The sequence below is a fragment of the Symphalangus syndactylus genome, chromosome 3 (genome assembly GCF_028878055.3).
Source record: "Symphalangus syndactylus isolate Jambi chromosome 3, NHGRI_mSymSyn1-v2.1_pri, whole genome shotgun sequence".
NCBI lineage: Eukaryota > Metazoa > Chordata > Mammalia > Primates > Hylobatidae > Symphalangus > Symphalangus syndactylus.
Genome location: NC_072425.2, coordinates 72,116,273 through 72,188,361, shown reverse-complemented (window position 1 = coordinate 72,188,361; position 72,089 = coordinate 72,116,273). Strand labels below are relative to the sequence as shown.

At 42.6% G+C, this 72,089-nt stretch overlaps 2 long non-coding RNA genes across 5 annotated transcripts; both read left to right on the top strand.

Annotated features, from left to right (window-relative positions):
• The first annotated feature begins 19,893 nt into the window (after nt 1–19,893).
• On the top strand, nt 19,894–33,178 carry LOC129479326 (uncharacterized). Its single transcript, XR_008656645.1, has 2 exons — nt 19,894–20,084; nt 32,696–33,178. It is a non-coding gene; the product is annotated as an uncharacterized lncRNA (long non-coding RNA).
• A 27,626-nt stretch (nt 33,179–60,804) lies between these two features.
• LOC129479325 (uncharacterized) lies at nt 60,805–69,387 on the top strand. 4 transcript variants are annotated; one of them, XR_010120234.1, is made up of 4 exons: nt 61,250–61,329; nt 65,040–65,081; nt 67,596–67,654; nt 69,315–69,387. It is a non-coding gene; the product is annotated as an uncharacterized lncRNA (long non-coding RNA). The 4 variants fall into 4 exon arrangements; XR_008656644.2 differs by lacking the exons at nt 61,250–61,329; nt 67,596–67,654; nt 69,315–69,387 and adding exons at nt 60,805–60,834; nt 65,170–65,405; XR_010120232.1 differs by lacking the exons at nt 67,596–67,654; nt 69,315–69,387 and adding an exon at nt 65,170–65,405 and having other exon boundaries at nt 61,230–61,329.
• Nucleotides 69,388–72,089: the final 2,702 nt, after the last annotated feature.

Genomic DNA, 72,089 nt, shown 5'->3' with positions numbered 1-72,089 from the left:
TTTTTTTCCATATCTACTCTGATGATCATGTAATTTTTGTCCTGTATTCTATTAATATAGATTATTACATGACTGAATTTTCAGATGTTGAACATTCACGGAAAAAAAATCACACATCATGGTGTATATTTGTATATGTTGCTGATTTGGTTTGGGTTTGCTTGTGTTTTGTTGAGGATTGGACATGGAGTCTTTGATCATATTTGTTGAATGAATGAATGAATGTTTAGAGAGGGAAGGCCTTACTCATATAGGCAAGACCTACAATACATGCACATCATTTTGGGAAATTCAAGGATATCAGATTAAGTAGCCCTGAAGAGCTTAGCAAGACACATTATTGCAGAATCACCATGTGGAAAGGAGGTAGTTACATTGAAGCAGACAGAACAGTGATCAGAATCAAAAGATGGGGATGATAGCCTTACTTTGCTAATTCCTAGCTAAAAAAAACTTATGTATTTAACTTATTTTAACAGGCTCCATTTCTTCATCTATAAAAGGGAGGTGACATGTTGGGGGTAAGCTTGGGAAAGAATTATATTTAATTTAATAATCTTGCAGATACCTTCTAGCTCTAATAATTTGTAATTATCTAAAATGCCAGGTGAAAAATAACAGATGTTGGTGAGGATGTGGGGAAAAGGGAACACTTGTGCACTTTTGGTGGAAACATAAGTTAATATAACCTCTGTGGAAAACTATACAGAGATTTCTCAAAGAACTGAAAATAAAACTGCCATTCAATCCAGCAATCCCACTACAGGGTATCTACCCAAAGGAAAACAAATATTATATCAAAAGATACCTGTACACATATGTTTATCATAGCACTATTCACAATAGCAAAGATACAGAATCAACTTAAGTGTCAATGGATGATTGGCTAAAGAAAATGTGGTAGATATACATAATGAAATACAATGCAGCCATAAGAATGAATGAAATCACATCTTTTGCCACAACATGGATGGCACTGGAGGCCATTACCTTAGGTGAAATAACTCAGAAACAGGAAGTCAAGTACCGCACATTCTCATTGACAAGTGGGAGCTGAATAATGTGCACTCATGGACATAGAGTACAGAATAATTGACATTGGAGACTCAGAATTGTGGGAAGGTGAGGTGGATGAGGAATGAGAAATTATTTTATTTTATTTTGTTATTTTTTTTTTGAGACGGAGTCTCACTCCACCGCTCAGACTGGAGTGCAGTAGTGCAATCTCGGCTCACTGCAAGCTCTGTCTCCCAGGTTCACACCATTCTCTTGCCTCATCCTCCTGAGTAGCTGGGACTACAGGTACCTGCCACCTTGCCCGGCCAATTTTTTGTGTTTTTAGTAGAGATGGGGCTTCACCGTGTTGGCCAGGATGGTCTTGATCTCTTGACCTCATGATCGGCCTGCCTCGGCCTCCCAAAATGCTGGGATTACAGGCGTGAGCCACCGTGCCTGGCTGGAATAAGAAATTATTTAGTGGGTACAATGTACACTCTTTGGGTGAGTTATACTAAAAACCTGGACTTCACGACTATGCAATATATACATGTCACAAAACTGCACTTATACCCCTGAAACTTACACTAATAATAATAAAAAGAGAAAACAGCTTACGATGCATCTCCAAAAGTAAAATAAAAATAAAATGCCATGTGAAACTCAATTTTAAGGAGAACATTTTATATGTTTTTGTAGTTCTCATTTAATGTCTCTGGAGTAGTTATGGGGAGAAAGATGATAAATGATTTTAACACAGTATAAAAATGTAAAGTCTATTTATAGGAGCACAGAAAAGAAAGTGGCTAGTCCTCTTTAAGGGAGTATGATTAAAATTAAAGAAAAGATGGCACTTGAGTTGGGTCCTGAGACATGAATAGGAGTTTGCCAGCTAGAGAAGGCGGAGTAGAGAGACGATATTTTTCTATGTTTCTGCTACTACATCTCCTAAGTTCTTATTTTAAAATTTTTAAGAGGTAAATATTTTACTTGCTACTGAAACATTTTTATAAATACTTTGTGAAAGAAAATCCCTTGGTCTAGAAAGGAATTTTGTATCTACAGAGAACTCAATAGTGTATTCTTATCTTGCTGCTGAAGTCTGAATTTTCTGGACTGCATATGTGATGGAAGTAAATTTGAACAGGCAGTATATAAGTCCACTTTCATACTGCTGATAAAGACATACCCGAGACTGGGCAATGTACAAAAGGAAGAGGTTTATTGGACTTACAGTTGCACATGGCTGGGAAGGCCTCACAGTCATGATGGAAGGCAAGGAGGAGTAAGTCATGTCCTACAGGGATGGCAGCAGGCAAAGAGGGAACTTGTGCAGGGAAAGTCCTGTTTTTTAAAAACCATCAGATCTTGTGAGACCCATTCATTATCACAAGAACAGCACAGGAAAGACCCACCCCCATGATTCAATTACCTCCCACCAGGTCCCTCCCACAACTTGTGGGAATTATGGGAACTACAGTTTGAGATTTGGGTGGAGACACAGAGCCAAACTATATCATTCCTTCCCTGGCCCCTCCCAAATCTGTTATCTTCACATATCAAAACCAATCATGCCCTCCCAACAGTCCCCCAAAGTCTCAATTCATTTCAACATTAACTCAAAAGTCCAGAGTCTAACGTCTCATCTGAGACAAGGCAAGTCCCTTCCACCTACGAGCCTGTAAAATCAAAAGCAAGCTAGTCACCTCCTAGATACAACGGGGGTACAGGCATTGGGTAAATACAACCATTCCCAGTGGGAAAAAATGGCCAAAACAAAGTGGCTACAGGCCCCATGCAAGTCCAAAATCCAGCAAGGCAGTCAAATCTTAAAGCTCCAAAATGATCTCCTTTGACTCCATGCCTTATATCTGAGTAATGCTGATACAAGAGGTGGGTTCCCATGGTGTTGGGCAGCTCTGTCCCTGTGGCTCTGCAGGGTACAGCCTCCCTCTTAACTGCTTTCATGGGCTGGTGTTGAGTGTCTGCGGCTTTTCTGGGTGAATTGTGCAAGCTATCAGTGGATCTACCATTCTGGGGTCTGGAGGATGGTGGCCCTCTTCTCACAGCTCCACTAGGCAGTGTCCCAGTAGGGACTCCGTGTGGGGGCTCCAACCCCACATTTCCCTTTCGCATCTCCCTTGCAGAGGTTCTCCATGAATGCCCCACTTTTGCAGCAAACTTCTACCTGGACATCCAGGCATTTCCATACATCCACTGAAATTTAGGCAGAGATTCCCAAACTCCAATTTTTGATTTCTGTGTACTGGCAGGCTCAACACCATGTGGAAGCTGCCAAGGCTTTGGGCTTGCACCCTCTGAAGCAACAGTCCGAGCTGTATCTTGGCCCCCTTTAGTCATGGCTGGAGTGACTGGGACACAGGGCACCAAGTCCCTAGGCTGCACACAGCAGAGGGACCCTGGGCCCAGCCCACAAAACCATTTTTTTCCTCCTAAACCTCCAGGTCTGTGATGGGAGGGATTGCCATGAAGACCTCTGACATGCTCTGGAGACATTTCCCCCCATTGTCTTAGGGATTAACATGCAGCTCCTCATTATTTGTGCAAATTTCTGCAACTGGCTTGAATTTCTCCCCAGAAAATGGGAATTTCTTTTCTTTTACTTATTTATTTATTTTTTTTTTTTGAGATGGAGTCTCACTCTGTTGCCCAGGCTGGATTGCAATGGCACAATCTCGTCTCACTGCAACCTCCACCTCCCGGGTTCAAGCCATTCTCCTGCCTCACCCTCCTGAGTAGCTGGGATTACAGGCACCCACCACCACGCCCAGCTAAGTTTTTGTATTTTTAGTAGAGGCAGGGTCTCACTATGTTGGCCAGGCTGGTCTTGAACTCCTGACCTCGTGATCCACCTGCCTCGGCCTCCCAAAGTGTTGGGATCACAGGCATGAGCCACCACGCCTGGCCAGGATTTTCTTTTCTATTGCATTATCAGGCTGCAAATTTTCCAAACTTTTATGCTCTGCTTCTCTTAAAAAACTGAATGCCTTTAACAGCACTCAAGTTACCTCTTGAATGCTTTGCTGCTTGGAAATTTCTTCCATCAGATACCCTAAATCATCTCTCTCAAGTTCAAAGTTCCACAAATCTCTAGGGCAGGGGCAATGTCACCAGTCTCTTTGCTAAAACATAACAAGAGTCACCTTTGCTCTAGCTCCCAAAAATTTCCTCATCTCCATCTGAGGCTACCTCGGCCTAGACCTTATTGTTCATATCACTATCAGCATTTTTGTCAAAGCCATTCAACAAGTGTCTAGGGAGTTCCAAACTTCCCCACGTTTTCCTGTCTTCTTCTGAGCCCTACAAACGGTTCCAACCTCTGCTTGTTACCTAGTTCCAAAGTCGCTTCCACATTTTCGGGTATCTTTTCAGCAACACCCCACTTTACTGTTACCAATTTACTGTATTAGTTTGTTTTCAGCCTGCTGACAAAGACATACCCAAGACTGGACAATTTACAAAAGAAAGAGGTTTATTGGACTTACAGTTCCATGTGGCTGGGGAGGCCTCACAATCATGGTGGAAGACAAAAGTCAAGGAGGAGCAAGTCGCATCTTACGTGGATGACAGCAGGCAAAAAGAGAGAGCTTGTGCAGAGAAACTCCCATTTTTAAATCCATCAGATCTTGTGAGACCCATTCACTATCACGAGAACAGCACAGGAAAGACCTGCTCCCATGATTCAGTTATCTCCCACTGGGTCCCTCTCACAACACGTGGGAATTATGGGAGCTACAAGATGAGATTTGGGTGGCGACACAGAGCCAAACTATATCAGGAAGTAAGACATATAATTTGGGGGGGCCTTCATTTAATTTATAATTTTCCTTTTTTCAAGATGGGGTATCACTGTATTGACCAGGCTAGTCTCTAACTTCTGAACTAAAGTGATCCTCCTACCTTGGCCTCCCAAAGTGCTGGGATTACAGGAGTGAGCCACTGTGCCCAGCCTAATTGGTGGTGGGGAGCAGGAGGCTCTTTAAATGATAATAAGGAGTTATCAGGTTGGTAATAAATAAGGAATAATAATAATAAAGATAATAATAATACTACTAATAATAAAGAGTTAACGATAATAAAGACTGTCAGGTTGGTCTTTAACAGAACGACATAGTTCTTTCCAATTTTATTTGTCATGTCGCCACTATTCCAGCAGGGGGCAAACTTTTTACATGAAGTTCCTTCATAAATAAGATTTCATGGACTTTAATTTTTGTGTATTTATCAGTGTCATAATTTGCCTAGGGTGGAGGAAGTAGAAATTATGTAAAAGAAGGCTACTCCTTAAATCATAAAGAACAAGAAATCAGAGAACACGTTCCCCACCAGAGTGAAAATAGGTAGTAATGAATGCTTAGCAGTAAGGCACCATCCACAAAAGCTGTGTTCAGGCATGAAGGGTAATGTGGAGATAAGGCAATGACTTAGAAAACCTAGAAAACAGAATGCCCTTTGAAAGCATTTTTGGACCATTTATGTTCAAGTGAAGATTGCTTTGACTTGGACCAAATACAGTAATTGCTTAATTTTTTTTGCCTTTAGATAGCTTTCCATAGATAAACAAATAATGAGCAGTGTATTAAAACTACATACATTAAAGCTACATCCGTTATGACTACTTGTATACATCATGGTGGGGTAAGATGATTAGACAAGAATTTAAGGGACTCAACTTAGATTTTTCTCTTCCCTCTCCTTACTTGTCATTAATTACTTCCCTTTGCTGGGTCTTATTTTTCTCAAGCACAAAATGGAGATTTTGTCATTTGCTGACCTCACTGGGTTGTTGAGCTAATCGAGTGAAATAACACATATCAAAGAGGCTATTAAAATAAGTAAGTTGCATACATGTAAGTTGTTTTTAAAACAAGAAACACTTGATGTCGCAACCATCCTCTTGCTGGTAGGAGACCATATTCTCAAAGGCCACAAGTAGGAGTGCATTGCATAGCCTTGCATTTCTTGGAGGGATGCCAGTGGCACTCAACACTTTCATGTAAAAAACATTTCTCACTGAGGCACAAGATCTCAGCTAACCAAAGACTTTTTCTCATTGGAATGGCAAGTGCAGGTCTTGTTAGTGAACCGTGTAAGAGTCAGAAACTAGTCCCCCAAATTATAGCGGTATTTATATATACATTGTAATTCATGAGCACTTGTTCTGTGTCAGGCACTGGGTTTAGGCACAAGGAATACTTCAGTGAACAAAATAGATGAAAATTAAATGTTTACAAGGTTTCTTGTTTGCTCATTTAAAAGCCTATACTTTAGGGAAGTTTGCAGTTTCTCTATGTACATATTTACTTAGAAATGATGACATTTCTGAATCTTTAAATACAAATATTGATATTAAAAAATTTATCTCACTCTTGGGCAAAGTTTCATGAAGAAGTCAGTTTCATCTGTGCTCAATGCTAGTTATTCAGCATCCATTACAGAGGGTCTAAAAAGGTGGATATTAAATGGAGTAGCTTCTGGTTTAATCTGCATCTTCACCATTTTCCAAGATTTTTTCTCTTTTTTTCTGAAAGTTCTTCTCTATCCCCTTCTTACAAGGACTTGAGAATAAATGGCCTCGTTATAAGCATTTAATAATAACTAACACCAGATGCAGTGGCTCATGCCTGTAATCCCAGCACTTTGGGAGGCTAAGGCAGGAGGATTACTTGAAGGCAGGAGTTCGAGGCTGCAGTGAGCTATGACTGTGTAACTACACTCCAGCCTGCGCAACAGAGAGAAACTTTGTCTCAAAAAACAAACAAACAAAACAAACAATTTGCACAGTGCCTTTAATTCACAAAATACTTTTTTCATTCATAATCTCACTAGAGATGTCCAACAATCTTGTTCCTAGACAATATTTCCATTTTGCAGTTGAAGAAACAAAGGTTCAGGGATAGTAAGAACCTATTCAAAGGTGCATAGCTAATGAGAGGCATTGCTCAAATTCAACATGCATTTTCTGTATCCAGCTCTCAAGACCCTTTCCCAAGACCACCTCTTTCCTGTTGCTTTAGAAAGTAAACACATCACCAGAGTCTTTGGTGTTTCAACTTCTTTTTAAGCATGCCTAAGGTCAGATTGTCAAGAAATTTGTTATAGTTATTAAAATGTTATGAGCAAGCCGAGCGTGGTGGCTTACGCCTGTAATCCCAGCACTTTGGGAGGCTGAGGCGGGCAGGTCACCAGAGGTTGGGAGTTCAAGACCAGCCTGATCAACATGGAGAAACCCCATTTCTACTGAAAGTACACAATTTTTTGTATTGTGTTTAGGGTGTGGTGGCGCATGCCTGTAATCCCAACTACTCAGGAGGCTGAGGCAGGAGAATCGCTTGAACCCGGGACGCGGAGGTTGCGGTGAGCCAAGATCGCGCCATTGCACTCCAGCCTGGGCAACGGGAGCGAAACTCTGTCTCAAACAAACAAAAAAAAGTTATGAGCAAGTTTTAAAATATTTCCTCCTTTAAGTTTGAGTAAGTTCCTCAATCTGAGAGTCTAAAGTTTAATGGAATCAATAATTAACACTGCTGGTATAAGCTATGCCCCAGATCTACTTCCTTATTTACCCTCCTCTCCAACCCATACTGCAAAAATGCATCAGTGTAAGAAGATTAGGAAAGGGAAGATTAGGAAAGGGAATTTCTTCCAGGTATTCTGTATGAAAGCTATGTTTAAGTGGAAGAACTTTTAAAACTGACTCTGGTTTTTATTTTATTATTTACAGTAGGAGACATTAATAGTCAATGAGGCAGCAGATAGAGATCTAGGAGCGAGGAAGAGCACTGATCATCCATTAAAATCACATATTGAGCAAACTGTACTCCAAGGCTAGGAATGGCCAACTTTAGGAAAAGACTCAGAAAACTAGGAAAAAAAAAATAGGAAAACAACTGAGCTGATTTAGAACGTGAGGCAGAGCTGGGCATTTACCTACCTTGGGGAATGCGTCGTTGGGTAATTCACATTTTTGAAATTCTGAGTAACTGGCTGGGTGCGGTGGATCATGCCTGTAATCTCAGCAATTTGGGAGGCCAAGGAGGGTGGATTGCTTGAGCCTAGGAGTTCGAGGCCAGCCTGAGCAACATGGCGAAACCCCATCTCTACAAAAAAATACACACACAAAAAAAATTTAGCTGGACATGGTGGTGCATGCCTGTAGAGTTACTCAAGTGACTGAGGTGGGAGGATCACCTGAGCCTGGAAAGTCAAGACTGCAGTGAGCTGTGATCATGCCATGGCACTCCAGCCTGGGCAACAGAGTGAGACCTTGTTGAATGAAAAAAAAAAAAGGAATTCTGAGTGACTGTGAGTGATCTTCACACACTTACTGGTGAGCACCTGAGCAATGCCCAAGGTGGACATTGGATGTGCATGGAAGAAATCAGATAGTGAGGAAGAAAATTAAAGAAAGGAAAGAAGAAAGAGAACAGAAAGACATAGGATTAGCCACGCACTCAGCGCTCACAGCTCCCCATCTCTGCTATGCATGTCCTAGCCCTGGATTAAGAAGAGATGGGATTGAGAATTTTATATCCTTGTCCTTTTTGCTTCTGTCAGACTCTTATGTTTCCTGGGCCCACAGCAAACATTTACAGGCCCAGGGCAAGAATACAAAGGGGAACCATATGTGGCCAAATATGTTATGTCTACATATTTAAAATTTATAAATCAAGTGGACACCTGACAAATAGCATATCTGGAAAAATACACCTTTTAATGAACTAGCAGGTCAGGTTTGAATTGAGAATTGTCAGAATTGTCAAAGTTTTATGTTACAACATGGTGGCATAGAGAGAGCTAGCCCTGGCCCTCACTAAGGTATAATGCTTACCTCCCTACTCCTGAACCCTCTGTCCTGAATCAACCATGAAGGAGAAGGACCCTATGTGAGTGGCATGGATACGCTGGACCATGCATTCGAGCTCTGTCTACACCACACAGGCAGCAGCATCTTGGTTGTGCTATGGCTAGGGGTTTTTGCACCAGTGGCGCAGTCTCCTCTCCAAAGGACAGACGTGAGGACAAGGTCTTCAGAGGCCCTGTGAGGGGCCTTACGACATTTGGCCAAGGGTGGCAGGAGAGATTGCTGGATTCCAGGTGGGCACATCGATTTGGCCTTATTAATTTCTTGCCCCATTAGGAGAGATGTGGCTTGGGGAGAGCCAAAGCAGAACTCTCTAAATTATGTGGCCCAGGACAGGAACCCTCCTTGCCTGGCTCTAAAAGTGATACTGCTATGCCCTGGTGTCCACTTGATTTTCAAATCACACAAAATGCATAGAACGTTCTGTTTCAAATGGCCCTGAAGGCAGGAGCTTATGTGCTGCCATGCAAAATATGCTACCACGCGTGTCCTGCCCTGCTGCTTTAGATAGACGGTGCTGGAACAGCATTCGATCAAGAAAACCCAATTCCCGGCATTCTACATGGTCATACATCACCTAGTATAACTGCTTTTTATTGTCATTATTATTGTTTGACTTTTGCTGGTAGAGTGTTTAAGGTCAAGAATGATTCAATCTTAATTTGTTTTCAGCCATCAAGGCTGGCTTCTTTCTTTTGTCTCATTTTTAAACCTTTGAACTAACTTCATCATTGGGTTAATGTAAAATTAACTGCACAGTTTCTGTTTGCTCTGGTAACATGTAGCCTATTGTTTTTAGACACTTTCAGATGTTAATATGTAAAAGCACACTGAGAAACAGTGGTACATTTCTATTCTCCCCAAGTATTCTTAAGTTGTTTTGAACGGAGATCCCTGGGCTGTGTGTCAAGATATTCATTCTTTTCAGCTCTTGAGCAGCTGGTGAGGCCGGGGTTGGTTACAGATCTGTGGCTGGTGGCTGTTATCTTCTAAAAGCCTCATTCATTTTCCCCAATTACCAACAAAATCTTACTGTTTTCTAAATGTTCAGTGAACTTAAAGAGGTTAACGAGCTTTGCAAAAATAATTTTGCTCTGCATTTATCTGTTTATATATATTTAAGGCCACTATAAATTAGTAATATATAAATGATATTGATATTTCCTCCAATTTATCAGTTCATTTGCTTACCTCAATCTTCCAGAATGCATTTCCTCCCTCCTTCTCTCACTTTTTCCTGATTCTGCTTATCCTTCAATGCCTGCCTAATGTATTCAATCATCAAACATGAAGCTCCTGTGTTCCAGGCTCATGCCCACCTTCTTCACGATGCCTTCCTTGACCATGCTAGTTCACCATGGGCTTTCCCACTCCCTCTTCGGAACTCATAAGGTAATTCATTTCCACTATTTATTTGCACTCAGTGCCTTGTAATTTTAGTTCTGTTTTCACATGTATACACATCTTCCCAATAAAGCTATAAGATCCTTGGGGAAAAAAAACACTGCTTCACACACATTCTTGTATTTCTCACTCCACCTACTAAAGTGTATTTACCATCTATATAAGATATGTTGACTAATTGATCGCGACTGATAAATATCACTTACTGAGTACAGTGGTTAAGAGCACAGCCTGTTAAGATCAAATGGAACTGGTCTTAATGCTGACAGTGCCACTTGATAACCATGCAGTCTTGGGCTACTGACCTGTTTGCTCTTCTGTAAAATAGAGATCGGAATGGTATCTCCCTCATGGAATTGTTTGAGAACTAAATGACATCATACCTAAAAGAAATACCTGGAAGAGTTAGCATTTGGAGAATGTTTGATGACAATGACTCTAATCATAACATCCCAGGCAAGGTGATAAACCCTTTACGTGAACAGTAGTCCCTCCTTATCTGCAGGGCATATGTTCCAAGACCCCCGGTGGATGCCTGAAATCATGGACAGTACAAAACTCGATTACAGTTTGAGGTGCAGCAGCAAAACTAGCATGAATTTCTTTTCCCTTCACAATTTTAATGACAGAAGATTTATTGTTACAGTAGCACTTAGCAACTTCAGCCTGCAATTTTTTCTTTCTTTATAAAGTTGAGAACTTTCACCTTTTCACTTACAGGAAACACTTTATCACTTTGGTATATCCAAATTGCCAGCATCACTACTCTTGTTCTTTAGGTCCATTAGTAAGTAAAACAAAGTAACCTGAACACAAGCATGGTGATACCTCAAAAGATTGGTCGATCTGATAACTGAGAGGGCTACTATGTGATCACGGATGTGGAGCATACACGGAGTAGACCTGTTGGACAAAGGGACGATTCTCGTCTTGAGGTGCGAGATTCCATCACACTACTCAGAATCACAAGCAATTTAAAACCTATAAATTGTTTATTTCTAGAATTTCTATTTGATATTTTCAGACCTCATGGACCACAAGTAACTGAAGCCTTGAAAAGTGAAATCACAGATAATGGGTGGGGAGACTACTGTATTAATGATGTAACTCATTCCTACAAGGTAAGAAGTATTATTATACCTATTTTATAGGTAGAAAAACCAATCACACCTGTAATCCCAGCACTTTGAGAGGCCAAGGCAGGCGGATCACCTGAGATCAGGAGTTCGAGACCAGCCTGACCAACATGACCAAACCCCATCTCTACTAAAAATACAAAATTAGCTGGGTGTGGTGGCACATGCCTGTAATCCCAGCTACTCGGGAGGCTGAGGCAGGGAAATCGCTTGAATCTGGGAGGCAGAGGTTGCGGTGAGCCAAGATTGCACCATTGCACTCAAGCCTGTGCAGAGTAAGACACGGTCTGAAAGAATAAAAATAAGTTAGGTAAGTATGCAGTCCAAGGTCACAGAACGGGATTTAAACCCAGGCAATCAGACTTCAAAGTCTATTTCCTTAACCAGCACAGGATGCCAAGAAACTTTAAAAAGTAGTATCAGGAACTAATGTCATTGTTCCCTTCAAGGCACACATCAATCAAATATGTCAAGAGAGTTCAAGGGTTTATATGTAAAAGAATCCCACCCACCGTAAACTGGAACTGGGATTCAGATTTGTCTGAGCATGTGAATGACCTAAAAGAAGGTCATGGCCAGAAGTCAGAATCAATAAGGTTTTTGGCTGAACCTGGAGTGGGGAGGAATAACATGCCCTAGTCCCTGATGCTGAGAGATAAGGGGAAGGAATAGAGCATGTCATTTGGTTCTACACTGTCCAAACCCTGTAGGGAAAGGGGCTGTAGACAGATGATGAAGCAGCCGTTTCACGAGGGCCTCAGAAGCACAGAGGTATACGCAGCCTGGCTGGAGGCCCGGTGACTGGATGAGACATGTTGTAGAACAAGTGGTGTTCTCCCCACTGGAGGGGCCTGGCTATGCTGCAGTGCAGGCTGCAAAGGGGACATCCTAGGCACTAGGCAGAGCACCCTGGGCACAGACACTCAGGTGCCCACTGGGGTCTCAGGCAGGGCTGGTGGTGGAGACCGATCCCAAAGTGTTTTCCTGGCAGAGCAAGAGTGGAAAACCCTGAAAGTCTTGAGCACCTGAAAGATACTTCCTGAGATTGATATTGAGCCCTGAGTTATGCAGATGAATGTGAGATGGTGAAATCTGGGTTACAATCTGTCATGGGCTGAATTGTGTTCACCCCTTCAATTCATATGTTGAAGTTGCCATCCAAGTACTAAGCAGGCCTGACCCTACTTAGCTTCTGAGATCAGACGAGATCGGGTGTGTTCAGGGTGATATGTCCGGGACATAGGTTGAAGTTCCAACTCCCAGTACTTCCAAATTTGAAGCTAAGGCTTTAACAAACGTGATTAAGGTAAAATGAGGCCATTATGGTGGAGCCGTGATCTAATATGACTGGTGTCCTTATAAGAAAAGAGCAAGACACCAGGGATGTGTGCACACACAGAAAAAACACAGTGAGAACACAGCCTGTGCAAGTCAAGGAGAGAAGCCTCAGGAGAAAACAAAACTGCCAACCCCTTGATCTTAGATTTCCAGCCTCCAGAACTGTGAGAAAGTTAATTTTTGTTGTTTCAGTCACCCAGACTGTGATCTTTTGTGATGGCAGCCCTAGCAAACTAATGTACTATCCCTAAGATCTGTTTCATGCTGTGAGGCTGGTGAGGCCTGGGCATGAAGTCATGGTGAGGGCAACTTGGGCTAACCCCATTTGTAACTCTCACCACGTATATTTGAGCCAGGTAGTATCACTCTTTTGTAGAGTAGGAAATCAAGATTCAGAGAAGGTAAATAACTTGTCCAAGGCCACACAGCTTCTAAGTGATAAAGCCTGGTTTCAAATCCAGGTCTTTGTGACTCCCAAATTCATACTCCCAAATTCTACATGAAACTGCCTATTTAGTATCTCCCACACTGTCAACAGAGATGTAATTTACCTACATACTAATCACTACATGATAACAGGACTGGCACATCTCATATTGCTCTGAGAAGGCAAAGAAAACCGGTTCTTCATTTATAAATTGACTACAATTGACTGTGAGGTAACATAAAATCCAGCAATATGTATTAGCAAACGAATATTTGCTTTCTTAAAAACACTTTTTAGGACTCCTAAACAATTGCTGCTTATTGCCACAAGATGATCTTACCAAAATGATGCACAGTGGAGCTTGAGGAACGAAATAGATAAATAGGCCCATTCCTGAGTATGCCTGTACTGGGCAAACAGGGGAGAAAAAGGACATGGGGCAAGGGAGGCAGGGACATCGGGATTCCTCCACATTCCTCAAAGTCAGAGACTATGTCCTTATCACTGTCACATTCCCAAGGGTCTCGGAATATATGCTCTTTCTAGGTATACTTGCTGATTGACCGACGAAACAAATGATCACGCAAATGAATGAATTCAGTCTTCTAATAAGAAGAAAAAAATTCTTAGGCCTTCAGTGACCTAAATTCATCAGAGCATTTTGGACTTTCCTAATTTGCTTTCTGTTTCATTTATCAAGTGAGATGGAGCTTCAGGGGAAGTAAAGAATCAACTGAAGAATTAAACCATAGACTGAAGCTGGGCTGAAAAGGCATTCTTGCCTGTATATCTGAATAGTATTTGATATGGGTTGGTATTTGTCCCCTCCAAATCTCATGTTGAAATGTAACCCCCAAGGTTGGGAGGTGGGACCTGGTAGGAGGTGTTTGGATCATGGGGGTGGATCCCTCATAAGTAGCTTAATGCTCTCCCATTGGTGATGAGTGAGTTCCTGCTCTGAGTTCACACAAGAGCTGATTGTTGAAAAGAGTCTTCCAGGCCAGGCGCGGTGGCTCACGCTTGTAATCCCAGCACTTTGGGAGGCCGAGGCGGGTGGATCACGAGGTCAGGAGATCGAGACCACAGTGAAACCCCGTCTCTACTAAAAATACAAAAAAAAAATTAGCCGGGCGTGGTGGCGGGCGCCTGTAGTCCCAGCTACTCGGAGAGGCTGAGGCAGGAGAATGGCGTGAACCCGGGAGGCAGAGCTTGCAGTGAGCCGAGATCGCGCCACTGCACTCCAGCCTGGGTGACAGAGTGAGACCCTGTCTCAAAAAAAAAAAAAAAAAAAAAAAGAAAAGAGTCTTCCATGTAACATGCTGGCTTCCCTTTCGCCTTCCACCATGAGTGTAAGCTTGCTGAGGTCCTCCCCAGGAACAGATGCCAGTACCATGCTTCCTGTACAGCCTGCAGAACCATGAGCCAATTAAACCTCTTATCATTATAAATTGCCCAATCTCATGTATTCCTTTATAGCAATGCAAGAACAAACCAATATGGTGCTACTGAGAATGTGTCTCCTTGTCACCCCTTACAGTCATCAGAATAATTAGCTCTACCTTACTACCTCAGATGAGTGTGGAATGTATTTATTTCAGGCAGGTGTTCTTGGCCTGTATATGGTGAACTACAGAGACGCCAATGCCTCAGAAGATGGAATACAGCAATAGTAAACACGGGCAGAAGTAATACAAATCTTGTAAGCCAAATGTAATTTCTTCAGGCTGCTGATTTTCAAGAACTGTCTTCAGAGCTTCTCTATTATTTTAATTATGTTAAAAATAATTATCTACTGAAAAAAATGCCACAGAGCCCCTGTCCCCACCTCAACCAAGAAAAGTGTCTAGTAAGGTTACAAACAGGGCAAAACAAAGCAAGATGTTCTTAAAATTTTCAGGACTTTACTTAAGTAAACACTTGAATATCATTTGCTATAATAAAATGCAACTATTCATGAGCAATCTATCTAGATTTTGATATAATAATGCAGGAAGAAGGAAAGTGTTTTCTCTCTCTACCTTGGCTTATTATAATTATTACTTATTGCAGTAGCAACAATATGTTGTTTTTCTTAGATGTTATTTATCAGTTAGCATGAAGAATATAATACTTTTTTTTTTTTTTTTTGAGGCTGAGTCTCACTCTGTTGCCCAGGCTGAAGTGCAGTGGTGTGATCTCTGCTCACTGTAGCCTCCACCTCCCGGTTCAAGTGATTCTCCTATCTGAGCCTCCCAAGTAGCTGGGATTACAGGTGCCTGCCACCACGCTTGGCTAATTTTTGTATTTTTAGTAGAGATGGGGTTTCAATATGTTGGCCAGGCTGGTCTGGAACTCCTGACCTCAAGTGATCCACCCGCCTCGGCTTCCCAAAGTGCTGTGGTTACAGGCGTGAGCCACATACCTGGCCTATAATACCTTTGAGTGAGTTACTTTGTGTTGATATCCCCCATTAGTCTTTAGGGACAGAGAGGGTTCTAGTAATTGAATAATTTTAATAAATATTTTTCCATTTTTTCCCAATAAACTCATCAAGTGATTATCTTTTAACTCCATCTAGGAAATTTTTAAGGGGCTTTCAATTACAATGTATGTTTCTATTTAATTTGCAATCCGTCCTACTATCTGTTACTATTATAAACATAGCTTTAAGTCTGAACAATCCAATGCTGATTAGAGGTTTTCAGCATTAAGCATTGGTTGTGGTTCTAAAGTTTAACAAATAACACAATACATAATTCTCTGGCACGTCCAGCCTTTTCATGTCATGCAGTTGAAGTCTCCCTCTATTTACGAGACAAGCAAACAGAATGCATACTATAATCAATTGAGCAGGCTATGATTAACTTTGCACAGAGCCGTCCCCAAACTCCCTACAAACTCCATAGCGGTTCTTAGATAAAAATATGGCAGGGCATATTTCTCTAATGAAGAGAAAATTTCCAGTTAAGAGCATCTGACGTTTCTTATTTTTTAGGTGATTATAAATCAAATTAGCACAGGGCCTGTTCACAGCTGTCTGTTCTATATTATTTTCCCTTGCTTCTCCTACACAAAGAAAACATTTGTGAGGTGTTGTCCTTTATGTATTTACTTATTTTGAGAAGGAGTCTCACTCTTGTTGCCCAGGCTGGAGTGCAGTGGTGCAATCTCGGCTCACTGCAACCTCTGCCTCCCTGGTTCAAGCGATTCTTCTGCTTCAGCCTCCCAAGTAGATGGGATTATAGGGCCCTCCACCACAACCAGCTAATTTTGGTCTTTTTTTAGTAGAGATGGGGTTTCATCATGTTGGCTAGGCTGGTCTCGAACTCTTGACCTCAAGTGATCCGCCCACCTCGGCCTCCCTAAGTGCTGGGGATTACAGGCATAAGCCACCATGCCTGGCCAAGGTGCTGTCCTTTATAATGTGGTTGGGGCCATTAAATTAATTAATTGAGTAATAATGCAGAAAGCCCATTCCCATCATCTTAAATGCAGCACTATCCACCGATGTTTGCAAAATAAGTGGATATCGCAGTTATTTCCATGTTTCTTGAATGGCTGCAGGTAGTTCTAGGAGAAGAAGAAAAACAAGAATTTGGATTTTTTTTTTCTTCCATGCTATGAACAACAATCAACACAGAAAAAATTTCCTTTGGGATTCTTGGGGAACACTCTTTATTAGGACAGGATCCTCAGGTTCTTGGAAGATAATTTTATCATTTACTTTTTGTTGAAAGAAAGATCTAACTTGGCTGGGCGTGGTGGCTCATGCTTATAATCCCAACACTTTGGGAGGCCGAGGTGGGTGGATCACGAGGTCAGGAGATCGTAGCCATCCTGGCTAACACGGTGAAACCCCATCTCTATTAAAAATACAAAAAGAAATTAGCCACGCATAGTGGCCTGTAGTCCCAGCTACTGGGGAGGCTGAGGGAGGAGAATAGCAGGAACCTGGGAGGTGGAGCTTGCAGTGAGCCAAGATCGCGCCACTGCACTCCAGCTTGGGCAACAGAGCGAGACTCTGTCTCAAAAAAAAAAAAAAAAAGAGACCTAACTTGACTGCCCTGCGTTCCTGAACATTAATAATATACTTGAAGGTACATTGCAGAGCTGGAGCTGGTAACAGCTCTGTTAGTTGGAACTAACAGCTCTGAACTCAGGGTATCTTCACAAGTGAGGTCACTTGCTGTCTTCATTGATAGTAGACGTTCAAGTTGCAAATAGTCGGGACTGAGCTGCATTTCAGCTGCCTTCCTCTGACAGGCATTATCAACTATCTGGTGCCCCTATATACCCTAAGGTCTAAGTGAGTCAATATATTCAGAGCACTTATTCCACTCCGGTGAAAACACAACCATTCTGTGTGACTCCAACTCCAAACCACTTCATTCTAATGTTAGTATTTTCATTATCAGCCCAAACAACATCCTGATCATTATCTTTGGGCTAAAATGCTTACCTCTGTGGGAAAACTTTATCAGATGGGTTAATAAGGTGATTAAGTATGAAGCAGATTCCTGCTCAAGGAGAACCTACCCAGGAGAGCCACTCCCATCCTCCAAAAAGAAATGGGAAATTCATATGTTAGGGTATCACCAGATTAATTGAATTCCAAAACCTTGAATAATTTCAGGTGGTGTAGACACTGTGCACTGTGCCACTCAGATCTCTTTTTCAGGACTGAAGGATTTATTCCTCCAGATGTTTGGGGGAAGAATGCCAGCTGACAGTCTTCAGCGCTCCCCCAACAAAGTCATACCCCTTCCTGGGGCAGTCAGCACCCCATGATTGGTCCATGTGGAGTTAAAAGCTCTAGAAGTCTCTTCCTGACTCAGAACAACTCTGAAAGGCTGTGCCAACTTCAGTGCTCCCTGAGGAGTGACCTCAGGTCTGGATTTAGACGGTCTCAGGCACTACTTCTTTTCCTACCCAGGCCTGGCTTCTTCCCTCCCACAGGTTTTGATCCTGGAACACTCTCTGATACACTATTGGCGTACTAATCTCCATGCTGGAGTTTATTTCCCTGGGAACCCAACCTACAATATCTGGCTTCTCCTTTTCCTTGTGTTATACATACCTATACTTAGCTTTCTTGACATTGGAATTAGCCAGTGGAGAATGTGTTGATCATCTATACGTGTTTTTCTCTTATGTAATTTCTAAGGGCATAGATCTTGCCTACTTTATAGTCTGTGCCCTATGTAACATCTAGTGCCAATTTAATAAATGTTAACTGAATGGAAAAAGTTCCAAGGTAGGGTGCGGTGATGGGAGTAGAGAAAGCACATGTTTTTCCCATTAAGTGGTAAATGTCTAATTTGGGGTTAGCTGGTAACTTCAGAGAGCTGTGAGTGAGTTACGTTCATGGAAGCCTAGCATTTTGCACAGGCAACCGCATTAAGCAAAGCAAAGTATATACATTTTGCTTTCCTTTGGGTATGTTTGGCTTTGGGAAGCAGATTTCTTGCAAATCAGTAAAGTGAAAGAGTTTGTTAATTTTGAAGTTCCTTATTTCAAGACATTTTTGAAAAATATTTTACTATTATCTGTTTCTCACTCCCTGTGTAGATTTTTATTTGTTTGCCTTTTTGGTTCCTGTTTAACCAACCCAAAGTTAGAATTGGCTGAGAAAACTCTTACTAGCAAGTAATGTTATTGTCAAATAAATAGACTTAGGGATAATGTCAGCCCTAGTTAGTTGGGGTCACCCTGCCCCTTAAGATCTAGAGGAGATAGGCTCAACCCCCCATACCAAGACTTGTGGAAGTCCAACTCATTCTTCAACAATTCTATGCATTGCCAGAGGGCTTACATTCCCATGATCAGTTCTGGCTTCAAACTCCTATTTTGCTGAATTTGTTGAGTTTAGAGGTAATCTTTTCATTGCCTCTTGTGTTCCTTATTCTGTATCACCTCAATACAACGTAGATCCTGGCCAGCCAGCCAGCCTGCCTTCCTCTCCTCCTCGTCCTTCTTCTTTTCCCCCATCCTCCCTCTTCTCTTCTCTCTCTCTCTCTCACACTCTCTCTGTCTCACACACACACACCCACACACACACACTCACACAGGCATTTTTATATGTAGTCAACTTTGCTGGAGTTTGGGAAAGGTGAAAGTAGTTTGCATAAAATGTAAAAAACATGAATACAATATCCATCATCCTTGTCCTTCTTCTTAAAAAACAAATCTTTCATTCCTTTTCTGCCACAATTCGGGCTCCAGCCTCACTCTCTTCCTTTGCCCCTCCTTTCTATGCCCACTCTCTTTTAAGAGAAGAAAAAATTCCTCTCATTCTCTTACAGGGAACAACTTAGCCCTCCCAGAAACTTACTGGGTCATTTTGACTGCAAGTGACAGAAAACAAAGTTCAAGCTGCTTGACACAAGAGAATCTACTGAGCCTTATAACTTAAAAGTCCAAGGGTGGATCTTGTTTCGGGTGTGGGTAGATAAGGGAGCTCAGCTGTGTCAGCAGATCTGATTTCTGTCTCAGTGTGTTGGCTCCACCCTTCCTGATTCTGGCTCCCTGTCTCAGCGAAACTCTCCTTGCTTTACGTTGGGCCTACCCCTAGGCCTGTCAGTGTGGGCTGGGAATGCAGCACGCTCATTGGCTTAGGCCTCGTTCCCATCATCCAACCCTGGCGCCAGGAGGATGGGATTAGTGTGACTCAAACACGTGGAAAGGAGTGGTTCTTCTGAGGAAAACCAGCTAAAGTACTACAGAAAGAGGAAGTGCTGCAGAGACACAGCGGGAGACAGTGCTGGCCAGCTCACACCTGACCCACCCTCATTCTAAGCATAGGGTCTGCCTCTAAAGAGCTAAAGACGTCCTGACATTTAAAAATTAGTGTTTTTATTTGCTTGTTCGGGTAAGACTGTAGGCAAAGGCCATCCTCCTACCCGTTGACAGTTTAGAGTGGGTAAGTTCGTTTTTATAGATATTCTAAAATGCCCTGCAGTTACCAGAAACGTTTTATATCTTGATGGTAGGGGTTACATGGGAATACATATGTTAAAATGTATCAAGCTGTACAGTTAAGGTTTGTGTACCTTACTGCATATGTAGTTTAGTGTACAAGCTGTACCTCAGTTAATTTTATTTTGTAATTTCCTGCAAGATTAGCAGCAAAAGTGCATGTGATTTCGAGTACAATACTCAAACCCATGATCTTTGGTTTGCCTTTATACTAAGCCTTATTCAGCGAGAAGCCAAGAAATAGCTCAGCTGAGGTCACCAGGGTAGAAAACCCATATGGGTTTGGGGTTAAGTCTTATTTTGTATTAATATGGGTATATTTGCCTGAAGTGTCTTCTGGAGCATATATTTAATTTGTGTCCCTCAGAAACTGAGTATATTGACACAGGAAACATTTAGAGATTGGGGATAGCCTGAGAGTCAATGTCTATAACTAAGGCTTCTAAACATTCCCCTAAATTATTCAAGTGAACATTACAGTAGTCCCCTCTTATCTGGGGGGATACCTTCCAGTCCCCCCATTAGATGCCTGAAATCAGATTTTACCAAACCCTGTACATACTATGTTTTTCCTATACATACATAAAAATTATAAAGTTTAATTTATAAATTAGGCACAGTAAGAGATTAACAACAATAATAATACAATTAAAAAATTACAACAATATACTGTAATAAAAGTTATGTAAGGCTGGCATGGTGGCTCATGGCTGTGAACTTTGGGAGGGAGAGGCGGGAGGATCCCTTGAGCCCAGGAGCCTGGGCAATTTGGCAAAACCCCATCTCTACAAAAAATAAAACACTTAGCCAGGCATGGTGGCACATGCCTGTGGTCCTAGTACTCAGGAGCTGAGGCAGAAGGATTGCTTAAACCCAGGGGGTTGAGGCTGCAGTGAACTATGTTTGTGCCATTGCACTCCACCGTGGGCAACAGAGCAAGACCCTGTCTCAAAAAAAAATTGTATAAATGTCTCTCTCTCTCTTTCAAAATATCTTATTGTACTGTACTCACATATTTTCAGACCACAGTTGGCCTCGGTTAATGGGGAACTATTGTATTCAAGGCAGAAAGATAGTTTGCCTTCTAACATAAAATGGTGCTATTCAAAGTCATCATTCCTCAGCGAAACACCACATTTGACAGTCCTTTAGAGCAGATTGTAATGGATTTAGAATTGGAAGATCCACATTCAAGTCCTGGCCTTGTCCTTTACTGGCTGTGTGGCTTTGGGCAAGTCACTTAATTGTGCCTGAGCTTCAGTTCCACATCTATAAAATGATGACATGGGAGGTTCCTGTCTTTCAGGGCTGCTCTGCAATACAGAGATGACACATGCAAAGATCTTTTGTGAAATGGTAAAGTCTCATTATTATCCTGATCCCCCCTGCCCATTGCCTTTGAGAGCATTAATCACATTTTTTTTAGTGCCTCTTTTGCATTTATCTTCTTAGGCAATCTCTTGAATGAATTTTTCACTCCATAATTACCTCTAAGGTTAAGTGATTCCCAGGAGATTGTCCAGCAGCATCTTGCATGTTGCCAATACATCAGAACACCTTGCCTGAATTTCATCTTTCATCATTTTTTAGATGCTATCTTCGTGTAACTTAATCTTGTCTTTCTGGATCTTTTGCAGTTCAATCTCCTAATTCACCCTGCTTACAGTATTCCCCTTTAGAATCTCATTATCAGCTGTTGCCAACCTAAGCAAAGGCAGAGTTTTTTGATGTCTCTTATCTGTTACAATGTTTGTATTATTCTTTGATTATACGAGTAAAATAGATAAGGAATAATTGTTGATGTTGCAGAGAAATGGCAATTTTCTTTTTGAAAGGTGAGATTATTCTTACATACAGAAAAGCTTATTGTTCTTCATGAAGTTACTGGAGAAAATGATAAAAGGGGAAATTTAATGGGAATTGTTCAAATATTTGAGAAATTAACTTCCACCTGGTATAATTTTAAATTTGGTTAAACCAAGTAATTGGATTACAGGCATGTGCCATGATGCCCGGCTAATTTTTGTATTTTTAGTAGAGACGGGGTTTCCCCATGTTGGCCAGGCTGGTCTCAAGTGATCCATCTGCCTTGGCCTCCCAAAGTGCGGGAATTACAATTAATGGGAATTGTTCAAATATTTGAGAAATTAACTTTAACCTGGTATATGCCCTCTACATAAACCTAAAAATAATTTTAGGTTTGGTTAAACCTATAACAATTTTAGGTTTATGTAGAGAGCGTCTACCAGGTGGAAGTCACTATTTTAGGCACATTACTTGCATTTCTTATCTAATTTAATCTTCATCGCCGTTCCATTAGTTAGCTATTGTTTTCTTTCTTCTACACATGTTGAATCAGGTTAGCTTGTCCAAGGTCACAGTAGGTAAAATGGAAGAGCCATACTGGAATAAAAATGCATTTAAATCCAGGCCTGGCACGGTGTAATTCCTGCACTTTGAGAGGCCAAGGCAGATGGATCACTTGAGACCAGCCTGCCAACATGGGAAACCCCTTCTCTACTAAAAATACAAAAATTAGCCGGGCGTCATGGCGCATGCCTGTAATCCCAGCTACTCGGGAAGCTGAGGCAGGAGAATTGCTTGAACCCAGTAGAGGGAGGCTGCAGTGAGCCGAGATTGCACCACTGCACTCCAGCCTGAGGGACAGGGCAAGACTCCATCAAAAAAAAAAAAAAAAAAAATCCAAAGCCTGGGCTTTTTCCATGAGATATTCTTCCGTGGCACTTCATTTTGTAGAGTTTGGGTGAATCTCCAACCAGGTAAAGATAAAAGTTTTAAGCCTTGGTAGTTGAATATTGACTTGTTAGCCACATAGCTTGTGCTCAGGATTCATATACTTCCCCTTAACTGGAATGTAAATTAGGAAGAAAGACAGGTTGAACACATGGCTCAGGCCTGTAGTCCCAGTGCTTTGGGAGGTTGACGTAGGAGGATTGCTTGAGTTTAGGTGTTCGAGATCAGCCTGGGCAACATAGGTAGACTCTGTCTCTATAAAAAAAAAAAAAAAAAATTAGCCAGGTGTGGTGGTGCACACCTGTGATCTCAGCTACCCGAGCCCAGGAGGTGAAGGCTGTGGTGAACTATGATAGTGCCACTGCACTTCAACCTGGGCAACAGAGCAACCCTGACTCTAGTAAATAAATAAAAATAAAATAATTAGGAAGAAAGGAATGAAGGAGGAAATGAAGGAAGGAGCAAAGGAAGGAAATGGTCACTTTTCTGTTTCCATTGAGGACTGCTGAAGAATAATAATGCCAGTCTTACGTTGCTTCAGTAAGAAGTTCCATTGTTTTAGGAAGATAGCCTAGAAAATGGGTTACTCAATATAAGGATGGACCACCAAGGAATTATTAGAATTAATCTTAATGAAAATTATGAAGTTAACAGTCTACTGAAGAAAAATAATTGCCACCTTTTCAGACAATAGGGATCTGGACTCAAAAATCTTTTGGGAAACTATTATTTTATAATGTAATTACTTATTTTAATGTTAATTTAAATGTAGGCAAGTTGGAAACGATGAGAAAGCCATCTAAGTATGTCCTCATGGGGGCACATCTGTTTTATGCGTCTGCAAACTCAAAGGACTAAAATGGCACAGTTATCAGCATGTTAACATGACTAAAATTATTGACATGTTGAGAGACATACAGCTGCTGATGAATTAAATTAGCATATTGCTAGAAAAAATATATGATTAAAAGTGGATAACAGGGCTTTCCATCTTTATTCCTTTGGGAAAGCAGACATTGTTATGCACTCTCAAGTCAAAGATGACCCTGATCCTAGACTCAGAGGCACCTGGGGAGTTTACTGGGTCAGGCAGTGACTCAGATTTACCGTCCAAACTCGTCCCTGGTCTGAGCAGCTCTCTGCATCAGCTTTCATGACCCTGCTGTTGAATCATGGTAGCCAACAAACAACTACCACATTTCTGGGACGTTTTTTTAGTCCCTTTCACCTGTGGCTCCCAAGATCCATCACCTAAGATTTACAAAATAGAACACACAAAGATCAAAGGTCAGCTTTGAAATATAAAAGCATTGTGTCCAAATGTTAAAAATAAGGTCAGCCATAAATCATGTTAGAAAAAAGTAGAATGTCCTAAACACAAGAGATTACAAATCATAATTCACAGCCTGGAGCTCCACAACCCTAACAGAATTAACTTAAAAGCAACAACAACAGCAAAGTTGATGACCACAAATAACGCAGGTCAGAGATCTGAGGTTTGACAGGAAAAAGCCAGATGTGTTCAGAGTTCAGTGGAAAAGGTCACAAGCCTAGACAGAATAACTAGGTATCATAAGAATGTTTGTTTACATTTTTTATGTTGGTAAACACTATATTTATAATTATTAGACTTTTTGCTTGTTTGGTTACTGAAAGTCATGCTAGGATGCGAGAGATGAGTTATTTGGAGGACCCTAAAAATAAAATTCTACATGCTTAATTCAAGACATTCCTACTATGTTAGAGATAAAATACTGGAAATCTTAAAGAAGACAAGAATAAACTTGTATCAGGTTCTTCTGCTATCACTTCGCAATGCTGAAATATCACCCAGAATCCTTTCAATATATGATAGCACATCAGTGGCACCAAAAAGAATAATGATTTGGCCAGGTGCGGTGGCTCACGCATTTAATCCCAGCAATCTGGGAGCCCGAGGCAGGCAGATTATGAGGTCAGGAGATCGAGACCATCCTGGCTAACATGGTGAAACCCCGTCTCTACTAAGAAATACAAAAAAAAAAATAGCTGGGCGGGGTGGCGGGCGCCTGTAGTCCCAGCTACTTGGGAGGCTGAGGCAGGAGAGTGCCGTGAACCCGGGAGGCCGAGCTTGCAGTGAGCCAAGATCGCACCACTGCACTCCAGCCTGGGTGACAGAGCAAGACTGTGTCTCAAAAAAAAAAAAAAAAAGAAGAATTTAACTATAAGTTAGATATAAGTTATAACCACAAATCTAAATATCAGCTTTCTTGGTCAACTGCACAGCTAATAATGACTTAAAACTTACTAATAACTATGTATCTTATTTTCTTGCAATAACACATAATTACAATAGGTTAGTATTTATGAATCGCATTGAGGTTCTTGGATGAAGTGATAAGCAAGTAAGTAAATATTACATAAATAAATAATTACCTGAGCAAATAATTCCCCTCAAGTTGTGGATTGTAAATTTGAGAATATTAATTGCTTTATGAAATTTTGGCTCACAGATAACATGGGAAGTAGTGCTGTGTAATATGTAATCAACTCCCCTCTAATTTGATTTTGGAACCAAGTGAAAGAGAAAGAAGAAAATTAGGTTAATGTCTACCTATTTTTTTTTTTTTTACATATGATTGGGGACATTCTGAACACACAATGTCAATTCAATATGGTTGATTTAAGAACATGGAAAATTAAATGGTTTGATCTTTTTCCATTACATGTTCATATGCAGCCAATATATGAAAATAACTTTTAAATAGATTTAAAGTGTCTGATGGCCGTTATAGGAAGAAAGAAATATATGTGGAAGTAATTTGTTCTTTGAATCATACTCAGATAAGATGGAAATATTAAATACTGCAAATATCCAAAAATGGTGTAGATATAACCTGATTTTTGCAATTTTCTTTTTTTAGGTATAACATTTTAATCCTTTATAAATAGGAAGAAAAATGGAAAAACAATGAGGAGTAGGAAATCACATTTCTAGTTGTCTTTTTAAACCATAGCTTTGAAAGCTCATTTGAAAGCTCAGAGAAGGCAAGAATCCAGTTTGCTATACAATAGAAAGCACTGAAGAATGTCATAGGCTTACTTTTTCCCCCCAACATTTCTCTAGATACTCACCCATAACAATTAGGAGGAGATGAAAAAATTCTTTTCTAACTTATTTATTTATTTTTATTAATTTTTTTTGCATACAAAAACAATAAACATTTTCTAAAAATACATACAAACAAAAAGATGCGTATCAAACATATTAGGAAGGTTGCACATGGGAAGTCGGGGAATAGAAATGGGGGTGGGAGTTAAAATAAATGAGAGAGGGACTTTATATGGATCAGTGATAATAACTCAATCCTCTATTTGACAAAGAAGAGGGAGAAGGAAGAGGAAGAAAAAGAAAGTGGGATAAAGGATCAGAAAGGGAGGAAAATAGAAAAAATTAGAGTATGACTCCAGGGTAGACCTGTTTTGTTGTCACTGAGTTGGTTGCTTGGTTTGTCTGTTGTATTCTTCATGTTTCACCAAGTTGGCCAGACTGGTCTCGAACTCCTAGCCCGAAGTGATCAACCCGCCTCGCCCCCCAGAGTGTCGGGACCACAGGCGTGAGCCACCACGTCCAGCCCCCACATTGCTTCTGGCCTCCGTGGTAGACCTCCCAGACGGAGCGGCCAGGCAGAGGAGCTCCTCACTTCTACCCAGACACGGGGCGGCCGGGCAGAGGGGCTCCTCACTTCCCAGACGGGGCGGCCAGGCAGAGACGCTCCTCACTTCTTCCCAGACGATAGGTGGCCGGGCAGAGGCACTCCTCACTTCCCAGACGGGGCGGCCGGGCAGAGGCGCTCCTCACTTCCCAGACGGGGCGGCCGGGCAGAGGCGCTCCTCACTTCCCAGACGGTGGGTGGCCGGGCAGAGGCGCTCCTCACCTCCCAGACGATGGGTGGCTGGGCAGAGGCACTCCTCACTTCCCAGATGGGGCAGCCGGGCAGAGGCGCTCCTCACTTTCCAGACGATGGGTGGCTGGGCAGAGGCGCTCCTCACCTCCCAGACGATGGGTGGCCAGGCAGAGGCGCTCCTCACCTCCCAGACGATGGGTGGCTGGGCAGAGGCACTCCTCACTTCCCAGATGGGGCAGCCGGGCAGAGGCGCTCCTCACTTTCCAGACGATGGGTGGCCGGGCAGAGGCGCTCCTCACCTCCCAGACGGGGCGGCCGGGCAGAGGCACTCCTCACTTCTTCCCGGACGGGGCAGCCGGGCAGAGGCGCTCCTCACTTCTTACCGACGGGGCGGCCGGGCAGAGGCGCTCCTCACTTCTTCCCGGACGGGGCGGCCGGGCAGAGGCGCTCCTCACTTCTTCCCGGACGGGGCGGCCGGGCAGAGGCGCTCCTCACTTCTTCCCGGATGGGGCGGCCGGGCAGAGGCGCTCCTCACTTCTTCCCGGACGGGGCGGCCGGGCAGAGGCGCTCCTCACTTCTTCCCGGACGGGGCGGCCGGGCAGAGGCGCTCCTCACTTCCTCCCGGACGGGGCGGCCGGGCAGAGGCGCTCCTCACCTCCCAGACGATGGGAGGCCGGGCAGAGGCGCTCCTCACTTCCCAGACGATGGGTGGCCGGGCAGAGGCGCCCCTCACTTCCCAGACGGGGCGGCCGGGCAGAGGCGCTCCTCACTTCCCAGACGGGGCGGCCGGGCAGAGGCGCTCCTCACTTCCCAGACGGTGGGTGGCCGGGCAGAGGCGCTCCTCACTTCCCAGACGGTGGGTGGCCGGGCAGAGGCGCTCCTCACTTCCCAGACGGGGCGGCCGGGCAGAGGCGCTCCTCACTTCCCAGACGGTGGGTGGCCGGGCAGAGGCGCTCCTCACTTCCCAGACGGGGCGGCCGGGCAGAGGCGCTCCTCACTTCCCAGACGGTGGGTGGCCGGGCAGAGGCGCTCCTCACTTCCCAGACGGGGCGGCCGGGCAGAGGCGCTCCTCACTTCCCAGACGGGGCGGCCGGGCAGAGGCGCTCCTCACTTCCCAGACGGGGCGGCCGGGCAGAGGCGCTCCTCACTTCCCAGACGGGGCGGCCGGGCAGAGGCGCTCCTCACTTCTTCCCGGACGGGGCGGCCGGGCAGAGGCGCTCCTCACTTCTTCCCGGACGGGGCGGCCGGGCAGAGGCGCTCCTCATTTCTTCCCGGACGGGGCGGCCGGGCAGAGGCGCTCCTCACTTCTTCCCGGACGGGGCAGCCGGGCAGAGGTGCTCCTCACTTCTTCCCGGACGGGGTGACCGGGCAGAGGTGCTGCTCACTTCCCAGATGGGGCGGCCGGGCAGAGGCGCTCCTCACTTCCCAGACGGGGCGGCCGGGCAGAGGCGCTCCTCACTTCCCAGACGGGGCGGCCGGGCAGAGGCGCTCCTCACTTCCCAGACGGTGGGTGGCCGGACAGAGGCGCTCCTCACTTCTTCCCGGATGGGGCGGCCGGGCAGAGGCGCTCCTCACTTCTTCCCGGATGGGGCGCCCGGGCAGAGGCGCTCCTCATTTCTTCCCGGATGGGGCGGCCGGGCAGAGGCGCTCCTCACTTCTTCCCGGACGGGGCGGCCGGGCAGAGGCGCTCCTCACTTCCCAGACAGGGTGGCCGGGCAGAGGCGCTCCTCGCTTCGCAGACGATGGGTGGCCGGGCAGAGGCACTCCTCACTTCGCGGACGGTGGGTGGCCGGGCAGAGGCGCTCCTCACTTCCCAGACGGTGGGTGGCCGGGCAGAGGCGCTCCTCACTTCCCAGACGGGGCGGCAGGGCAGTGGTGCTCCTCACCTCCCAGACGGGGCGGCCGTGCAGAGGCGCTCCCCACCTTCCAGATGGGGCGGTGGCCGGGCAGGGGCTGCAATCCCAGCACCCTGGCAGGCCAAGGCAGGCGGCCGGGGGGTAGAGGCTGCCGCGAGGCCAGACCACGCCACCGCACTCCAGCCCGGGCAACACCGAGCACTGGGTGAGCGAGACTCCGTCTGTAGTCCCAGTACCTCGGGAGGCCGAGGCGGGCAGAGCACTCGGCGTCAGGAGCTGGCGACCAGTGTGGCCAAGATGGCGAACACGTGCCTGCATCCAAAGGAGAAAAGGCAGGCAGCGGTGGCGCGCAGGCAGCGTTGGCGCGCGCCGGCAGACCCAGGCAGTCCGCGGCGCGGGCAGCAGCAAGCCGAGTAGATCATAGCCTGGGCCAGAGAGGGGAAAGAAAAGAGAGAGAGAGAGAGAGAGAGAGGGAGAGAGAGAGAGAGAGAGAGAGAGAGAGAGAGAGGGAGAAAGGAAAGAAAGAAAGAAAGAAAGAAAGAAAAGAAAAGAAGGAAGGAAGGAAGGAAGGAAGGAAGGAAGGAAGGCAGGCAGGCAGGCAGGCAGGCAGGCAGGCAGGCAGGCAATTCTTTTCTAACTAACTTGACTTCTTTAAAATGACTTATGGTAAAATGTCTTTTTTTTTTTTTTTTTTTTTTTTTTTTAGATGGAGTTTCTCTCTTGTTGCCCAGGCTGGAGTACAGTGGCGCCATCTTGGCTCACTGCAACCTCCACCTCCCAGGTTCAAGTGATTCTCCTGCCTCAGCCTCCTGAGTAGCTGGGATTACAGGCATGCACCACCACACCAGGCTAATTTTGTATTTTTAGTAGAAATGGGGTTTCCATGTTTGTCAGGCTGGTCTCGAACTCCTGACCTCAAGAGATCTGCCTGCCTTGGCCTCCCAAAGTTCTGGGACTACATGGCCTCCCAAAGTGCTGGGACTACAGGCATAGACCACCGTGTCCCACCAGTAAAATATCTTAAATTACACTAGAATCCAAAGGTTTATCCTTATAGTCCCTCACAAAAACAACTCTGAATTTTATTAAGAGCCAAATTAGCTTTGAATCTGAGTCCAGATCAAACACTAAGAAATTTGGTTCATGTGAGTGGCTTCTTTATACACACCTGCATTTTCTAAATTTTCTATAATGGACATATACCACTTTTACAATCAGAGGAAAAAACAAAACAAAACAAACATTACATAAAGAAGTTTAGTTCAGATGTCAAACTTGCTCAGGGCAATAGAAATGAGAGGATAAGCTGGGCGCAGTGGCTCATGCCTGTAATCTCAGCACTTTGGGAGGCCGAGTGGATGGATCATTTGAGGCCAGGAGTTCAAGACCAGCCTGGCCAACATGGTGAAACCCCATCACTACTAAAATACAAAAATAAATAAATAAATAAGCCAGGTGTGGTGGTGCATGCCTGTAATCCCAGCTACTCGGGAGGCTGAGGCACAATAATCCCTTGAACCCGGGAGGCAGAGGTTGCTGTGAGCTGAGATCGTGCCACTGTACTCCAGACTGGGCGACTGAGTGAGACTCTGTCTCAAAAAAAGAAATGAGATAATAGACTAGAGTTCATGGCGCAAGTTTTTGCAGAAGCACCACTGTGTGAGTCTGTATATGGCTTTAAGAACTGTTTCTTATGTTTTATAGCAAACATTGTGGATGATGTAAATGAACACTATTACTTCTTCCCCTTTTATTTGTGAGCACTGAAGGATGTATGCACTTACATAGTTTTCTTCTGCATGGTGGTTAAAAAATAAATTATCCATCAGTTTCACAAACAATGTGAAAGTTGCTTTACATAGATCTGAAGCTAAGTTTGCTCTGGACAGTGTTAAGCCATCTGAGAATTCTGCTAGGGGGAGATGTTCAGTCCTATTAAAGTGAGCAAGGACGAACTTCTCAACTGAACATTATTATTTTAGGAAGTTTAAAGAGGAGCATCACAGGCTCATAAGAATTAGAAGAGACTAAAGCCACATAATGCAGTAGACTCTCAGTTTAGTACCAGCTCTCATTCATACAAGCTCTGTGACTCTGAAACATTCACTTAACCTCTCTGAGACTCTGTTTTCATTTATAAAATGATGATGGTAATAATAGTACCTATTCAGAAGATTACTGAAAAGATTAAACTAGATAAATTGCTTAGGACATCTATTAGCACATGCAAAGTGCTCCAACAAATATTTACTCTTATAAAAACTTGTACTGTCTTCTCTGCTGACTTGACGGTGGTGTTACATGAAGAGCAGAGTCTGAATGGTATTATTATTATTATTATTATTATTATTATTTATTTTTGAGGCAGAGTTTCATTCTTGATGCCCAGGCTGGAGTGCAATGGCGTGATCTCAGCTCACTGCAACCTCTGCCTGCCTCCCAGGTTCAAGTGATTCTCCTGCTTCAGCCTCCCAAGTAGCTGGGATAACAGGCATGCGCCACCATGCCTGGCTAATTTTGTATTTTTGTAGAAACGGTGTTTCACCATGTTGGTCAGGCTGGCCTCAAACTCCTGACCTCAGGTGATCCACCCACTTCGGCCTCCCAGAGGGCTGGGATTATAGGCATGAGCCACTGTGCCCAGCCTGAATGTTTTAAAATATCTTTACTACTTGGTATAGTAGGTTGGACATATCAAGTACCCTTACTTCTGTGCTAAGAGTATTATTTAGGATTAGAACCTTCAACTAGGTCCTAAAATGATGTCACCTAATTAGTTACTCATCCTAGGTGTGGCAAGTAGAACTTCCTAGTACAAATTGGAGAGAGCCTATGTTTGTGTTTAAGACACCTGTCTTAGTCTGTTCGGGCTGTTATAACAAAATACACACACTGGGTAGCTTATCAACAACAGAAACTTATTTCTCACAGTAATAGGGGCTGGAAAGGCCAAACTCAAGGAGCTGACAGATTCAGTGTCTGGCGAGGGCCCTGGTTTCTGGCACATAGATGGCACTTCTTGCTGTGTCCCCATAGAATGAAAGGGGCAAGGCAGCTCTTGGGAGCCTCCTTTATAAGAACACTAACCCCATTCATGAAGGATCTGCCCTCATGATTTAATCACTCCCCAAAGGGCCCACCTTCAGTTACCATCACATGGGTGATTAGGTTTCAACCTACGAATTCTGGGGGACACGAACATTCAGACCATAGCAGTGCTAGATCGTGTTTCTAGAGGAAAAATAGTGCTCCACTGGGGCATAAAAATGTTTATAGGCTGGGTGCAGTGGCTTATGCCTGTAATCCCAGCACTTTGGGAGGCCAAGGCGGGCAGATCATGAGGTCAGGAGTTCGAGTCCAGCCTGGCCAGCATGGTGAAACCCCGTCTCTACTAAAAATACAAAAAGTTAGCTGGGCACGGTGGCGCATGCCTGTAGTCCCAGCTACTCAGCAGGCTGAGGCAGGGGAATCGCTTGAACCCAGGAGGTGGACATTACAGCCTGGATGACAGAGCGAGACTCCGTTTAAAAAACAAAACAAAACAAAACTGTTTATAACATTAATAATAAATAGTTCCTGAATGTTCACTTGGAGTCAAAGAGCTGCTAACAACTAGGCCCACATTCTCGTTGAATTCTCACTACCGCCTTATGCAGCAGGTACTGTTTTAATCCTGGGAGAAAACTGGGGCTCAGAGAGGTTAAGTAACTTGCTCACTGTCACATAACAAGTAGATGGTGCACTGGGCACTTCAGTGCCTACTGACTCCTTTACAAGGGTTCTGAGCCATGATTTTTGTGTGGTAAAGATGGGAGGCAGACAGCTGTTTATAGAACTGGAAAATACTTCTATCTTTCCTTGATACCTGCACCCATCCCCCTTTCATCCACATTGCAGTTTTTGCAAAGTCAAGTCAGTTAGGAGGGAAACATCCATTTAATTGAGGGGAGGGGGAGTATTAGCCTCATCCTTTTTTCTAAGTGGTGGGGAAAAAACCTCCACTAAGAGACAGAAGAACAAGATGGAAAAATTCAACCAGCAATTTTGTTCACTTGAAGGCAGAAACAACCACGGTTACCCTAGCAGTAAATCCAGAGCTGCGGGACGCTGGAGGACAAAACCAATCTTCCAGGGAAGCCAAGGAGAAGTCATGCCTTCAAAAGGTATCCGCCATTTTTTTTTTCACCCTCTCTCCTCTAACCTGTTTGTAACTGGGAAATGGAATAGTTTTGGTTTGCAAGCTGTCGCCAGGGAGTGGAGCAAGACTTTGTAATAAACAAGAGCAACTGCCAGAGCCCCCAGTGAGCCTCTCCAAGGCCAGACTGCCAAGAAAACCTGGCAGTGTGACAGCAGGGTTCATTCAGTGTGGCCAGTGGTCACTGAGGAGCGACCATGGGGAGGATGGCCAGAGGGGACATCCCCCAGGCTCAACTTGGGGAAGAGTACAGCCTCCTGTTAGTGAGCTGTGTGGGCTATTAAAATTCCCCCAGGCTGAGTGTTCCAGGAAGCACCATAAATAAATAAAATTGTCTGTGTGTGTGCGTGTGTGTGTGTGTGTGTGTGTGCAATTCTCTAGAGAAAAGATCTAGAGCTTTCACCAAATTCCCAAGAGCCCACGACCCTTGCAGCAGAAGCCAAACTCAGAATTAGCACATGCTCGGGTCTTCTGGAAAAGAACACCAAGATCACCACTTTTATTTCTGGAAACTGTGCCTAGGCGGTCAGCCCACTCTCCTCTTACAAAACCCCTAGGCACTTAAGAGACCACAGGGGAAAAAAAAGAACTCAACCCCTTTTCTAATCTAAACCTAATCCTTCTTAAACCTTGCCTGACCCGGGTTACCAGGAATCCTGCCAGTGCCAAATGATACGATGTTTATTCAGCTCATGTCTTAGCCCGCTGCTCCTGAGCCACAGAAATCAAAGGGGAACGTTCAGCCACCACCTGCTGATCAATGTGTAAACAAAGGGGTAGTCAAGACTGAGGAGGACCAGCTTTTGAGGACAATCCCTGCGTGTTGCTCCAGCTCAAATAAGGGCACGGCTCGTAAGGAACAGGCTTGAGACATGCACAAGTGCTGCGCCAAGTAGTTCAGGAGCCTGGTACAGCTGTTCCCATATGCCCTTTACCTCCTGTTGCCTCTTCTAACCACAATAGGGTGTGGATGACACAGTGCCCCTGCTCCCAGAAGAAACTGGGAAAGTTACAACTCATTAACCAGTTAGGTTAGTGTTGGAACAGTGCTTGCCACATTATTCTGAGAAGCCTCAGATCTGTGAGGGTGACGTGGAGCTCAGAACACATGGCCTGACCCCATGTCAGGTTTTACTGGAGCAGTTGTTTTGATCTGTCTTACATCTGGGGGATCTGCCTGAGATTTCGAGGGATGAGGGCCAGTTCCCTTGCTAAAACTTAGAATGTTTAAAAAAAAACAAACTCCCTTGTACTATTGAGCTTGGTACATCTTTCCTGGAAAGGAGCTAAAGTGAAATATCTTATAGATCCTGACATGCAATGAGCTGGGTTTATTTCCAACTTTCTCTGCTTCTTGTCTCTGAACATATGCCTCCTTATAATTCTTCCTATGTGTGTTTGACAGCATTGTTCTCTGAGTACTAGTAACCATGAGAAGAATAGCTAACATTTATTCCATGCCTATTGTGTGCCTTGCCACATGCTGGGCACTTTATGTGCCCTTATCCTACTGGATCCCGCTGCAGCCCTGTGAGTGGATGGTCCCTCTCTTCAGCTCTCAGGTTACACAAAAACAACAACAACAACAACATCCACAACAGCAACTTCTTCGGTTCATTTAGTTGGTAAATGCTGGACTCAGAACTGCAAGCTAGGCAGTAACTGAGAGGTTGAGTTGACTTGATGTATAATGTCACCTTTAATGTCTACTGAACAAGAGATGTGTGTGTATAAATGAGACGTAAATTATTTTTTCATCTTGAAAAGGAATATGCTCAATAGAGAAAGTCTGAAGTTAAAAAATAAAAAAACAGGAAGAAAAAATTACCCACGATTTCCCAACTCTTAAGACCACCAACTGTTAATGTGTTAATGTTTGGGCATATTTCCTCCCAGTCTATTTTTATGCATAATTTTTAGCCCTGCATATTTAAAACAGCTGTGATTGTGCATATTTTATTTTGCTTTTGTCACTTTGTATGACAATATAATGTATGATGATGTTTTTCATAATATTTCAAATTCTCTATAATTTTTACTGGCTAAATATTAGTCTTTTAAATGGAGTAACTCAGGTTGACAAATATTTATTGAGCACTTAATATGTCCCAGACCCTGTGCTCCACCCTGGGAACACACAGATATATAAAATTCTGTTCTTTTCTTCAAGAACTAGCAGTCCAGCATAGAGCAAAGAAGGTAACTAGGTAACTATGTAGTTATAATAATAGCTACCACTGGCTGGGTGTGGTGACTCACACCTGTAATCCCTGCACTTTGGGAGGCTGAGGCAGGCAGATCAGCTGAAGTCAGGAGTTCGAGACCAGCCTGGCCAACATGGTAAAACCACATCTCTTCTAAAATACAAAAACTAGCCAGGTATGGTGGCGGGTGCCTGTAATCCCAGCTACTCGGGAGGTTGACGCAGGAGAATCACTTGAACTCAGGAGATGGTGGTTGCAGTGAGCTGAGCTTGTGCTGCTGCCTTCCAGCCTGGGTGACAGAGCCAGACTCCATCAATAATAATAATAATAGCTACCGCTACTGAACATATTTGATGTTCCAGGCACCATTCACATGTATGAACTTACTGAATCCTCAGAGCAACCTTATGAGTAGGGATGATCACTCTGTTCTTTTTAATAGCTGTTGAGACTGAGGCACGCCTTGCTAATAAGATGGCATTGCCCAGTATGGCAGGTTGAGTAATGGCTCCCTGAAGATGTCCACCTTCTAATCCCCAGTACCTGCAAATATTACCTTGCATCGAAATTACCTGTAAAGTAAGATGGTAAAAATGGAATCTTACATGGAAAAAAAGGGATTTTGCAGGTATGATTGTTAAGGATTTTTTTTTTTTTTTTTAAGATGGAGTCTCACTCTGTTGCCCAAGCTGAAGTGCAGTGGCACAATCTCAGCTCACTGCAAACTCCACCTCCCAGGTTCAAGAGATTCTCCTGCCTCAGCCCCTGAGTAGCTGGGACTGTAGGCATGTGCCACCATGGCCGGCTAATTTTTATATTTTTAGTAGAGATGGGGTTTCACTATGTTGGCCAGGCTGTTCTTGAACTCCTGACCTCAGGTGATCCACCTGGCCTCCCAAAGTGCTGGGATTACAGGGGTGAGTCACCATGCTCGACCTAAGTTAAGGATCTTGATACAGGAAGATTATCCTGGATGATCTGGGTGGACCCAATGTCAAGGAGAGTCCTAATAAGAGGCAAATAGCAATGTCAGAGTCAGAGAAGGAATGTGATGATGAAAACAGAGAAAGAGAGAGAGAGGAAGGGCAGAAGAGAAGGAAAGAGAGGCTTGATGCCACACTGCTGACCTTGAAGACTGAGGAAGGGACCGTGAGCCAAGGAATGCAGGCAGCCTCCAGAAGCTGGAAATGAATTCTCCTCTGGAGCCTCCAGAAAGAACAGAGTCCCGCTGATGCCTTGATTTTACGACTTTTGACTTCTAAATTTATGTTGTTTTAAGCTATTAAGTTTGTGGTAATTTGTTATGACAGCAACAGGAAATAAATACATGAGGATTAAAACCCAGGCAGTTTGACCCTAGTGCCATCATTCTCAACTATGGTCATATATGAGGTTATTAGCTATGTCCAGGGTGCTATGTGAATCTAGAGAAAGAACACTTAACAAACAGAGAGATAGGGAAGGACAGTGTCAGCAAGATGACAATCTAGCTCTCTTAAGTGGGGCAGGAGTTACGAAGGCAGTGAAAGAAGGAAGGATAAGGAATTGAATTAACATAGAAAGATATGCACGATATCATAGGTGAAACTATTCTACTATTATATATAATTGTTTCCTCATTTCTGTTTTTAGAAATATATACATGAGTTTATTTATATTTATAATCGTATGTGCAGATAATATGCTCTTATAGTGCTCTTTGGGGAGTGGGTTTCTGGGTAAATGTAAGAGAAGGCTTTACTTTTTGCTTATAAATTTTCACATTATTTGAAAATTTCATCACACATGTATTATGTTGGGTTTACTTTTTTGTAAAATAAAGTTTGTGTAATATATCATTTTTTAAAATTGGAGAAAATGATATGCATCGCTGGGATGCAAATTTTTATGTATAATATAAAGCTTTGTGCTTCTTTAGTATAATTTCCTTAGTATGAAAATTTCCTGGAGGTAGAAGTGCTGAACCAATGGATACAATATTTGGAAAACATATTTTAAAAAAAAGATATGGTAGAAAATGGATAAGCCAAAATGAATGTATGAAGGGAGAGAAGATATTGAAGTTGGTAAAGAGAAGACATGATAGTTGCCTACTTATGTGTAAAGGCAGAAACATGGTGTATTAGTTTGCTAAGACTGACATAACAAAGTACCACAAACTGGGTGCCTTATGCAACAGAAATTTATTTTCTTACAATTCTAGAGGGTAGAAGTTCAAGATCAAGGTGTCACCAGAATCGGTTTCTTCTGAGGCCTCTCTGCTGGGCTTGTAGATGGCCGTCTTCTCCCTGCGTCTTCACATGGTGTCTTTCTGTAGGTGTCTGTGTCCTAATTTCCCCTTCACACAAGGATACCAGGCATTTTGGATTAGGGCCCACCCCAACAACTTCATTTTAACTTAGCGACCTGATTAAAGACTCTGTCTCCAAATACAGTCACATTATGAAGTTTTCGGGTTAGGATTTTAACCTGTGAATTTTGGGGGAACACAATTCGCCTTATAACACATGGAAAAGAAAGCTCCAGAATCAATACTAGTGATGAGAATTTATCTTCACTATGAGAAGGAAACTTTGTTTTATATATATATACATATATATATGTATATATATATATATGTATATATATACAAACACATATATATGTATATATATATACAAACACATATATATGTATATATATATACAAACACATATATATACATATATATATACACACACACACACACACACACATATATATATATATTTTTTTTTTGAGATGGAGTCTTGCTCTTGTTGCCCAGGCTGGAGTACAGTGGCACAATCTCTGCTCACTGCAACCTCTGCCTCCCGGGTTCAAGCAATTCTCTTACCTCACCCTCCCAAGTAGCTGGGACTACAGGCTTACACCACCACACCCAGCTAATTTTTTGTATTTTTAGTAGAGATAGGGTTTCACCATGTTGGCCAGGCTGGTCTCAAACTCCTGACCTCTGGTGATCTGCCTGCCTCGGCCTCCCAAAGTGCTGGGATTTTGGGACTCTGTCTGAAAAAAAAAAAAAGGATGGACTGGATGTGGGAGGGAAGTCCCATAAGGTGATCATAATGGAACTGAAAAATTTCTATCGCCTAGTGACACTGTAGCCATTTTGACATCATAGTGCAATGTACTACTCAAGTGTTTGTGGTGATGCTGTTGTAAACAAATCTACCACACTGCTAGTCATATAAAAATATAGCACAATTGGCCAGGTGCAGTGGCTCACGCCTGTAATCCCAGCACTTTGGGAGGCCGAGGCAGGTGGATCACAAGGTCAAGAGATCAAGACCATCCTGGCCAACATGGTGAAACCCCATCTCTATAAAAATACAAAAATTAGCTGGATGTGGTGGCAGGCGCCTGTAGTCCCAGCTACTCAGGAGGCTGAGGCAGGAGAATCGCTTGAACCTGGGAGGTGGAAGTTGTAGTGAGCCGAGATTGCACCACTGCACTCCAGCCTGGCAACAGAGGGAGACTCTGTCTCAAAATATATATATATATATATATATGGCACAATTATGTACAGTACATAATACTTGATAATGTAATAAACAACTGCTGCTGGTGTATGTATTTAATATTATACATATATATATATGTGTATTTTTTTTTTTGAGGTGGAGTCTTGCTTTGTTGCCAGGCTGGAGCACAGTGGTGCTATCTCGGCTCACTGCAACCTCCGCCTCCTGTGTTCAAGTGATTCTCCTGCCTCAGCCTCCCGAATAGTTGGGATTACAGGTGCACACCACCACGCCCAGCTAATTTTTGTATTTTAAGTAGAGACAGGGTTTCACCATGTTGGCTAGGATGGTCTTCATCTCTTGACCTCGTGATCCACCTGCCTCAGCCTCCCAAAGTGCTGGGATTACAGGCATGAGCCACCGTGCCTGGTCCTATACCATACTTTTAATCATTATTTTATAGTGCACTCCTTGTACTTATTAAAAAAAGTTAACTGTAAAACAGCCTCAGGCAGGTCCTTCAAAATGTACCCAGAAGAAGGCATTGTTATCATAGGACATGACAGCTCCATGTATGTTATTGCCCTGAAGACCTTCCAGTGGGACAAGATGTGGAGGTGGAAAACAGTGACATTGATGATCCTGATGTGGTGCAGCCCTAGGCTAAGGTGTGTGTTTGTGTCTTAGTTTTTAACAAAAAAGTTTAAAAAGTAAAAAAACTAGTAAATATTCTAAAAATGAAAAAAAAGCTTATAGAATAAAAATATAAGGAAATAAAATATTTGTGAGCAGCTGTACAATGTGTGTTTTAAGCTAAATTTTATTATAAAAGGGCAAAAATTTTTAAAAATTAAATAGTTTAAAAAAGTAAAAATGTTACAGTAAGCTAAAGTTAGTTTACCTTTGAAGAAGGAATAGGTTTGTAGCATAGGAGCAATAGGCCATACTATATAAGCTAGGTGTGTAGTAAGCTATACCATCTAGGTTTGTGTGAGTACATTCCCTGAGGTTAACACAAGGACAAAACCACCTAACAACACATTTGTCAGAAGGTATCCCCAATGCTAAGTGACACATGACTATAGTTTGCTAACCCTGATCTAAAGCTATAATTCAAGAAAACTTAAAATATTTACCAGTTTGAACATAAGTGTGTAGTGATCCCAGACTGATTAATTATGAGTTATACTCATTTCTTTGTTGATTTGTTTAATAAATGATGTATTTCTGAGTGATAATCATACATTCTGGTCCGTTTCCAATAACTTTGTACCCATATTTTTTTTATGAAGATGTAAACTCTGAACTTTAGTTTAATAATAGCATATTTCCAAACCAGGAATTTAGGTTTTTAGAAAGTTTTTGCCACAAATACTTAGGTTAAATCTGTCACAGAAATGATGCATCACACGCTATGACTGCAAAATAAGGGACAGAGAGACGAAGGTTAAGATGATGCATCCCAGAGAGTTGGTCTTTCATTCTGTTATTCATTCAAACAACATTCACATGTCGACATGTGCAAGGCACTGGAATGTATTCCTTGGAGAATTCCAGGATGACATAGACATAAACATGATCTTCAAAGTCTCCAGTGCTTTCTTTGGATAAAATGAGAATAGAATCACCCTGGCCTTAGGAATTAATTTAGGGGAGAGCACATGACCAAGCTAGAACAAGTGGACTCTTGCCATGAAATTTTAGCAGCAAGTGGAATACCTTCGCTGGAAGAGCATGCAACTATGTCATTGAGGAGACAGCTCATTCGTTCCTGCCCTGTGCTACGTAGAGTTGCCTTTTTTCCAAGGATGTTTGGTTTGCAAAGGGGATTAAAAAGAAATCATACTGGAAAAGTAAGTTGGAGTGAGTTGTGGTGAGCCTTCAAAACCAGAGGGAGGAGCATGAACTATACTCTATAGATAAAAAAGCTTCCTGTAATACCATAATTGATTTTAGTGGGTTAGCAATAAACCAGGCGAATACAACATCCATGTCCATGATGTGCTAAAGACCAGCCTGAGTTATGCTAGGTAGAAGGCTGATTACAGATTGGAAGTATTTGGCATTCCATGCAGATTTTCCTGTCCTGCTGCTCTACAGCAGGGTTTCTCAACCTCAGCACTGTAAGAATTAAAGAAATAGGAAAGAAACATGAAGGGTGGCTCAACAGTCAACAAGGACAGGTTTATTTTAGAAAACAAACCTGAGAGGGGCTTCTGGCCGAGTTAGGTCAGAGCCCACTCTCCTTCACACTCAGAGGTTTTAAGGATTCAGGGTGGAAGAGTTTATCAGAGGCTTGGACTGCTTCTGTGTCTCTTTGTTGTGCTTATCTGGGAGGGAGAGTTGTGTGTCCGTTCCCATACATCTTTCTGCAGCTGCAGAAAGTCTGCTTTAGCTTCCCTAACTCAGTGCACCTGAAGGGAAAGGAATGTGCTTATTAGGGCCCACTGTTTTACTGGGGCCCATTGTATGAGGATGAAGTTTGGCAGTTACCCAAGAGATTTTCCTCCCACCTCTGTTTTTTACTCCTCCCACCATCTGTGTTTTACTGTCTGCTCTTTCTGGCTGCTTGTAGTTAGAAGAGAAGTGATTTCCTTGAAATGCATGACACTAGAAAGGGAGCTGGAACTTGAAGTGGTGGTGTTTGTCCAACATGACAGTGCTCCTGCTCTGTCAAGCACTGGTGACATTTGGGCTGGATAATTATTTGTTGTGGGAGACTGCTCTGTGTCTTGCAGGAGGTTGAGTCTCTACCCACTAGATACTGCCAAGTGGTATCACCTCTCCTGCTACAATAGGAAAAAATGTCTCTAGACACTGACATGTGTGCCCTGGAGAGTGGTATAGTTTCCTATTGCTGTGGTAAGAAATTATGAAAAAGTTAGTGACTTAAACACAAATTTATTCTCTCACAGTTCCAGAGGTTGGAAGTCTGAAATGAGTCTTAGGAGACTAAAATCAAAATATTAGCAGGGCTGGTTCCTTCTGGAGGCTCTGAGGGGAGAATCCATTTCCTTGTCTTCTTTCAACTTCTAGTAGCCACCTATATTACCTGGCTTGTGGCCTCATCTACATCTTCAAAGTGCATCTTTCCAAACTTGACTTCTGTCATCCTATCGCCCTCTCCTCCACTCTGACTCCTTCTACCTTCCTCTTAGAAGCGCTGTCGTGATTCTCTTGGGCACACCTGCATAACCCAGGCTCATCTCCTTATCTCAAATCCTTAACTTAATCACATCTGCACAATGTTTTTGCCATGTGAGGTAATGTTCACAGGTTCTGTGAGTCAGGATGTAGACATGTTTGGGGGCCCATTATTCAGTCTACCACTAGGGCAAAATTGCCCCATGTTGAGAACTACTGCCACAGAAGAATGGGGTCAGATAACACAGATTTGAGTCCCAGCTACACTTACCTACTAGCTGTGTGACATCAGTTTTCTGTTTTTTCTTTTTTTTAGTGGGTGGGGGAAACAGAGTCTTCCCCTGTCTCCCAGGCTGGAGTGCAGTGGCGAGATCTTGGCTTACTGCAACCTCCGCCTCCCAGGTTAAAGCAAGGCTCCTGTCTCAGCCTCCCGAGTAGCTGGGACCACAGGCGTGCGCCACCACACCTGGCTCATTTTTGTATTTTTAGTAGTGATGGGGTTTCACCATGTTGGCCAGGCTGGTCTCAAACTCCTGACCTCAGGTGATCCACCCATCTCAGCCTCTCAAAGTGCTGGGATTACTGACGTGAGCCACCACACCCGGCCAACATCAGTTTCTCATCTGTAAAATGGGGCTAGTAGTAGTACTTACCCCATGGAATTTTTTTTTTTTTTTGAGAAATAAATGAGATAAAGCACACAAAGTCAAGCAGTTATCAAAGTCCTTGTGATACGGTTCTTAATACTTGTTACCTATTGAAAATAAAAGTAAAGTTACATCTAGGATTTGTAAATATGTGGATTAACTTCATGGACAAATGTAGAAAATGACAGTGGTCTCTAAGGAACAAGCCCCTGGCTAACTTGGAGTAAATAGCACAATCATAATTGTTTAATTATGAACATGCTCTAATTCTTTTTTTTTTTTTTTCCTTACTAGAGTGATTTTTATTAATTTTTTTGCATACAAAAACAATAAACATTTTCTAAAAATACATACAAACAAGATGCGTATCAAACATATTAGGAAGGTTGCACATGGGAAGTCGGGGAATAAAAATGGGGGTGGGAGTTAAAATAAATGAGAGAGGGACTTTATATGGATCAGTGATAATAACTCAATCCTCTATTTGACAAAGAAGAGGGAGAAGGAAGAGGAAGAAAAAGAAAGTGGGATAAAGGATCAGAAAGGGAGGAAAATAGAAAAAATTAGAGTATGACTCCAGGGTAGACCTGTTTTGTTGTCATTGAGTTGGTTGGTTGGTTTGTCTGTTGTATTCTTCATGTTTCGCCAAGTTGGCCAGACTGGTCTCGAACTCCTAGCCCGAAGTGATCAACCCGCCTCGCCCCCCAGAGTGCCGGGACCACAGGCGTGAGCCACCACGTCCAGCCCCCACATTGCTTCTGGCCTCCGTGGTAGACCTCCCAGACGGAGCGGCCAGGCAGAGGAGCTCCTCACTTCTACCCAGACGATAGGTGGCCGGGCAGAGGCGCTCCTCACTTCTTCCCAGACGATAGGTGGCCGGGCAGAGGCGCTCCTCACTTCCCAGACGATGGGTGGTCGGGCAGAGGCGCTCCTCACTTCCCAGACGGGGCGGCCGGGCAGAGGCGCTCCTCACTTCCCAGACGGTGGGTGGCCGGGCAGAGGCGCTCCTCACTTCCCAGACGGGGCGGCCGGGCAGAGGCGCTCCTCACTTCCCAGACGGGGCGGCCGGGCAGAGGTGCTCCTCACCTCCCAGACGGGGCGGCCGGGCAAAGGCGCCCCCCACCTTCCAGATGGGGCGGCGGCCGGGCAGGGGCTGCAATCCCAGCACCCTGGCAGGCCAAGGCAGGCGGCCGGGGGGTAGAGGCTGCCGCGAGGCCAGACCACGCCACCGCCCTCCAGCCCGGGCAACACCGAGCACTGGGTGAGCGAGACTCCATCTGTAGTCCCAGTACCTCGGGAGGCTGAGGCGGGCAGAGCACTCGGCGAGCTGGCGACCAGCGTGGGCAAGATGGCGTACGCGTGCCTGCATCCAAAGGAGAAAAGGCAGGCAGCGGTGGCGGGCGCCGGCAGTCCCAGGCAGTCTGCAGCGCGGGCAGCAGCAAGCTGAGTAGATTGTAGCCTGGGCCAGAGAGGGGAAAGAAAGAAAGAAAGAAAGAAAGAAAGAAAGAAAGAAAGAAAGAAAGAAAGAAAGAAAGAAAGAAAGAAAGAAAGAAAGAAAGAAAGAAAGAAAGAAAGAAAGAAAGAAAGAAAGGTCGGTCTAATTCTTACGCCATTCTTACGAGGTATGTGAGGTCACACAAGAATTTCTCCAATAAGTTTTTTTATATATGTATTGAAATGTACTAAAATTTTCTATTTTATGCTTTTTACATGTAGTAACTCATTTAATGCTCACAACTACTCTGAGACATAGATAATATTGTTATTCCCATTTTACAGATGAAGGAATGATGGCACAGAGAGAGATTCGAGTTGTCACCCAAGTTCACATAGCACCAGTGACAGAGGAAAGATTTGAATCAGGCAGCCTCTGTCTAGAGTTCCCTTCCTAACCTCCATTCTATACTGCTTTCAAAGATCCATCCCTTCCCTCAAATCAAGTTTTCTTACTTAGACTAGGGTTTGATTCATATTTACTCACTGGGAATAAAGTTAGGTAAACAGAATGAGAGAACAGGAAAGTCTTTCAAAATGATGCTTGTCTACTTACATTGTCTGTTACTTTAACAACATGGGAATTCTTGGAGCAAGTAAAGAACCAAATATAAAGACTGCTTTGTGGGAGGTAGCTTGGATCCTTCATCAGCTTTTTTTCCCCTGTAACTCCTTAGTTCCACTGGAGACACAGATTCTCTGGGGGTAAGATTAGCGGATTCACATTTTAACAGAACCCTGGCAGTTCTTCTCTATGCTAAAGTTTGAGAACACTGTTTTCAGCATTTCTAATCTCATCTCGAATTCACCAGGGAGCTATTTCCTCCTTCATGAAAAAATCTTTGACTTAATGATAGCTACCCAGGCCTACCTTATTAGCTAAAGGGGGCACAGAGACTTAACTCTCAGTGGTTGACAATTATTGTAAAGTAATTCTTGCCATTATTTTTCTCCCCTAAGGGTAAACTTAGCAGCAAATGGCATACTATTAACCAATTGAAAGGGTAACAACAAAACTAACAACCAAGTTTGCTTTTGATAGGTAGAATTGACTGCCTATAAGGTGTGACATGAAAGTTAAAGGAAGGCTCACTTTTGCAAATATCTTTCCCACTGTTCTGCCAGGGGGAAGCAATTTTTCGGTTTGGGTTCTCCTAAATTCCAAATATGTTACCTAGGAGGAGTAGTAAGTTATACATTAAACTGTTATGATTCAACCACAGCTTTAAAAAGATTGCAAAATTAGCTCTCAGGTTACTTAGTAAATAACCAATTAAGGTCTTGAGAGGATAATATTTGGGGTGGGTAAATTTAGGTGGGTAGAAAAAGGCTGAGCAAAGTCAAGAACGTAGGCTGTTACCAAAGGCCAAATGGCTATACTGGACCAGCGTATCTTCCTCTGCTGTTTCCTTTATGCCCCTGAGGGTTCTTCTGAAGCAGGAGTTGGCAAACTTTTTCTTTTCTTTTTCTTTTGAGACAGAGTCTCACTCTGTTACCCAGGCTGCAGTGCAGTGGCACGATCTCAGCTCACTGCAACCTCCACCTCTGGGACTCAAACAATCCTCCCGCCTCAGACACCTGAGTAGCTGGGACCACAAGTGCACACCACCATACCCAGCTAATTTTTTTGTATTCTTGGTAGAGACAAGGTTTCACTATGTTGCCTAGGCTGGTCTCGAACTTGTGAGCTCAAGCGATCTGCCTGCCTTGGCCTCGCAAAGTTCTGGGATTACAGGTGTGAGCCACCACTCCTGGCCGCAAACTTTTTCTATAAAAAACCAGATAGAGGCTGGGCATGGTGGCTCACGCCTGTAATCCCAACACTTTTGGAGGCTGAGTCGGGCAGATGACCTGAGGTCAGGAGCTCAAAACCAGCCTTGACCAATATGGTGAAACCCTGTATCTACTAAAAATACAAACATTGGCTGGACATCGTAGCATCTGCCTGAAATCCCAGCTACTAGGGAGACTGAGGCAGGAGAATCGCTTGAACCTGGGAGGCAGAGGTTGCAGTGAGCTGAGATTGCACCATTGCACTCCAGACTGGGCAACAAGAGGGAAACTCCATCTGAAAAAAAAAAAAAAACAGATAGAAAATATTTTAGGCTCTTCAGTCATATGGTCTCTGTCGCAACTGCTCAACTCTGCCACTGTGGTGTGAAAGCAGCCATGGACAATATGTAAACAAAAGAGTGTGGCTGTGCTTAGTTATGAATCCTAATATTTGAATTTAATATAATTTTCATGTTATAAATTTTTAATTATCTTTTGTTTTTTCTCAACCATTTAAAAATATAAAAATTATTCTTAGTTCAGGGCACATATAAAAACAGATGGTGGGCTGGATGGGTCAGTTTATTGATCCCTGTTCCAAAGCAAAATCAATTTGCTGTTTTCAATACATACTCCATGCTATCCTACTTCTTTACATTTGCTCTCATTATTCCTTCCACTTATGTAGAAAGAGCCCTACACACCCCAACCTACATGCCCATATGTACCCATCACCTGGTTCAATTATTAGCTTATTTTCAAAGTAAACTTTCATCCTCTAAGTGCCTTCATCTATACTTCTCTGATGGCCTTGATCATGGCAGATTTGTATTACTTTGTGGTCTGTGATTTTTTTTTAATTTTATTTGTTTATTTATTTATTTTTGAGATGGAGTCTTGCTCTGTTGCCCAGGCTAGAGTACAGTGGCATGATCTCTGCTTACTGCAACCTCTGCCTCACGAGTTCAAGTGATTCTCCTGCCTCAGCCTCCCGAGTAGCTGGGACTACAGGCACACACCACTGCGCCCAGCTAATTTTTGTATTTTTAGTAGAGATGGGGTTTCACTACGTTGTCCAGGCTGGTCTCAAACTCCTGAACTCATGATCCTCCTGAACTCATGATCCTCCTGCCTTGGCCTCCCAAAGTGCTGGGATTACAGGCGTGAGCCACCGTACCCAGCCAGGATGTTTTATTTTTATATCCTCCATGGCACCAAGCCTAACAGAGTTAGCAAAGTGTCCTAAGTCAAGGAAGAACCATCAGCATTTAGGAAACAGCATAAAGATTCTACTCAGCCAAAAGTAGAATGAAAGTAGTTAAAACAGAAGTGAAAAGGTTGCTGAACACCTATAATGGTTTGAATGACAGCCTCCCAAAAGATAGGTCCTTGTTCTAAAACCTGAACCCGGACAGGTGTAGTGGCTCACGCCTGTAATCCCAGCACTTTCAGAGGCCAAGGCAGGTGGATCACGAAGTCAGGAGTTCGAGACCAGCCTAGCCAACGTAGTGAAACCCCGTCTCTGCTAAAAATATAAAAATTAGCTGGGCATGGTGGCGTGTGTCTGTAGTCCCAGCTACTCGGGAGGCTGAGGCAGGAGAATCACTTGAACCTGGGAGGTGGAGGTTGTGGTGAGCTGAGATCATGCCACTGCACTCCAGCCTGGGCAACAGAGTGAGACTCCACTCAGATGATAAATAAATAAATAAATAAATAAATAAATAAATAAATAAAACCTGGACCCTGTGAATGTAACCTTATTTGGAAAAAGGGTCTTTGCAGATGTAAGTAAGTTAAGGATCTTAAGATGAGATCATCCTGGACTACCAAAGTGGGCCCTAAATCCAATGATAAGTGTCCTTAAAGAGACGGAAGAGAAGACACACAGAGAACGTCATGTGAAAATGGAGGCAGAGATTGGAAGGATATAGGCACCTGGAATGCAGAGGGAGTGAATTCCTGCCAACACATAAATTTCAGACTTTTGGGCCCCAGATTGTGAAGAATAAATTTCTATTGTTTTAAGCCACTCAGTTTGTGGACATTTGTTACAGAAGCCCTAGGAAGCTAATACAACCCTCACCACCTGCTTTCCCAAGTTGTGTTAACAAATACCTAATATTTATTTAGCACTTGTTATATTCAGCTTTAAATAGATAATTACATTAAACTTTCACAGCAATCTTATAAAATAGGCATTATTATTATTCCTTGTACAGATGAAGAAACTGACATCTGGAGAAGTTGAAGTAATTTGCACAATGATTCACTTGGCTAGTAAGTCATGAAACCATTATTGAACCCAAGCAATCTGATTCCAGTCCTCTTCTCTTTTTTTAATTTTATATATATATATTTTTATTATACTTTAAGTTCCAGTGTACATGTGCACAATGTGCAGGTTTGTTACATATGTATACATGTGCCATGTTGGTGTGCTGCACCCATTAACTCGTCATTTACATTAGGTATTCCTCCTAATGCCATCCCTCTCCCCTCTCCCCACCCCATGACAGGCCCGGGTGTGTGATGTTCCCTACTCTGTGTCCAAGTGTTCTTATTGTTCAATTCCCACCTATGAGTGAGAACATGTGGTGTTTGGTTTTCTGTCCTTGAGACAGTTTGCTCAGAATGATGGTTTCCAGCTTCATCCATGTCCCTACAAAGGACATGTAATCATCCTTTTTATGGCTGTGTAGTATTCCATGGTGTATATGTGCCACATTTGCTTAATACAGTCTATCATTGATGGCCAGTCCTCTTCTCTTAATCACTGTTACCTGTTAGGTTCTTAATTATTCTCTTTACATTTCACATACCTTAACAGAGAGGAAAAAATGTTGATTAATGACTTCCTTCTTCAGGGGATGATATTTCCTGAACTGGATTTCTGCTCTCCCAGCTACTCTTTCTTGGTGAACAAGGATAGAATAGTCTACTGCTCAGGTCAGGACAACAGAATCTCTCTCTGGGTCTCCTGCCCTTCATCCTTCTCTGATTCCTAAGGGGGGGGCGTGGAAGCTTTATGTTAGCCTTTAAAGAGTATGGCCTTCATGAAAGTCTGTTTCCCTGAGCAGCTCTATTTAAATGCATTTAACAACTGTAGCTTCTAGTTTCCAATAAAGAAAATAAAAAAGAGGAAACGCAACTGCAGGCAGCACTGGGATGATGTCAACAATGGAAATATCAGCATGTTCCTGGAAAAGTCATGGAGAGCAAAGTGCTCAAGAGCCATTGAAATCCTTTCATAGGAATAGGTTCTGAGGACCAAATGTTGTTAGAGTCTTCAGGGAAGCAAGATAGCACAGTGGTTAAGAGAATGAGTGCACTTGGGTCTAGGTCTGAATATCCTGGCATTATCACTTACTAGCTCTGTGACCTGAGCAAATAACCTTGAGTCTCAGTTTTCTCATTTTCAAAGTGGGGAATACAAATATTATCTACTTCATAGGTAATATTTATGTAGAACACATGCACACATAAGCCTTCAATATTATCAAAGTGTTAGCTGTTAAATTGTGTATGAAAGTCTTGAATGAAGGTTTTCACTCACTGCCTTTTCTCTCTCCACCACCCTTACTCCTTTCCCTTTTACTAAATATAATTTTGCCACTTCGGCCGGGCGCGGTGGCTCACGCCTATAATCCCAGCACTTTGGGAGGCCGAGGCAGGCAGATCACTTGAGGTCAGGAATTTTGAGATCTCCTGAAACCTCGTCTCTACTAAAATTACAAAAAATTAGCCAGGCGTGGTGGTGCATGCTTGTAATCCCAGCTACTAGGGGGGCTGAGGCAGGAGAATCACTTGAACTCTAGAGGTGGAGGTTGCAGTGAGCTGAGATCGCACCATTGCACTCCAGCCTGGGTGACAAGAGTGAAACTCCATCTCAAGAAAAAAGAAAAAAAAGTTTGTCACTTCATTAACTTTTGAGTACATACATGGAGACCAAAAGTAAGTCGGCAAGAATAAAAAGAAGAATGCACAAAGGTTACACAAACTTTCCTTGAAAAATAATTACAAAAATAAAAAATGTTTTCAGAAAAAAGAAATTTTACATTACCAAAATTAAGATTATTTTACTCTATTCTAACCCAACAGATACAGGTTATTTCATAACCCCATTATGCAGAAATTTAGGTAGGGCCATTTTCATCACTTAATTCCTCTCATCCCCCACTCCTGCTGCCTCCTAGAAGCATTCATTATCTCAAGATAATTTCACTGATTATTGAGGCATTATTATTCTGTCGCTTCTACTGTGACCTCTTCATTTCTGAAATCACTCCTTTGCTTCAAAGATGACACACTGGTAAGGATACTAATTTTCCCCTACTTGTATTAACCAGGTCCTATAGCCCCAGCATCTGAAATTTGAAAAACCAGAATGTATAATATAATTAATAGAAAATAGCATATGTAGCAGTCATTGCAACAGCCATTTTGCTGATAACACTTCATGCTTTCTTATCACTGTTTTTTATTACCATTACTTTCAAAGCATTTTCTGTCTGCTTGATACAGATTACACACATATGGAGTTTTTATAGTAATGCTTATGGAATATAGTATTATATACTCTTCATATTTGGTATTATTTGTTGATGGATTGAGACCCAGGGAGCATTAAATAACTGCCGAAGCTAGTGCAGTTCATTCGTTGTGAAACCTTGAATTCAGAATCTAGATTTTGACTCTGCACTCTTGAGCTTATGGTAGAACTATATGCCTTAGCCCTTCCAAGCAACAAAGAGTATCACTGGGCTTTAACATAGTTACTATAGTACCTCTTTTTCCTTAGTGTGCTTAATTCTATCCCATCCTAAAGAACTTTATCTTGGTCTGTCCTGTCACTCTGTCTTCCCTGCAGTTTCCCTTCATACCTTCATTCTTTCCCTCACCCTACTGGCATCTGATTCCATCTTCAGCCACTCTACTAACTATTGTTATCATCAAAGTCAGCGATGAACTCCTTGCCAGATCTCCATGAGGCCCCTTCTCAGTCCTTAATTGATTCCATATTATCTGAGATGATAGAGCATGGACACCTTCTCAAAATTCTTTTCACCGGCTATTTAGCCTTGCTCACCTGTTCTGATCTTTGCCCTGTGACTGTTCTTCTGAAAACTCCTTTTTGTTAGTAAAGATTTATTGAGCATTACTGTGGAACAGACATCATGTTAAACACTTTACCTGAGTAATTTAAGGGTCAGCCTTTCTATCGTGCAAAAATCATCTTTCCCTAATTATTTTTTGGGAGCTGGGTGTGTGTCACATTCCACTCCCGTGTTTATCTGCACTGCTGATTGCTTCATGTCTGTCACCAGCCGCTAAAGATTGTGAAATCTGAATACAGATAGTTACCACTTTGATGGGTTCCAAAATGTGTAAATCAGAGATTTGGAGATTTTTTTGACTTTGGGAGGAAAAATGTGGGACATGGTAGCCTGGTCTTTACAGGGACACACAAAAGATAGCTTCCCTCTTAAAAAAATTACTTCATGATACCATAGATCCCAAACAGTTTTTCTGAAAACTCAGTTATACGATCTGAGCGATGTGTGGATGAGTGTTAAAGGTTTTTACATGTGAAGGTGTTGTCCTTCATTGTGGCTCTTGCATTTTGCTAGAGGCCAAAAAAAAAAAAAAAAATCCTTTTCCAAGGAAAAATTCCCTTCTTTAAAGGGAACTACATATTGAAAACTTATGTGGGAGGTTTGGGTGTCCCCAGTCTTGGGTCACTACACAGGAAAAGAGAGCATGCTAGAAAGCCTTCAGGCATTCGACAGGAGAAAATCCCATGTTTAGGTTTTAAAGCCCCTCTATTTTCCCCCTAATCCTTTCCTGTTATTCTTTGCTACCTCAGTTGTCTGTCCTCTTAAACAATGATTCCAATATTCCCCAGACCTGGGATATAGGTCTGGTTTTTTTGGAACAGAAAAAGCAATTACTCCATCACAGAAATGGTGTGTGATGTGAGAGAACCAGATTTCAACATCAGTCTTCTCTCACTTCTCCACCCCCTCATTCCTTACAAAGGGATTGTTCTTGCTCCTTAATATCTCTGGAGTCAGCCTTTGGGTGTAGGAGAGCAGCTCGGGAGAGGCTGCTAACATGAGCAGAAATGGCTTGTCTCTGTTCAGGATTCTAATGCAATCCAGGTCTCCCTGCGTTGCTATGCTGTATACATTCTCCATCCTTACCATTATGCAAAGCCACATAAAGACCCATCTGCCTTGATGTGCTGTGCCCCCAAATACAAACATGAGGGCTTTGACCTTCATGTGTTGTGACTTAGCACAGACATCAGGCCCAGCTTAGTTTTTTCTTTATTTAACATTTCCTTCACTTTGAGTGAACGTTCTGTCTCCTTACATACTTGGAACTATCTAGATTCTCCTTTCACTTAAATGATCAAAAATGCTCAGGATTTTGCCTTAAAGAAAACTTGTCATTTGACTTCTGTGTCATCTATTGATTAAGGCTGGAAGCTATTTGGTCTTAGTGACAGTCTGTCGGCTTTGCTACAACACCTAATAACAAGAATTCTCCACTCATTAAATCATAACCCCCTTTGGCTGAACTTGTTCAAGGAATAAAACAAATGCTTCATCACATAGAATCGTGATTTCTTAGCCAGTATAAGATTTAATGGGCATTTTTTAGTCACGGTTATAGTTACTGTTTATCAACCTTAAAAATTAATTTCAGTATCGTATTTCATTTAGTCGTCTGTCCCCTTTAAAAATGGCAACAAATAATACTGGAAGACAGCTTTTCTTGGGTTTGTTTATTGGATTATCTTTAATAGCCTTGTTTTTGTATTTATTGCCAGGGCTCAAGCATAGTCAAATCATCACTAATTAAAACGTGCAAGGCACCTGCAAGCAGCATAAATAAATCAGAATGGAGAGGCCAGCCTCATCTGAGTGTCTTGCCATGTGGGTTAGCCTAGAGGAAAGGCATGCTCACTGAAAATCAGAAAAGAGCTTTTTCCACCCAGTTAAAAGCAGGGAAATATGAAGCCACTGATTGTCCAAGAGAAAGGTCTTTTCAGGCCCCTCCAAGGGTTAACTTTATGACAAAATGAAAGATTATCCTCTGCCATCTGTCGCTGCAACCCTGTCTGCATTTTATATTCAAGCCTTGGAGCAAAGAGAAACTAAAGGAAATGGAGAGACTTAAATGTAACTAGGAGCTGTTTCATAAATTGATTTCTCATTGGTCTTCATCAGAAAGATTTCAAGATTGGGCCATTTGATAGACTCTCACTGACATCTGATGGGAAGATGAGCGGTCAACTGTTGGAGATACTTGGAAGAGGAATGCATTCTGCTTTGGGGATTGATGGGAAAATAAGGAGGAGACAGAACTCTAGGTCCTAACATGGAGACTGATTAAGCTAAAAGCCCAAGAAGCCGGTGCTTCTTGGAACAATGGCTTCTGTGGCCATGTGGAGGCAGCATCCTGCATCCATCCAGGGAAAGACGGGTGGCGCTCTACAGAGAAAGGTGAAGTGGCCAAGGTGGTGCTCTTGAGAAAGGCAATTGTGAGAGTCTTCTCACATTGTAGGGATTCACTTTGGAGGAGAAAGAACATTTGTCAATGAAACAAACTGTGAGGAAATCACAGGCTTTATGATGAAACAACCTTCTCAAAGCTTGATTCCTTCGGCTCCGTCATAATCGTTTACCAGAAGTTCATCTGACTGGTGTGTTGCACCTCAGTGAATCTCAACGGTCTCCCACAGAATTTCACTTGAGAAATGGGATCTGCAAGCCTGGTGTGGTGGCTCACGCCTGTAATCCCAGCACTTTGGGGGGCCGAGGTGGGCGAATCACCTGAGGTCAGGGGTTCGAGACCAGCTTGACCAACATGGTGAATCCCTGTCTCTACTAAAAATACAAAAATTAGCCAGGCATCGTGGCTCACGCCTGTAATCCCATCTACTTAGGAGGCTGAGGCAGGAGAATCACTTGAACCCAGGAAGCGGAGGTTGCAGTGAGCCAATATCGTGCCATTGCACTGCAGCCTGGGTGACAAAGTGAGACTCTGTCTCAAAAAAGGAAAAGAAAAGGGGTCTGCAAAGAGTTTTGTTTTTTCAATTCATCTATGCCTTATGAGGTAGATGGGCTGTTAGTTCCACTCTAGTGCAAGAACCACTCCCTGTCTCCTCTCCGCCTCAGAGTTTACCTATTTATTCCAGAAACAAAGGCACAGACGTCATTGTCAGGTTGTGCACTTGAATTTCAACTCCGAACTGACCACAGTTAAGCTTGAAGCGAATTGAAAGATTCTGGGTAGATAGTATGGGGAGGTCTAAACAAAACATTGGTGGCCAGGAAGAATGCCTCATGGTGACATGTAAGGAGGCCAGCCAGTGCCCAGACAAGACAAGGAGAGCCTCAGGAAAGAGAGGTTAGTGGCCACACCCTCTGAGTTCTCATTCTGTCGTATTGAAGAGGAAATGAGCCTCTGAATAAGAGTCTTTCTCCTTGTCTAGAATCCTAAAATGTTAAAGCTGGAAAGAACCTGAATATACTGTCTAAAGCAAAGCCTTCATTTTACAGCTGAAGAAAACTGAGGGTCTTAGAGGTCAAGGCACTAGTCTGTGGTCACACAGCTGCTTCACGGCAGACCCAGAAGTAGCCTGCGATTTTCCTGAGGCTCAGTTCACATCTCTCTGCTCTAAGGAGCCATTTATTTTATTTTAATTATTTTAAAAAAGGTATTTTATTTTTAATGGATAATTAATAATTGCATATATTTATGAGGTACAATGTGATATTTTCATATGTATATGTATTCATCATGGAACAATTAAATCAAGCTAATTAAGGAAGAACAATTTATTTTTCTTTCTTTCTTTCTTTTTTTTCTTTTTGAGACAGAGTTTTCCTCTGTCACACAGGCTGGAGTGCAATGGCGCGATCTTGCCTCACTTCAACCTCCGCCTCCCAAGTTCAAGAGATTCTCCTGCCTCAGCCTCCCAAGTAGCTGCTCCAGGCGCCCATCACCATGCCTGGCTAATTTTTGTATTTTTAATAGAGACGGGGTTTCTCCATGTTGGCCGGGATGGTCTCGAACTCCTGACCTCAGGTGATCTGCCTGCCTCAGCCTCCCAAAGTGCTGTGATTACAGGCTTGAGCCACCGTGCCTAGAGAACAATTTACTTCCTAATCATCATGAAGAGAAGAAAAATAATTATTTACTCTCTGTTCATGTAAGTATGTCCAAGTAATTTATTAAGGAGTAAGAAAAGAGGACTAAAACCCTTAACTAAAAATGAAGTAAAAAGTTTAGATTTCTGGCCTTGCACATGTAGTTCCAGCTACTAGGGAGGCTGAGGTGGGAGGAGAATCACTTGAGCAGAGGAGTTCAAGGCCACAGTGTGCTGTGATCGCACCACTGCACTCCATCCTGGGCAACAGAGCAAGATGCTGTTTCTAAAAATAAATAAATAAAGAGAAATTTAGATTTCTAAGAGAAATTATCTTGATTATTGACTGCAATGTTACTTTTTTTTTTGAGATGGAGTCTGGCTCTGTCACCCAGGCTGGAGTGCCATGGCACAATCTCGGCTCACTGCAAGCTCCGCCTCCCAAGTTCATGCCATTCTCCTGCTTCAGCCTCCCGAGTAGCTGGGACTACAGGCACCCACCACCACACCCGGCTAATTTTTTGTATTTTTTTTAGTAGAGACGGGTTTTCACCGTGTTAGCCAGGATGGTCTTGATCTCCTGACTTCATGATCTGCCCGCCTTGGCCTCCCAAAGTGCTGGGATTATAGGCATGAGCCACTGCGCCCAGCCTGTTACTTTCTTTTTAATAAAATTCTCTATTATTTCTAGAGTATGGCCAGATATGGTACATAAACCTTCAAAAGTGTCCTGGCACGTCCATCTCTCCTCATACCCAATAAATCACGTTATTCTCATTTCCATTTCCAGTTACTCTCTGAAATTTCCCAATTCTGGTATATTCCCTTTAAATGTTAGGAGAATGCAAATTCATTTTTAAAATTCCTGTATCCACTTAGCAAATTATAGCTAAAACTAAAACTTCAATACTTCATCAATCTTATTTCTAAATAGAAAACAGGTAAGCACAGGCAAGTCTGAATTATAGAACTTTTTGAAAGAAATTTAATTGACTTAATTGCAACAAATGAGTTTACAAGATTTAAAAAAAGGGGTGTTGGGAGTGGGTGTCTGGATAAGAATGAGCTGTAATCACCATAACAATTATTTTCATTTTTCTAGGCTGGCACTGTGCCTCACATCTGTAATCTCAGCATTTTGGGAGGCCAAGGCGGGCAGATCACTTGAGGTCAGGAGTTCGAGACCAACCTAGGCAACATGGTAAAACCCCATCTCTACTAAAAACACAAAAATTAGCCAGGTGTGATGGTGTGTGCCTGTAATCCCAGCTACTCGGGAGGCTGAGGCAGGAGAATCGCTTGAACCTGGGAGGCAGAGGTAGCAGTGAGCCAAGATGGTGCCACTGTACTCCAGCTTGGGTGACAGAACAAGACTCCATCTCAAAAAAATTTTTTTTCATTTTTCTGAAGGAAGAAATTGGCAAAGTTTGTTTGCAGCTGGAGCACAGTCTTAAAATCTTTGCCACATTATTGTCATGCTTAGCAAATACAAAGTATTCCCACCTCCACCAACTCCCTTAGGACTCAGAGTTTGTAAGATTTGCAGAACTCTGAAGAAATGTCTTCCTTTCAAGACTATGAATTTATGGAAACATCTGAAAATTAAAAAGCACATAAAATAGTCATTTGCTAAATGCATCAAACCCTCGGGGGCTCTAATGAACAGTTGTGTTGAACTGGACACATAAAGCTTTCCATTTGTTGTCACCTCCAAAATCCTTGTCAAAGTTGTCATTATCCTGAAGGCCTGACTCATTTTTAGCGTATCTGAGCAGGCTGTTCCTATCTGTCAGTTATAATTATTCTTCTCATTTCTCTAGTCATTTTGGTGAAGGTTCCCCCGGCTGCACAGCCCACCACACCTCCTCCCCCAGTTGTCCCAACTGACATACCTGGATTTGGCATTTGCTAAGCTGTCCAGTTGTGACACTTCATTCTGGATGTGGCTCGTCACAAACTGGCCACTGCTCTAGATTTGCCAGATTGGTGCCACTGAAACCTTTTTCAAGAATTTTATATGAACTGATGAGGTTTCTTCTAGATGATTTGCCCCATATATTGTTACATTTTTTGTGAATAAAATAACCAATAATTCCTGGTGGACAATGCAGGATGTTTTGCTAACTTTATTAGCTAGTTTCCCAACTTTGGAGTACATAGTTACTATTTTTTCCCCTAAAGTAGGTCGGGCACGTTGGCTCACACCTGCAATCCCAGCACTTTGGGAGGCCGAGGTAGGCAGATCACCTGAGGTCAGGAGTTCGAGACCAGCCTCGCCAACATGGGGAAACCCCGTCTCTACTAAAAATACAAAAACTAGCTGGGTGTGGTGGCATGCACCTGTAATACCAGTTAGTCAGGAGAGTGAAGCAGGAGAATAGCTTGAACCCAGGAGGCAGAGGTTGCAGTGAGCCAAGTTCAAGCCATTGCACTGCAGCCTGGGCAACAAGAGCAAAACTCTGTCTCAAAAATAAATAAATAAATAAATAAATAAATAAATAAATAAATAAATAAAGTAAATATGTTCTGCCTGTTTAACACCAGAGGGCTTGGCACATGGGAGTCACTCGCTGCTTTTTGTTGTTGTTGTCACTGATTTTTCTCTTTCTTTTAAGTATTTAAGAAAATAAGATGCTGGGCCGGGTGTGGTGGCTCACACCTGTAATCCCAGCACTCTGGGAGGCCTAGGCAGATCGCTTGAGGTCAGGAATTCGAGACCAGCCTGGCCAACATGTGAAACTCTGTCTCTACTAAAAATGCAAAAAATTAGCCAGGCATGGTGTGTGCACCTGTAATCCCAGCTACTCAGGTGGCTGAGGCAGGAGAATTGCTGGAACCCGTAAGGCAGAGGTTGCGGTGAGCCGAGATCGCCTCACCACACTCCAGCCTAAGAGACAGAGTGAGACTCCATCTCAAAAAAAAAAAAAAAAAAAAGAAGAAGAAGAAGAAAATAAGATGTCAAATAATGAGTTTTCATTACAAGTAGTATAATGGGCCAAAAAAAATTACTTATTTTTGAAGAAGATCACTTTCCGATGTAAAGAAAAACAGTGCTGGGTGCAGTGGCTAACGCCTATAATCCCAGCACTTTGGCAGGCTGAGGTGGGAGTATCACTTAAGGTCGGGAGTTGGAGACAAGCCTGGGCTATATAGCAAGACCCCCATCTCCACACAAAAAATTAAAATTTAACTGGGCATGATAGTGTGTTCCTGTAGTCCCAGCTACTCAGGAGGCTGAGGTGGGAGATTGCTTGAGCCCAGGAGTTCAAGGTTATAGTGACTGTGATTGTGCTACTGCACTCCAGCCTGGGCAACAAAACAAGACTGTGTCTTAAAAAAAAAAAAAAAAAAAAAAAGAAAAGAAAAGAGAGAAAAACAAGCATGGTGATGAGCCAGGCACTGTGAAATGTGCTGGGGAATACAAAGATGAGCACATCACAATCAGTCTTTGATTCCAAGGGCTTTAAATACACATTTGGTTTTCTTACAGTTAGATGATGTTGTAAACTTGCATGATCCGTAGCCTGCATTAGGGAACTGGGCCATGAAGCAGTAACGCAGTAGAACCTCATCCATTTATTCACATCACACTGGGTAGGCTCTCCTTCCTCTGATGACTATGCCACTGGAAAAGGTGGTCTCAGAGTCACTCTAGCAGGGAAATGAGAGGAAGGAGGTTCAAGCGGAACGTTTTCAAGGGTCAAACTTAGAAGTAACTTACGTTCATTCTACCCACCATTCCTGGCTCAGACTCTGACACACAGCTAACTGCAAGGAAACCTGAGGATTGTTATCTTACTACGTGCGGAAGAAGAGGAACTGGGGTGATATTAAAGAAAAAATGATTTGCGACATTTGTGAAAATGGTAAGGTGGACTTTATTCAGGACCATCGTGATAGGTATAGCAGCTACCAAAATGGAGTTGCACAGCAGTGGAGGGAGATTGGACTCAACTCTGTGTACAATAAGGAAAAGTGGGAATGTATAGCCAAGAAGCACAGTGGATGGAAAAAGAAATAAAAGGAATGGTTACTAAGAGGAAACATCAGAGGTAAGAGGGGATTCTAGCTAACCGACCTAATAGGGTTCTTGCCGAAGGGAGATCTTCAGCAAGAAGGGTTCTTGCTAGGGTGATCAGAAATCACCTGGGGGATGGAGAGAGATGAATTTGGTCAGAAATTAAGAGTGATCAGATATCAAGGATGAGGGATCATGGCTAAACTAGCTTAGCAGAATTCTTGCTAAAATCAGGCTCTTGAGGACAGGCCCAAGCGTGGGCCCTGTTGAAACAGATCTCAAAGGGGCTTGCTAGAGTTTTGTCAAGAAGAGAGTCTTTGTCAGTAGCAAGCACTTAGCATTGTTTCTGTTGCATAACCAGAGATCGTTTCCTCTGAATGTTTCATAGTATGTATCAACATGTAAAATCAATGTCAATATTTCCCACAACCATGGTAAACTAAATGTTTTTGTGGTCATAATGGTACTTCTCAAAGAGAGCTATTTATTCCTTTATTGAATCTGTCACATCAAAGAAGTGGTGCACATTGATAAAGTTTTTATCTGTGGCTAAAATCTTTGTAACTGATATTCATGTAAAAGCATAGCTGAATTATAGTCAACATAATTGTTCTTTCTGTATCATATTTTAATAGTTAAAGCAAGATTCTTTGGCCACACTTTCTAGTTCTTGTTGTGTCCTCAATGTGGTTGGTTAAATTGTGTCTCCCAAAAAGATATGCTGGAGTCCTAATTGCCAGTACCTGTGACTGTGACTTTATCTGGAAATAGGATTGCAGAGATAATCAAATTAAGGTGAGGGTACACTAGAATAAGGTGTGCTTTAAATCTAATGACTATTATCTTAGTGAGAGAAAGAAGATGGAGATTTGGATACAGAGACACACAGACTCACAGGAAGAAGGCCATGAAGACAGAGGCAGAGATTGAAGATATGTAGCTGCAAACCAAAGAACTTTAAGATTTGCCAACAACCATCAGAAATTAGGAGAGAGGCACGAAATGAATTTTTTCTTAGAGCCTCCAGAAGGAACCTACATTGCTGACATCGTGATTTTCTTTTTCTTTTCTTTTATTTTATAGAGAGGGGGTCTTGCTATTTTGCCCAGGCTGGTCTCAAACTCCTAGGCTCAAGTGATCCTCCCACTTCTCTCTTCCAAAGTGCTGGGATTACAGGTGTGAGCCACCACGCCTGGCCAACATCTTGATTTCAAACTTCTAGCCTCGAGAACTGTGAGAGAATAAATTTCAGTTGTTTTAAGGAGCCCATCCTGTGGCGATTTGTTACAGTAGTCCTAGGAAATTTGTGCTCCACTTACAAAGAATCTGGTCTTTAAGTGAGAGAGATGCCATCTTTAGGGTCTTACTTTGTGCAAGGCACTGTTAGACACTGGTGATTCAAAGAAGGTGCAAGGAGCTTATAAACTACTGAAAGAGAAAGATATGTAATTAGATATATTTGAATTCAACTGCGGAAAAAGCATTTTTGTCTTTTAGAATCCCCAACCCCGAAAAAGAATATAAAAGATTGTGTTATACATTACTACTTCTTATTCTTCCTCTAATAGTCAAACTATCCACCTCAATTCAATAATTATCTATTGCCTAACTATACTTTTTTGAGACATTAAGTATATTACTGATATCGCACAAACTGTGATACAGGAAACATCCTATTGGTTTATCCTCAGTCTTAAGGGAAAATTATTGATGTGTTTATTAACACTCTTATGATTTAGAATGTTGCTACAAGCTAAAAAGTGTGGAACAGTTGATAATTTTTGGAAATCAATTCATATCAGGAAAACAAGGGCAAATAAAAACAATTATTCATGATGCAGGTTGGTTTTTGAGGTCAAACAAAACAGTTGTTTTGTGTTTGAGATGGGATGTCCAGCTTAGAATATCTCTGCCTTAGTCTGTTCAGGCTGTCTTAACAAAACACCATAAGCTGGGTTGCTCATTCACAACAAAAATTTATTTCTCATTGTTCTAGGGGCTGGGAAGTTCAAGATCCAGGCCTCAGAAGATGTGGGGTTTGGTGAGGGCCATCTTCTCACTGTAGCCTTACATGGTGGAAGAGGTAAGGCAGCTCTCTGGAACTTCTTTTATAAGGGCACTATTCCTGTTCATGAGAACTCAGCCCTTATGACCTCATCACCTAAATTCTCTACCTCCTAACATCATTGCTTTGACAATCAGATTTCAACATATACATTTGTGGGAGTCACCAGCATTGAGACTGTAGCAACCCCTTATTAGAAATCATTCATGAGGAACTGAAACTGTTAGGAAACCGCTGTGTAAATGCTGGGAAACAAAGTCAGATAAATAATGTTGATCATTACCTGACTGCTTTTGGAATTGTCCTTTTTTGTCGCATCTGCTGAACGTGAGACTAAATCATTGTCAGCTGATTGCAGAAGAACCACTATGATATTATAATGGGGTCCTGACTCCATGACTGTGTAATTCATGGCTTTCTAATGGTTTATTATTGACCTAACTTTGCAGCTCCCCTAGATCCCCTAACTCCACCATCTTGGGTTGCAACCAATGACCTGTTATTACAAAACAGGTAATCTCACTTAGATAAGTATTAATCAGAGGGGCTTCATTTCCAGAGTTCTCTGGAACTCTGAAAAATGGTTTTCAACTCATTTCTAGAGTTTAATATCAGTAGCCCTTTCTCTTCCACAGGAGGGAGATGAACCATCCTGTTTATTCAATAATCAGTGAGAGCGTGGCTTTAACGTCTCTTCCACTTAATTTGACGGAGATAGCTTGGGCCAGGGAGGGCAGAGTGAAGATGAGATGGCAAAAAAAAAGTGTGTGAACAGTTTTGATCAGCAGCATTGACTCTGTGCTAAATACTGTGCTCAGCTCTTTGGATGTTATTTCATTGAAATGGAAAGAACAGTGTAAAGTTGTCTTGTGAGGCACACTTTCCTATTGAGGAAATAAAAGCATTAAATAACTTGCTCCCAAATACAAAGCTATTAGAATCGAAACAAAGACTTGAGGCCAGGCGCGGTGGCTCACGCCTGTAATCCCAGCACTTTGGGAGGCCGAGGCGGGCGGATCACGAGGTCAGGAGATCGAGACCATCCTGGCTAACACGGTGAAACCCCGTCTCTACTAAAAATACAAAAAATTAGCCTGGCGAGGTGGCAGGCGCCTGTAGTCCCAGCTACGCGGGAGGCTGAGGCAGGAGAATGGCGTGAACCCCCAGGGACGGAGCCTGCAGTGAGCCTAGATAGCGCCACTGCACTCCAGCCTGGGTGAAAGAGCGAGACTCCGTCTCAAAAAAAAAAAAAAAAAAAGAAACAAAGACTTGAGCCCAGGATCTATCTAATTTCAAGGTCCTCGTTTTTTTCTACTACATTTCTCTTTGAGATACAGTTGCTCAAAGGTGCCCAAACTTCAGTTAATGTCAACCTCTGCCTCACTCCGGTCCTGGTGCCTTTCCCATGTTCCTGAGAAGATCATGTGGCACACTTCTCTAAATGTCTCTGTGCCATATCTCTTGGGATCAAAAGGCCACTCCAATAATTCTTCTGCATTTCTTAATGTATCCTCAGATGGTCCTGGTTTGCATTTAGAGAAATGAAGCTAAGACCTTGGTGATAACTAAGTATTTATATCTATTTTTTGATTATGTGCTTGTATTTAATTAAGTGGATGCCTACTGTTGTGAAAATACTTTTGAATACAATTCTGAAGTTTTGCCATGGAACTCTGACAATGGGTATGCTGGGAGCTCTGGGAGCTGTCTGATTTCCTTCTCCTAGGTTCTTACTCAACTTTTCTAGACAACTCATACAATGCAGTAGAAAAGGAATTCTTTATTCCCACTGCCTTTCCTTAGCCCTTCTTCAGAGCAGGGGAAGTGTGACAATAGCTTTAAATAGTTTAAATAGTCCTTCAAATATGGCGAATAAAACAGTATCAATGAAAAAGAAGATAAAATGAGTGGATTACTCATTTGAGTTTCAGTTTTATCATTCAGTTTCACAGAACTCCAAAGAATAATGTGATTAAGTGGTTTCTTTTTGCAAGGATTTTCCAGGTGAAAGATCTGAGCTATCTATTGAGGAACCATAGGATTAAAATAGAGACGGGTTTGCTTCTATGACAGCATTTTGCAAAATAACGTGACCGGGTACCATTGCTCATGCCTGTCATCCCAGCACCATGGTCAAGGCGAGTGGATCACTTGAGGCCAGGAATTCAAGACCAGCCTGGCTAACGCGGCGAAACCTCATCTCTACTAAAAATACAAAACTGAGCCAGATCTGGTGGCACATGCCTGTAATCCCAGCTACTCAGGAGGCTGAGGCATGAGGATCACTTGAGCCCGGCAGGCAGAGGTTGCAGTGAGCTGAGATTGCGCCACTGCACTCCAGCCTGGGTGACAGAGTGAGACCCTGTCTCAAAACAAACAAACAAAGCAAACAAAAAAACATACACAGAAAAACCCACCTCTGATGTGACCCACGCATAGAAAACAACAAATTAAGTTTTAATGAGACTATATATGCTTGTACTTTAAAATGGGGCTAATTCATAGATACAGAAAACTATACTTATGACAGTTTATATAAATGAGCCACTGGACTGTCCAAATTTACCTCTTTTTATTGTATGGGCCTGGTGAGTGCAGTGGTGTGATCTTGGCTCACTGCAACCTCCACCTCCCATGTTCAAGTGATTCACCTGCCTCAACCTCCCGAATAGCTGGGATAACAGGCACCAGCCACCACATCCAGCTAATTTTTGTATTTTTAGTAAAGATGGGGTTTCGCCATGTTGGCCAGGCTTGTCTCAAACTCCTGACCTCAAATGATCTGCCTGCCTTGGCCTCCCAAAGTGCTGGGATTACAGGCATGAGCCACTATGCCCAGCCAGGAGAAGTATATCCTTTTTTCGTTGTTTGTCTTGTTTTTTTTGAGACAGAGTTTAGCTCTTGTTGCCCAGACTGGAGTGCAATGGCACAGTCTCAGCTCACCGCAACCTCCGCCTCCTGGGTTCAAGCCATTCTCCTGCCTCAGCCTCCTGAGTAGCTAGGATTACAGGAATACGCCACCACCACTGGCTAATTTTGTGTTTTTTAGTAGAGACGGGGTTTGTCCATGTTGGTCAGGCTAGTCTCAAACTCCCAATCTCAGGTGATCCACCTGCCTCAGCCTCCCAAAGTGCTGGGATTTACAGACATGAGCCACCATGTGCAGCCTAGGAGAAGTATATTCTAGTTAACAGTCACTTAGGAAGAGCTGTCAAAAATAAAGATTCTCCCACACATTCTGATTCAATGGGAATGAATTGAGATCCAAATATGTATATGTGTGTTTTTGTTGTTGTTGTTGTTGTTGTTGTTTTGAGACAGAGTCTCGCTCTGTCGCCCAGGCTGGAGTGCATTGGCATGATCTCGGCTCACTGCAAGCTCCGCCTCCCGGGTTCACGCCATTCTCCTGCCTCAGCCTCTCGAGTAGCTGGGACTACAGGCGCCCGCCACCACGCCTGGCTAATTTTTTTTTTGCATTTTTAGTAGAGACGGGGTTTCACCCTGTTAGCCAGGATGGTCTCGATCTCCTGACCTCGCGATCTGCCCACCTCGGCTTCCCAAAGTGCTGGGATTACAGGCATGAGCCACCGCGCCCGGCCGTTTGTTTTTAACTCTCCAGTTGATTTCGGAGAATGCTAAAAGATTTAGGCTACCTTTCTAAGCATGATTTAGGAAAATCTCATCCATTTTCAATATTTGGATCCAATGGATTAGGAGGGATTATAAATATTAGAAGAGTTTCAAAGACTGATTCTAAGGCATCCCTCCAGCAATAGCAAACTAGGGTACAGGTTCAGGGAGAAAGTATACAGCAGAAGAGGGAACACTTAGTAATAAACAAGTGTTGTTGTCCTGAACAGACTCAGACTAAATTTGAACTTCTCTATTATTTTAGCCTTGGAAATAGTAGGTTATAGATGATTTAGTTTCTCTCCATTACACAGAACAGTACCTTGATGAATCAGCCAGGACTATAAGAAAATATCTGGACTTACATGATTGAGACAATTACTATGTAAGATGACACACTTGAAACTCGTATTTCTTGGCTTGCGAACACATGCATCGTGTAAAGCATGATGTCTTAAGACCCTGATCTGAGTTTGAGAGGAGTGGGAGAGAAATATCAGGAAAAAGCAAACTATATGGCAAGGCAAGGTTATTTTTAAAAGGACCAACCAGAGGACTACATTTGTGACCCACCAATTCATTTTCTCTATCAGTTCATGGAACCATTGTTGTTGACTCTAAAGAGAAGAGAAAAGGTATTTCATTTTTTTTCTTATATTGTCTTAGAGAAGCATGGCAGATTTGGTATTCTTGGCTTGTGTAACATGTATTTCTCTCTTAAAGTGCTCAAGTATCTTCACAGGAAGGCCATTTAGATGGTGAGTCTTTGAGTCATGGATCTCTCTTTAAAAATTCTACCAAGAAACACAGACACCAAATTTTGCATGCAATTTCAGGGATTTACGGACCCCAGCTTGACCTGTCAGCCTCGCAGGAAAACTAGTGGTGGGATTTCATTTCCATTCTACCAAATGAATTTCAGTTGATTAAAAAATGACCAATTGTTACACTCGATAGATCAGAATCTAGCCTGTAATACATCTGTGAATATAACCTTTTGCAGAGATTATTAGCCCTGTTGAAACTAATTTTTTTTTTTTTTTTTTTTTTGAGAGGGAGTCTGTGTCACCCAGGCTAGAGTGCAGTGGCTTAATCTCGGCTCACTGCAAGCTCCACCTCCAGGGTTCACACCATTCTTCTGCCTCAGCCTCCTGAGTAGCTAGGACTACAGGCGCCAGCCACCACGCCTGGCTAATTTTTTTTTTTTTTTTTTTGTACTTTTAGTAGAGGCGGGGTTTTACCGTGTTAGCCAGGATGGTCTCGATCTCCTGACCTCGTGATTCACCCACCACGGCCTCCCGAAGTGCTAGGACTACAGGCATGAGCCACCATACCCGGCCCTGAAACCAATTTTAAAACACTGAGTCTCTACCAAGCCCTCACAATGTGCTTACCACGACTAAATGTATTTATATACGTCATTTTAATTCTTAAAGTCTGCATAGATGAATGCACTAAAATACTCAAGAGTAAGTAACTTTTCCAGAGTCACACAGTTTTTGAGTCACAAACTTCAAAGCCAGTATCTAACCACCATCTACTCCTTTGCTTTCCCACCCTAGAAGGAAGACTTTACTCTCCACCTACGATGGTTACAAATTTTGTAAGATGTGTTTTCCCTGGTAGAAGAGGCTTCAAGTAATGATCTATACCTAATAATATCCAACATTAATTTTGAAATTCTGACCACTGATCTTCATGAAGTTCAAAAGGAATTTACTTTTTCAGTTCTAAAATTAACACGACCAATTCAGTAATTCAGAAGATTATTTTTGTCCATTGTACTAGCTTATGATCTCCTTGAAAGCTGAAACTATGATTGCCTCACTTATGCTGCTCACATGTGGCATGCCTAGGCCTTAGGAAGATGCCCAGTGTCAAATACAGGAATGTGTTTGCTCCTCTCCGTTCTCAGTGGCTTCCCAGAAGATACCATAGCTTCTCACAGATGTAAACCAGGAGAATCCTCTTGTAACAGCTTTAACAGGCCTGTTTCATTTTATTTCTACTAAATAGCATACATCTAGCTCATTTTAAAATCCAGCTCTTGATCTTTAGCTTTAAAAATGTGTACCACTGGCTGGGCATGGTGGCTCACGCCTGTAATTCCAACACTTTGGGAGGCAGAGGCGGGCGGATCACCAAAGGTTGGGAGTTCGAAACCAGCCTGACCAACGTGCAGAAACCCCGTGTCTACTAAAAATACAAAATTAGCCAGATGTGATGGCGCATGCCTGTAATCCCAGCTACTCAGGAGGCTGAGGCAGGAGAATTGCTTGAACTCGGGAGGCGGAGGTTGCAGTGAGCTGAGATTGTGCCATTACACTTCAACCTGGGCAACGAGAGTGAAACTCCACCTCAAAAAAAAAAAAAAAATTGCGTTAACACTGGCCAGGCATGGTGGCTCACGCCTGTAATCCCAGAGGCAGGTGGATCACATGAGGTCAGGAGTTCGAGACCAGCCTGGTCAACATGGGGAAACCACGTCTCTACTAAAAATGCAAAAAATTAGTGGGGCATCATGGTGCATGCCTGTAATCCCAGCTACTTGGGAGGCTGAGGCAGGAGAATCGCTTGAACCCTGGAGGCGGAGGTTGCAGTGAGCCGAGATCATGCCATTGCATTCTAGCCTGGGCAACAGTGTGAGACTCCTCTCAAACAAAAAAAATAAATAAATAAATAAAAGAAGAAAGAAAAAAGAAAGAAAAAGAAAAAAGAAGTGTACCGCTGAAAAACTAAGTTTAAAGTTTGAAATGCTATTATTCAGTACCAAGTATTATGTTCAAATCAATGTGGGGGCTTCTGTATAAGGGGCTACACATCGTTGGGCAAATCTGATTAGCTGTGACAATTGTTTAGAGTCCTTAAAGAAGGCTTTAAGCACAGTCTAGGAGTGTACTATGTGATACAGTTTGGGTATTTGTCCCCACCCAAATCTCACGTTGAATTGTAATCCCCAGTGCTAGAGGTGGGCCTGGTGGGAGGTGAATTGATCATGGGGGCGATTTCTTATGGCTTAACACCACATACTCTTGCTGCTGTCATTGTGATAATGAGTTCTTGTGAGATCTGGTCATTTATACGTGTGTGGCACCTCAACCTTCTCTCTCTTCCTCCTGCTCCCACTTTGCTTTCCACATGAGTAAAAGCTCCCTGAGGCCTCCCCAGAAGCAGATGCTGCCATGCTTCCTGTACAGCCTGCAGAACTGTAAGCCAATTAAACCTCTTTTCTTTATAAATTACTCAATCTCAGGTATTTCTTTACAGCAACACAAGAATGGCATAATACACTACGTAATAATAGCCACATATGAGTAGGGAGCACTTGAAATGTGGCTAGTCTTAACTGAGATATGCTCTAAGAAACTGAAGATAGTACATATAGCACATTTTAAAATGTGGCTATTAGAAAATTTTAAATTACATGTTGGCCTACATTAAATTCTATTAGAGGCCGGGCACAGTGGCTCACGCCTGTAATCCCAGCACTTTGGGAGGCCTAGGCAGGCAGATCACTTGAGGTCAGGAGTTTGAGACCAGCCTGGCCAACATGGAGAAACCCCGTCTCTACTATAAATACAAAATTTGCCAGGTGTGGTGGCACATGCCTGTAATTCCAGCTATTTGGGAGGCTGAGGCAGGAGAATCGTCTGAACCCGGGAGGCGGAGGTTGCGGTGAGCTGAGATCGTGCCATTGCACTACAGCCTGGGCAACAAAGGTGAAACTCCGACTCAAAAAAAAACAGATAGATAGATATATTGGAAGGCACTGGTAGGGAATTTAAAGCACAGCTGATGGCACAAGAACCATTGATAGACAGCATTCTAAAGAATTAATTAAGGCTGGGTGCGGTGGCTCACATCTGAAATCCCTGCACTTTGGGAGGCCAAGGCGGGCGGATCACAAGAGGTCAGGAGTTTGAGACCAGCCTGGCCAACATAGTGAAACCCTGTCTCTACTAAAAACAGAAAAATTAGCTGGGCACGGTGGTCCATGCCTGTAATCCCAGCTACTCAGGAGGCTGAGTAGGCAGGAGAATCACTTGAACTCAGGAGGTGGAGGTTGCAGTGACCTGAGATTGTGCCACTGCACTTCAGCCTGGGTGGCAGAGTGAGACTCTGTCCCTAAATAAATAAAAATAAAGAAGTAATTAAACATTTTCTATTTTTGGTAAATTATTGATTTTATAGAATATTTAATCATTTTCAATACTTTAGGTTCTCAGTTTATCAGTTTGTAGATTAAATAAGCAATTTTCTTAGATTCCCTTCTGATTCCTAAAATTTAATAGGGATCTTTGAAAAATACCTCCCCAGTCCAGAAAAATTGTCAAAAACTCCTCTAGTTTGGACAAAACGTAGAGTTTGAGATGTCTTAGTCAGTATTTAGTCAGATATGAGAGCATTCATGATGTTTCTGGCCTAGAGAGTGGGAAGACTTTCCAACCACTCTGCATATGTTCATAGGGAGACTGTATTTTGTGGTTGTTTTATAAAACAAACTACATATATATACTTGGATCGCTTCAAAGCCAAATAGAAACGACTATGTATTATCAACTCCTTAGAGAATTTAAAAAAGTAATTATTAAAAAACACAAATAAAATAAACTGCTGGATTGGAATGCTATTCCTTTCACATGCTTTCAGTGTTTCCTAGGAGCAAATTCACATCATTTCTAGGTTTTGTTAAACACATTTTAATTTTGTTAAACCTAAACCAGATCTTGTTTAATTTTATTAGGTTGTTCTTAGCAGGTGTTACATAAAATGAAGTAAATTGTGTTTAAGAACCACAGAGTAAAAAATAAAATCATGACCTTAAAATGGAAAATTTTGGGTTTATACTATTCTTTTAAATCCATCAGCCTGAAAAGTCTCACCAAAATAGAAGAATTAGTCACCATGGAAGATAGATCCCTGTAAGGAGATCAAATAAAGGTAAATCTATTCTGTTAATCTTCTCTCCTTTTACTTCACACCTTCACACCCTGAATCTTCACTAATGTAATCCTCTTAGTATTTTTTTTTTTTTTTACTTAGTATTTTTACCAGTGTAATCTTCTTCTTTGTATTGAGTCACATGATGGTTACATCTGTTTTTTTCCTGAATGGACACCAGTTATAAGTGGGATGCTTGCTGTTACCATGGGTCCCAACTTATCAAGTAAAAACTGCTATCCTTTAATCCACTTTAAAAGCCTATCTTTCATTCAAAGACTCAAATCAAAGTGCCTATCACTCGAATGCTAAAGGACCATGCCTGAATATGAATGCATCACATTTTGATGGCTATAGATTGCACCCACTTCTAATAGGTATCATCGCTTTATTTATCAAACCTCTGAAGTCTCATGTTATTTTTGTCATCTGATATAATCTAGCCACTGATAAAACTGGTTATGCTACCCCAGATATGCAAAGCAATCTAATTTTCATGCCAACCAAATAAGTCACAGTATAACTAAAAACAAAACTTGTTTATGCATAGACAATTTTAGCAGGCATTTTTAAATATAACACAGATGCTAAAGGCTAATGGCTCTGATGGCAGATTATTCTTATTTAAATATTACAATTTTTGACTGTAGAATTACTTTTACAATATCAATTAGTGTAAAACTTAACATTAGAAGCCAAATAATTTTAGTATGTGGATATTATTTATAAGACCTACTATGGGATAAATCTAGGGCAGGGGTTCCTCAGGAAACATGACCCTACTAAGGAAGAACTTTTCTCATTAGGGTGGACATGAAACCACACCACCAAGATGTGTAAGAGTTTTCTTTAGAGAAATGCTTGAGGTTCTATAATAGTAGACGAATACCACACAACAGAAAATCTAAATCACATTTGTCAACTGGTATTGTAGTTGCATGTATGAATACATTTTTAGTGATGGGAAGGGACAAGAGGGCAGAAGCATATTACATAGCAAGGACCAGCCAACATTTTTAATTTATCCTGGATTATATTCACAAGATCAGTCTGAAAAATTTACCCAGACACAAGTATTTAAGATGAGGTCATTAGGCTAATTTATTTGTATTTTTTTTCCTGGCCGATGCCTGAGCTCTACAAGGTAAGTGCTTAATGTTATTTTGTTAATAGTTCTTGCACTTATCTAAAATTTAAGAATGTGTAATAAGGATTTCCTGTTAACTTCTGAGTTGACTAAAAACTTACCCCAATTCGGCTGGGCGCGGTGGCTCACGCTTGTAATCCCAGCACTTTGGGAGGCCGAGGCGGGCGGATCACGAGGTCAGGAGATCGAGACCACGGTGAAACCCCGTCTCTACTAAAAATACAAAAAATTAGCCGGGCGTGGTGGTGGGCGCCTGTAGTCCCAGCTACTCGGAGAGGCTGAGGCAGGAGAATGGCGTGAACCCGGGAGGCGGAGCTAGCAGTGAGCCGAGATTGCGCCACTGCACTCCAGCCTGGGCGACAGAGCGAGACTCTGTCTCAAAAAAAAAAAAAAAAAAAAAAAAAAAACTTACCCCAATTCCTGAGCAGCTTTGGTTACATTATCAATATATACAGTCTGAGGTTCTGTGGTGTCAATAAAAATCATCATAAAAAATATATTCAACACAGATTAGCCAACTGGAAAATAATCTGTAACTTCTTTCATCTTGCTCTTAACTACTTATCCTTAGCAAAATCCCTACCCATAATAAAAGGAAAGTGGCACTTAGCAGTTGCAGACAAAATGGAGTCTTACATTTATGGCACAAAACGGTATTAACTTTACTTCTATGGCTGTAACAGAAATACTCTGGAAGAAAACACAGAAACAGTCTTTGCTTTTATATAAATTTAAAACCAGCACTTGTGCATGGAAATAGCTATAAAATATTAAATGGCACTTTTGTATTCTGTTTTACGTTACCCTTTTTTTTTTTTACATTTGCTACATGGTATTTATTCAATGACTGTATATTTAGTCACCACCTCAATCACTGCTAAGCTCTCTTCACGTCTATCTGTACCACAGTTTCCCATCTTAGACTGTGACGTCAACTGGCAAGGGCTGGCTGTTGGCCGATTCACCATGACTGACATGGTGCATGTACACTTGTTTTTAAAGCAGATTGTACAAACAGGAGAAACAGGAGAAACAAACAGGGGAAACTGTATTTCCAGTTTTTTTTTTTTTTTGTATTTGTATTTTTGGTAGAGACGGCGTTTCACCGTGGTCTTGATCTCCTGACCTCGTGATCCGCCCGCCTCGGCCTCCCAAAGTGCTGGGATTACAAGCGTGAGCCACAGCGCCCAGCCCCAGTTTCTTTTTAACAGTCTGTTGCCTCACCCATGGAAACTCTTCCAGCTAGTTTAAGGCTACATAATCCTATCGCTAATCAACCAGCAACCATACCCATCACACTCCAAAATTGTAAGTTAATACTTACGGACAAAAACCACTATTGAGAACTTTGCATTCAAACAGACAAGAGTCGGCCAGGTGCAGTGGCTCACACCTGTAATCCCAGCATTTTGGGAGGCCGGGGTGGGCGGATCATGAGGTCAGGAGATCGAGACCACCCTGGCTAACACGGTGAAACCCTACCTCTACTAAAAATACAAAAAAAAAAAAAAAAAAAAAAAAAAAATTAGCCAGGTCCCAGCTACTTCGGAGGCTG